We start from the raw sequence: 72089 nt of genomic DNA, 5'->3' as shown, positions 1-72089 counted from the left end.
TCGCGGTCGTCGGGCAAATGAGAATTATGGCGATGATGCTGATCGCCACGGGTGCGAGCAACGTCCAAACGATCTGCGAAGTTAAGTCGTTTTCTGTTACCGTTTCTGTTCCGTTACCCTGTTAAATTGAAAATTAACCGTCTTCGAAATAATATGAAAATTTTCCTCGAGATTAAACTTTATTAACAACCTCTTTTCGAGATAGGTTGAAGGAGAAGTGAATGTGAATTTCTGAATTTCTGAATCGCGAAATTTAAGAAAGAAAAAATTAATCTCCTTCGAAATTTACAAAGTTTACTGAACAAATTAATTTTTATTAGAGACAGAGGTTTTCCTTTCACAATTGACCAAGCGAAAATAAAAATTCTTTTCTTCTTTTTTTCAGAAATATATATATATATATATATACGTGTATCGCTTTTTCCCAAAGATAACAGGTTAATTAACCATGTTAATTGGTTAAAGGTTTTCGCACGGTCGAGAATTTTTAATTAACCGTATGTAATTGGATCCAATGTGAAAGGAAGACAAATGTTTTTTTTTTTTTTTTTTTTTTTGATAAAAAACAAAGGTGGACGAAATAATTGAAACTGATGATAAAAAGAGGGGAGGGGAGGGGAATGTATCGACGATATATGGCTTACGTATGAGATCCAGGACACTATCAGCCATCCGAGGAGAACCGTGCCGGCTGTGTTCAAATATGGCGCGTACTGGGGTCGTAGAATGTACTTTAAACAAGGGAATTTCGCGCTCAAATCTGTCAGAATGATTTCGAGCTGCGCGAAAAATCGACGATAATGGATTTTAATTAAAGATTTTAATTCTTTTTTTTTTTTTTTCGCTCTTCTCTTATCTTATCGTGTTATCCATTTTTTAACCATTTTAGAATTCAGATTATGTATATTATCCTTGTTATTATAGATGATGATTTATGGAACGTGTTAATTTGTGATTTTCATCGATGAATTTTTCATTTGAAATTAAAATAGAAATGATCAAGTTTGGAGAAAAAAATTTACAAATAATATTTGTTCGTTATACAATAAAGATATCTGTTTAAAAATAAATTTTAAATATTTCCTTTCGCGAAATGAGTCGAAATAGAGTAAAGAGATGATTTATTTTTTGGAGGAGGGATAGAGATAGATGAAAAATTTAATAAATAATATTTTTTCACGCGTTAAGCGTGAAACGTGAAACTTTTTTTGTCGGGTGAGAAAGAAAAATGTGAGAATGAGAAGGAGATTCGTTTAATTCGCCTATCTCGCGTTACACTTACATCCATTTTTTTCACGAGTTTGAAAATTTATTCTAACCATTGAATAATAAATTTTTTCTTCACATATTGGTTGTATGATTCGTTACGATCATGCTAAATTCTAATCTATAACCTATAATCTACACAAGCGTATATTTCACGCTTTGGACGACCGATGATCTGATGATCGATTGTTTGCTCCCTCTCGATACGATTTCGATATGAAAAAAAAAAAAAAAAAAAAAAAAAAAAAAAAAGAAAAAAAAAGTTCACAGAAATCTTTCGATTTCGATATTCGCAAGTAATAATAATATCTTCGTATAAAATTTATCTGATCAAAGATTTTTCCTGCTTCGTTATTTTTGTACATCGTGTCGAATAATTTTCTTTTTTTATTCTACTTTATTTTTTCCTTCCGTTCCTCGAATTGAGAATTATCTATTATCCGTATTATTATTATTCGAGAGGAAATATCTTGGAAAAAATGTCTTTTTCATACATAAAATTGCAAAGATATTTTCACAAGTACGTGTTTCCCTTCTGTTCGAAACGTTAGTCATTGCTAGTATATCTCTGGTTCTTCAAAAAGGAGATTTTTCTTCAAAAAGGAAAGTACGAGATGTTCTTTTTTCGAAAGGAAAAAAAAAAAAAAAAAAAAAAAAGAAAGAAAAATAGCGGAAATAGCACTTTCATTCTCGTGGAAAATATTTTTATCGTAATCATCCTACGTCGTTTTCTCCCTTTTTCCTTTCGTTCTCTTTATCTTTCCTTCTCCTTTGCCGATCTTTATATTAGTTTATCCCATAATTATACCTCAAGCGGAGAAAATTCCTCTCGTTAATGGACAAAGCGAAACAAGGCGTTATAAACGAGAATAATTGAACAATATTTCACGTCATATCATCAAATTAAAAAAAAAATAATACGAATAATTGAATAATAATATTGAATAACAAGATTGTTCATCCATCTTTTTTTGAAAATATATCCTTATAAATATTTACATAAGGATTAAAATTAAAGGATTAAACAGCTGACAGAGTCCAATTTGAATGAAATGAAAATTATAAATGTATAAATAAATAAAGCATATTGTTATTGCAAGTACATTATTTAATTGAAATTCAAGAATGATCTCTCTCTCTCTCTCTCTCTCTGAAAAATTTAAATTATACAACTTTCCATTCCATTAATATGAAGCACGAGAAATTATCAAAAGCAATGAGAAAATTTGATGTGGATTAGAAGATAATCGTTAATCGAGCCTGAAAATTGAATTATTTACCATGGCATGGGAATGATGCATTGTAATTCATGCGCCGATCGTATTATCAATTATCAGAAAATCAAAATTTGCTCTAAATTCTGGGGAACATTGAGCAATTAACGATGAACAAAATTCAACGCGAACGCTTTCGAAAAGAAAAAGATAAAATACATTTTTCCAATCTTTTTATTATACATCGTAAAAATATCTTTTTGGGACGAGTCGATGAAACAACAGAAACAATGGAAGATCTTGCAAATCGTTAAATAAATTTTAACACTCGAGATTAACATTCATACAAATTCAAAATTCAAAAACAAAGATAAATTAATAAAGTGTCTTTTATAAACAACGACGAATGAACGACGAATCGTTGGTAAAAGAAATTGAAGAAATAATAATGGAAGATCTTAAGGAAGCATGGGGTGTAATTTTTGATCAACTGTCGCGTGATGAATTGACGTGTTTTTAATTAAAAATCCGGGAGAGGAATTAATTATCGATGAGGTTTCGAAGCGCGTTTTTAAGTTATTTTTTTTTTTTTTATTTTACAAAGAAGGCATCTCGTGGCTCCTCCTCCTCCTCCTCCTCCTCCTCCTGCTGCTCCACTTGAGTGGTGTTCGATTTCCTAAGGGAGGGGTGGAGGGGGAGACGAGACAGAATTTATTAGAATTTATCACGGTGTGTTAACGATTGATCGAGCCCATTGAAAATTTGATTCAGAAACGGGTGAAAATTTGACATTGATTAAAATTTAATCTTGCAAATTGACAAAGCTCGAGGCAATCGAAAATTGACGTTTCACGAACACGCGATTATTACGGATCGAAAGCGATTATTATGCGATCATAATTATATAATTCTGAATTAAAATTTTTATTATTATTCGACGAAAGCGAAAATATAAACTGATAAAGTTTGGTGAGAAAAGAACGAGTGTTGATAATTGTTGAAAATATATATATATATATATTTTTTTTTTTTTTTGATTTGATAATTATTCTTTGAGAATTAAGGAATACCATTAAGGAGTACATTTATCGCGAATTTGACAAATAAATAAATTGACGATTTCAATAATTTAAGCATATTCTAATTCTGATTGCCATTTCGTTCCAATTTTGAAATTGGAGATTGGAATTGTTTAAAATAAAAAAAAAAAAAAAAAAATTATAGATCAATATCACTCTCATCAAACAATCTGAAATATTAAAAGCGATAAAANATTTGAAACATTTGCGGGTATTTTATCGCGTAATTTGAAAAAAAAAAAAAAAAAAAGTGTTTTCAAAACTGGAGTGCACAATTCATTAAAAATTGTTACTCGAATAAATCCTAGCGTATCCCATTCATCGTTTAAGTTGATGAGGTGCAATTTACATCGCCATTTTTCGTTTTTGTTTACAATTTCCCGTAATTGCAATTTAACAAGTGATATAGTGATAAATTTTCATAACAATGTACAATTAATAATGTGTGTCATTTGCACAAGTACGAATCTCATAAGGCACGTAATTTACTCCAATAAATCCTTGCGTGCCACCCATTCACCCATTGATCAACTTCATCCATTCCGAATTGCATCGTGCAATTTCCTATTTTTTTCTTTCTTTTCGTTAAATTTTCCTCGAGCAGCTAGCAAATATCGATTCAAATTTTCGATAATTTATTTCGATAAATACGAAAAATAAAAAAAAAAAAAAAAAAAAAAAAAAAGAAGAAGGAAAATTAGATTCGAGAATTGAATTAAAACAAGATATTAGTGCAGTTTGGATAATGTATTTGAAAAATATAACTGACAATTTTCAAGCAGTGAAGTAATATACTACCATTTGGAGGAATTTTTCATTAATCGATCGTTTCTGCTTTTTGCACTTTGAAATTTTTGTATTCAATCGTCAGATGTTTTGCTCGGTATCATTACATCATCCTTCTCTTCCTCTTCCTGTTCCTGCTCCTCTTCCTCCTCCTTCTCTTCCTCCTCCTTTTCCTCTTTCTCTTCCTCGGCATCGAGCCCTTCCTCCTCAATATTCTCCTTAGTTTCATCGCTCATCTCTTCCATCTCTTCCAATTTCGTTTCAACCCCTTTCTCGTTCATGTTTCTTTCGGATACCGGTTTGCCAACGTCATCATCTTCGTCATCGAGCTCAGCCTTCTTTTCCATCAGCCTCTCCCTGAACATGACATCCTCTTTCCGCGGGAATGTTTCCTCCACCATGCCCAACACGTTTCTCTGATACGGGATGAACGGTTGTTGCATCCTTAACTCCGCCACCGCCAATCGAGGAGGGAATATCGTAATAGAGCGTAGCTTCCAGTACGATTTGATCATCAAATTTTTACTTTGAGTTGTACCATACTGCGGACAGCCAGGTATTTAAAATTAACTGGACACGGGCTTTCTAGCCCTGCCTCTTATTTCTCGTGTGTTTGTCTCTTATTATTTTATCGTTCGACTGCGAATGTTTATCTAAATTGTTCGATCCGTCGCTTCAATTTGTTTAATCAAAATCTAACTAATTTAAATTTTTTATTTAAATTTAATCAAAATTTAAGTCTAAATATTCGCAGTCCAGATATTATGCTATTAGATCTAACAAGTGACTCGATTTTTTTTTTTTCTTTTCTATTTTTTAAAAGAGATATTCTTCTCCAAATATTTGGAAGAATCAAAGAGAGAAACGAAGGAAATAAAATTCTTATTAAAATGGAGAACGAAAATACATCTCTTCCCTTTATGATAAAACAAGAAGGAACGAAAAAATAAAAAATATAATGTTTAGTTGAGCACAATACATTATTCCCGAAAATTAAAAAGAATAAAATAAAAATTAAGAGAGGAAACCAGAGAAAGGAAATAGGAACCGTAAAGTTCGTTATTTCTTATCTCATTTGCATAAAGTCCATCTTCGTGAAGGCGCGGAGGTATTTGGCTACGAGCTTACAAAAAATCCGATCCGTTGGCATAAGAAATTATTAATGGGGATAGGTGGAGATGGGTGATCTAATTTTCTCGAATAATTCGCGCGACAAGGATGACGCTGGATCACGGAATCGTGTAATAACCTAATATTTTAGCTGTTAGTTATCCGCAGACAGGTTCCCCATTTTCTCCAAACTGCACGTCGACGAATATTCAACGCGACAAACTAATTAATCCCCTATCTTATTTTCAATGCTCGTTTCTCCTCGAAAAATGAACCATCGGCTATTTCACTTAGAAGATGGGATCACTGGAAACTGATCATTTTCCATCTATCGCCAGTGTTAAAATTTATACCGGTTAAATTGAATCGATGAAAGATATTTCGAGAGACGAGAAGTCGAGTGAAAATTATTATTTCGTTATATTGGAATTGAAAAAAAAAAAAAAGATTATTAATCTTGTGATTGGCAGTAAGATTAAAGTAAGTAAAAGGTACGTCAGTTCCTTGTTAATTGAATCTAAATAAAGTAAATTAATAAAGTTCAGCAAATGTAATTATTCAAAGGATAATTTTCACGAAGGAAAAATTCATTTTAAATTTTAACTAGAAAATAATTTTAATTGTAACACGCATTAGCACGACTCTTTCGCACAAGCATTAATTGTTTATAGTAATATATACAAGAGAATGAGCAATATACAAACAGAAATGATCACTTCCACAAAAAGAAGAAATCAATGTATAAAATACTCTCCTATGCTACTAGCAAACAAGAACACATGTCACGTATAAAGTTGTTAGTCTAAAATTAAAAATATCTAAATCCTGCGATGAATTTTCATGGAAGAAGAATACATACACATCATTGCATTGTAAACAGGAACACATCGCGATGCAACACCTGGTTTTGATCACGTGATATATCTGCCTAATTTTCACAAGAGGAGAATACGTGACGTCACATCACTTCCATTATCACTGCATTAGGCGTAGAGATACGTATCACGATTCATGATACGGCGCTTTACCTCTGTCTAATTTTCGAAAGGGAATAATAGATGGACGTCACATTATCCTCACTTCCATTGCTGCATTAGGCGAAGACAGGTCACGTGATACCATACGGTGCTTGGTTTTGGCGGAAGCTCGATCACGTGACGTGACTCTGTTTAACGTGCAATTGTAATAGAGATGTACTCTCCTCTTGTGGAAATTCAGGAGAATTGAACCACTTTCAATTTTAATGGTAGTGTACCACGCTCGTCCGGCCATATTTGACTCATTGGTGTCGCCAACTTGTTAATATCTTTGGCCTACATAAAACAAATATTAATACTATCATATACTATATATGAATACCTCAGTTCCTTCGTGATGGACATTGTTGGTTAATTTCCATGAAATTTTACCCATTCAACAAAGATATGGATAGTATAAAAAATAATTAACTATATTTATTCGTTAACTTTATATATATATATATATATATATATATATATAATAATAATAATGTTTCTCTCTTTTTCTCTTCGTTTCACGCAAGAAAATGAATTTATTCCCGAAAAAAACGTTTCAAATAATTTTATTTTAATACTCACAACGATTAATTTACCAGATTGGCGAAGCATAAGAATGGTGAGAGGATGAATCAGGTTGATGGTCAACTCCATCAAACGCAACACGGCAGCGAAAGAGGCCAAAATTCCAGTTATTGCCACTAATATCACGAATTCGATCACACTCGTTAACGCCTAAATCGAAGATTATTTAAAGGAATGGAGAAGAGGAATCTTTGGAGAAGAAAATTTTACATGCTGTCTTTCAATCACGTTTAACATTTCCGGGATTATGCATTTATCCACGACGAAATTGATATTGATACGACCAAAGAGACAGTAGATTCATAGTTGCATGTTGAGAAATCATTACAATTCGTAGAGTCGAGTATTAAATGAAGAATCATGGTTTTCTTCATATACATGATTTTACACGTATATAAGGATCAATTTAATAAGTCTTTTAGATAATATTATGTTTCTAATATTTTATTGAAACATTTCTAAATTATAATGTTTCTAAATTTTTATTATTTTAGAAGTTTAGATTATTAGAGTTTTTTAATTGTTGAAAAAATTTAATATAATTTATTTGAAAAATTTATTTTCAATTTTTTATTGAAATATTTTAGAAATACTTAGGTTTTGTTAGAGCTTACCTGTTATTTAAAATCTGTTTAATTCAATTTACTTGAAAGAAAGATTCTATAAAATTTCTTTTAATCATCTTCAAATAGGAATCGTTAATGGTAACTAATTGATTAATTTGTCGATATATACATTTAGAATTAATACCAAATTATTAATATTCTCACAGAAACTTCTTTTAATTTCAAACTAAGTTATTATTATAATAGTTAAGATTACCTTCTTCTGGATCTCCTATACAAAGATCTAATCCTATAAAATCAGTTTTCCTTAAATCCACTATCAAAACTTGTCGATATCGTGAAAAGTTTCAAAGATATTGCACGCAAGTCGATAAAAACATATACACTTGGTTATATACACACTATGTTTAAAGTTCGCTCGAATCTACATAACCTCTAAAAACTTGTCTCCTTGGTCGTGCATATTCCAACTCGTCCAATAAGATAAACGCAAGTAATTATCTATGCTATAAATAAGATGAAAAAAAAAATAGAAAGAGAAGAATCATCTCACGCAAAAGATCGACATTTCTGTTCTTCACATGTATGTGGCCGAGAACTTGAGAAACTGTTCTTGTCGCTGGTTCTTGTTGATTTCATGGATAGAACATCAATATCCTGTTCATCCGTTTCGGCTCATGATGAAGCTACATCTTCATCGTCGCTTTCTGCTCCCGCCGGAGTGTTAAAGGAGATGCAAAGAGGAGACCAAGGTTGGAATGGATTGTTTCGGAATAGTGAGAAAGAACAGAGTGAAATTCGAGACTAGAGAGATTTCATAGTGCCGCCATCTAGGTTGTGTCGCGCAATTACTCTTAGGAGAATAATAGTATAATAGTATAATAATGTAGAAGATTTAAATCACACAGGATGTTAATATTATACATGATATAGAATACATGGTTTACAGAATCGATTTTGAAAGATAAGACGAACGTAAAAGTTTTGATGTGCAAAAATATTGATCGAGGTTTGTTTATTTAGTTATTTCTAATTGAAGTTTGCATTGGATGAAGGGAGACGAAGATAGAGAGCGAAGCAGTGGTGCGACGAGAATAGAAGAAGTTTCATCTCGCTTCGTTTAATGCAAACTTCAATTGGTTATTAATTAAATATCTGAATTGAAATTTTTGTTTATCAATTTTTACTTTGAAATCTAAAATATTAGATCAAAAAGTGGATCGAACATGAAAACATATCATGAATATGTTAATATATTTTGTAGATATATAGAATTAATTTAATTAATATATGTATATATAATTAAATTTAATTTTGAATGTAATAATCGAGGAGCAAGATATTAAAAAGTTTGAATTTTGTGTTTTAATACGTAACACATAAAAAAGATTTTTCTTAAAAATATTAATAAAAATCACAAATTTTTATTTCAAAAATCATGTTATTATAATTTCATTGGCATTCATAAATTTTAAATATGATTAAAAAATTATTAAATAAATTAATTGTAAATTATTCATTCAATATAATTATTATGCAATATATCCAGTGGATATTTTGAGTGCATCGGTGATCCCGCAATTTCCAGCAATTTCCTTAAGTTAATGATTAAATACAAACTTGTGGCTTCGCTTCGGATATTGATCATTTCCGCACAAGTCGATGGATCGTTAAATAGTTTTTGAATTCTATGAGAAGAAAACTAATTTAAACTAATTAATTAATTAATTAATTAATTACTACATCGAATAATTTTCATTATTATTAAATAAAAAAGTAAAGTATTAAATTTTGATAATTTATATTTATATTATAAATATTTTATAACGCAAGCAAAACGTATTAAAAATAATTATTGAAATTTTATCAGAATTTTATATACAATATTTCTAAAAATATAATCTCAAATTTTCAAAATATCATAGAACTAATTGTAAGTAATCAAATTTCAATAATTTATATTTTATCTTTAAAGCAATGATTTAAATTTTAACCAAGATTTGTTAAGAATAATTATTGAATTTGTTAAAATTTCACAAGCAACATATAACCCATAAAATATATTATATTATAATTTCCGATTAATTTTATTAATCAAATTTTGAATAATTTTTATACTTTCATTATCACACAAGATATATCTTTAAATTCCAGCTTAAAACTCGAGATTAATTAAAAATAATTGTCGAAACAAATTTTATCAAATTTTATCAAACGTATAACCTTCTTTCAAATATATCAAACTAAATATCTAAATATCTAAATATATAACATCTAAATATATAATTCTAAATATATAATTAAAATAATATAAATATATAATCTAAATATATAATTTCAATTTCAAAAGTGTTGTTCACGAAACGTGGCGTTTATCCGATAGCAAGAGAATACACAATGCATACTCGAAAACAGAGGAGTCTATCTAACCTCGCCAACAGGACAAAAGATTGCGCCCATCTATGGCGCGTTAATCGGATACGTTCGCGTCGCTCGCAGAAAATAATAAACACGGCATCACGTAACCTTCGGGCCGGTATGAACCTTTAAAATTCCACGGTTAATTATTGAATGTCGTGAACAAGTGAACCGCCGTCCTCCAGAAATCTGGGCGCGTTTCTCAGCCCATGAAACGAATTATGGGCATGCAAAATTCGAAGAGGTTAGTGCAAATTGACGTTTCATTATTTATCGTAACTCGTCCAATTTCGATAGAAATTTTACAAATCTATATCCATTTATTTCTCATCGGTGACGCTTTTCATTAATTAATTCTAATTCTCGTTGTAAGATATATATCGACAAATCGATTTTACGATATATAAAAAAAGAAAAATTTATATAGTTGTATATTTATATAATATAATATATAATATATTATATATAATAGTTAATATTTATAGTAGATAAACGTTGTTTAATAATGGTGTACACGGAAACGAACTAAACTAGTTCGATATTAATGCTAAATACGACATCGATTGTCCATTATCCAATCAAATTCGTATTAGAAAAATAATGCGGATAATGCAAATTAGAATATCATATAACGGTTTAATATCGTTATATAAAATATAATTATAAAGGATAATCAATTCTCGTTCTCGTGTAATATCGACAACTTGAATAATTCGAATATTCGTACAAAATGAGTCTCTTATTGGGTGCGCCTTAACACGTTTCTTTAGAAGGGATCATGGTCCATTTCGTTGGACGTAACGTGATAAATCGTCGGTGATAGTCGATTTTTCAAGGTGTAAGTGATTTCAAATATTCGTCGAGTTTGGTAAATGGATCCTTTCTCCGGGAGGCTGTCAGCCTGGAGAATTTTAATTATGACTGTTTCGAAAGAATCGTGCAACGATGTAGAGAACTCTGTCGTAATTATTTTGGTCAAAATTCGTAATTGGATTAGGTGCAATTAGATGCAATAGAAAATAACGTTTAATTTAATTAACGAATACAAATTGAAATATTCGATTATTAATCGTTACCTTATCATTAAATTTCTACGTGTGATCGCAATTAATTATTAAACTTGGTTTCCATTGATTAAACGCTCAATTATTGAAACTTGCCTTTATCGTAGAATCAATCGACCAATCGTTTCAATCAATTAATTAAATCATTTTCTGATTTATACTTTTCAACATATCAATATATAATTTGATCAATTTGGAAGGTTTTTGGTCTGGCAATTGCGTAGAGAAGAATTGAAAAATACATATATTTTCATCGAATTTTATTCATTATTTTTTCACATTTATATATTCTTGATTACATTTACTACTATTAACTAAGTCCACGTTTCGATATCCTCTCTCTAGATTCTTCCACATCAGAGCTATATAAAACGAGAACAACAGAAAAATCCTTTGATTAATTATCCTTTCTCCTCCCACTCGAAACAAAAAGAAAAAGAAAAACATCAACAACAACTTCAACTTACACGCTCGAGGCCACGATAATGATGATGCGACGGGGTCATCACGTGTCTGCCCATGGATCGTTCCTTCATGCCCATCACGCGTATGGACGGCTCAACCATAACAGCGGAGCCCAGAGTGGGCACGCCTTGTTGCTTGCAGCTGCACTGCATCACGGACTGTTGGCAGTGATGGCAATGAGGCACCTTGAGGAAGGTGGCCACCGGTTCCTGCTCGGCCACCATCATGACAGGCTTCTGGGGTACCACGACCATGTGCTCCTCGAACACTGGCATCACAGGCACCACCTCCTTCTCCACCTTCGTCACGATCATTTTTTCCGGCTTGGGCTCAGGCTTCACGATCTTCTCCTTCTCGATCACGGTCTCGACAATTGGCTTCATAGCTTTCTCCTCCTTCGGTGGTTGGATGATGTTCACGTTCGTTTGGGCGGGGGGGCAAGGGGGCTGAGGGGGTTGGACCACCTTCAACGAGGCCTGGGGTTGGATCGGTGGCTGGATCACGCTCAACGTCTGGATCGGGGAGGGAACAGGTTGGATGTTGAGGGTTTGGACAGGTTGTGGAACGGCTTGGATGTTCAACGTTTGGATACGTTGGGGTACGGGCTGGATGTTGAACGTTTGTACGGGGGGTTGGGGGGCCGCCTGGATGCTGTAGGTCTGCTGTTGAGGAAGCAGGCTCGCCGAGTCCAGGCAGACTATCGACTTCTTCGACCTGTCTTGATCCTCACCGCCCTCCTCGATCTTCAGATCCTCCTTCTCCAACGACTTTTCTATCTTCGCTGCGGGGACCGCCTGGGACAGGGCCAGGCCCAGCAACAGAAGGACGAAACTGATGTTGAGACTCATTTCTTCCTTTCTTCTTTCCCTTCTTTCTTCCTTGGATTTGTTGTTGGATCGGTGTTCGACGTTGAACTGTGACATTCGAGGCGGCCAGCCGAGCTTTTAAAGGAATTCGTGGAGGTTCGATTTCGAAATAGCGTATACGCAATATGGAGCTGATTATGCGGAATTCCGAGGATGTTGAGACACATTGTTGACAGTGAACCGCGGTTGATTTGGCGCGGTGCGTGAAACGATAGGTGCACTATTGTGTGACACAATACAGATTCCTATATTTGTTGCATTGTTTTCGAGTTGTTGATAATCGATGGAATTAACATTAAATGGACGTAATACACTTTTGATGTAAAGTATTGATAAATAATTCCTAGGCGTGGGTTGGATTCGTAAAAATGTCGAAGGTTTTTTAAAAAAATATTTCCAAGGTTTTATATTATTATATCTGAGATTACTATTAATATAGTTCTGCATTAATCAAGTAATTAATATTTCTAATCGTACGATTCTACATTTTGAAATATGATATTGATTATATTTTAAATGTGATTGATCTGGGGAATTGAATCAGAAGAGTGAATTTTAAGAAGAAGAATATTTTTTAAATATTCTAAAAAAATAATTCTAAATATTTTAAATATTCTTTTTAATATTCTATAATACACTCTGTATTAATCAAGTAATTAATATTTCTAATCGTACGATTCTATATTTTGAAATATGATATTGATTATATTTTAAATGTGATTGATCTAGAGAATTGAGTCAGAAGAATGAATTTTAAAAAGAAGAATATTTTTTAAATATTCTAAAAAAATAATTCTAAATATTTTAAATATTCTTTTTAATATTCTATAATACATTCTGTATTAATCAAGTAAATAATATTTCTAATTGTACGATTTTACATTTTGAAATATGATATTGATTATATTTTAAATCTGATTGATCTAGAGAATTGAGTCAGAAGAATGAATTTTAAAAAGAAGAATATTTTTTAAATATTCTAAAAAAATAATTCTAAATATTTTAAATATTCTTTTTAATATTTTATAATACATTCTGTATTAATCAAGTAAATAATATTTCTAATTGTACATTTTAAAATATGATATTGATTATATTTTAAATCTGATTGATTTGGGGAATTGAGTCAGAAGAGTGAATTTTAAGAAGAAGAATATTTTTTAAAAATATTCTATAATACATTCTACATTAATCAAATAAATAATATTTCTAATCATATGATTCTATATTTTAAAATATAATATTGATTATATTTTAAATCTGATTACTTGAATTGAGAATTGAATTACGTTTTGTATTAATCAAGTAAATAATATTTCTAATCATATTCTATATTTATAATAATTCTATATTTTTCAGCTTTAAAATATGATATTGATTATATTTTAAATCTGATTACTGAAAAATAGAGTCAGAAGAATGAATTTTAAGAAGAAAAATATTTTTAATTATATAATTCTACATTTTTATATATTTCATAAATACAACATTTTCACTTTAAATTTGATTACTGCAGAATTGAACGAGAAGAATGAATTTTAATTAAATATTTGATTTATTTATTTATTTATTACATGCGCTATTATATTATCATTTTATTCCAATTTTTTAATTTAATTACAATTTTATGCAAGAACAAATAAAAAACTTATTAATTGTGTGGCAAAAAATTTAATTTCGTTATTATTGATGCTATTGCATAATTTTTTCCAAAATATTTAACGAAGTTCCTTGCGTAAATATTGAACAATAATATTATTCCGCTGATATGCGTTTCATGATTACCAAATCGTATTGGAATACGTTACCAACAGCACGCATTTGCGTTTGTGGTTCACAAATTACAGGTCGTGATATTTTTATCTATTTTTTATTATTCTTCTAATTTCAAAATTTGTATCAAATTACAATTATTCTCAACAATGTTGTAATTTTTATATCAAATACAATACATATAAAAATACTGTTTTTTCTAAGATTCTTCAAAATGTAGGAGAAATTTATTTTGTATCAATGTATATTATATATACAATTAATTTTACTAATTTACTTTCGCAGTGCACAGTTTCTTTAACGTAACTCGTGCCCCGGCCATTTTCTTTCAACTTTAGAAATTGAAAGAAGTCAGGAAGGTAGCAAAGGTTAGACTGCTTTATAATTCTTCTCACGATTCTTTTCTTTTCTGGCGTGATCGAAATTTTTCTTTTTCGCGTTTAAAGAGCGCTTTTAATCTTGACACAATGCTTTCGTTATTTCTTTTTCTCCCAAGAATCGTCGCAATTCCCTCTTTCCCTTCTTTGATCAGAGAACACCTCTATGGAATAATTTCACTAGAAGTTATTACCTCCAACTTGTAATCGGGGTCATACGAATCATCGAGTAAAAAATTTTACACTCCTCATTTTTTACGCTCTCATTTTTATTTCTACATATACATATATGTATATTTCTCTTTTCGAATATTTTTGCAATCATTATTATTTTCTTCCTTTTGAAATTTATCTTCGAATATATCTTGAGATCAATTTCCATTACGATGTACACCCTATTTTATAACATTATTATTTCAATTTTTTATTTCAATTTATTATTTTAATTTTTTATTTCAATTTATTATTGCAATTGCTATAGATCATTGAACACTATATAAGAGTGTATAAAGTTCTGTAATTATATGTTAATCTAATTTGAAAGATAATATTATATTGTATATATCTAGAGAATTCATAACTTCATATTGACATTGTAATATAATTAAATAAATATCCGTGTGTTACATATAATTGAATAAATTTCATTTTATCATTTTTACTTTAATTCGATCGTATCAACGATCACACATTTTTCGTATGAAATATTTAAATATCGCATCAGTAAACACATTACTTGATATACATATATATATGTATAAATACACGTAAAATCATTTTCACGGATATTTTCGATGAAATTTTATAAAAAAAAAAAAATATTTTCAATGAAAAAGACAAAGAAAAAAATTTTATTATTTTTATAAAACACCTATACGATACATTTTATTCTTTCCGATATTCATTTCTTTTCGATCTTTTTACATCTCTCGGGTTAAAAAAAAGAACGAAACAACGGTTAATTTTTTCTACGAAAATTTATTTCTCAAAACAATTTATAAAACAGTCACAGATTATTAGCATTCCTCGTTTAGAATTCATAGTTTATGGCAAGTACTTATACATTTAACACATCTACCAATCTCTCGACGATAATTCCCTAGATCGCTCTAGAACCGTCAGTTCTAAACCTATCAAAGGACAATCATAATCCTGTTGTGGTCTCCTCAGACACACGAGCAGAATCGGTGATTTTCTCCAGTTCCAATCCAGTCTGCGAGGAAGTTTCACCTTGGGAGCTGTTCCTCGAGAACACAGATTTGTCCCCAGAATTACTGCCTCCTCGCGAAACATCTCTGTTAATCTCTTTTTGCTGCATCATCTCGTGAGACTCGAATTCTTTATTATTTTGATAATCATTGTCTATTTCTCTTCCCCTTTGATCATCATTTTCATCGATCTCGTAATTCCTTGTATCCCGTTCTTCCTGCTCTTCTGACTGCTTCTGCCATCTGCTGTGAAAAATAGTAAATCAATTTCTATAGATAGAGTTCAGAAACTAGAAAACTAGAAACAATGTAAGTCATAGATTCTTCATAGAACAAGCCTTTAAATTTTTAATTGAATTTTTAATTTTTAATCAAGCCAGTACTTGGCTAACTTGAAAATTTAAATAATAAGAAGATTTTTAACATGTAAGTCATTTTTAGAGAATTCTCCATATAAAGAAGGAAAAGTAAAGTTTATAGTTTATAGTTTAATTCTGTATTGAATAAAAACAAAGATCAAATCTAGAGATCAAATTAAACGTATAGATTTAGATTTATTCATTAACTTATAAACAATTTATATCAGAAGACAGAGTGAGACAAATGTATCCTTATTACACTTCTGTATATATTCCTTTTTTAATCTAAGGAATTATTATTACAAATACAAGAATTAAGATATGATCTATAGAATCACAAAATATATCTCCAAAAAAATATTTCTAAAATATTAAATATCATATTCAATGCATTGGATTGGAAAATTCATTTCACCAAGAACTGTCTCACTCTTAATGCATGCAATGTAATATAACCTAATTCCTACCTGCTACTATTAACAACCTCCATACCCCCTCTTCCCACACTCTGCACCATTCTCAACGCATTGAGATTCTTTGGCAGGTTATGCGAATTGTATTTGACTCTTGGCGAGGAGGAGTGGTGGGTCATCCTGGAGTTTCCATACTGATTCCTTCCAGATTGAAAATACCGTTCCAATCCTTGATTTCTCACTTGATCTCTCCCATACGAAACCTCGTTGTTCCATCCTCTGTTATATTGGCCAGGTGTCTCGCTCATAGGATTACTCTGGATGAACGTGTCGTCGAAATACTTGTCATCCCGGTGCATCGTTCTCTTGAAAGATCCCTCGTAAGGTCTTTTGAAGTTGTTCGAAGAACTTTGATAATTGAATTCATCGTTGGACGAGCCGTAGTCCGCATACAGTTTATTGAACGGGTCGGGTTGGGCTCTGATCACGTCGTAGAAATTAGGTCTCCTAGCTTGATACGTTCCCCTTGCTTGGCTCCTAGAGAATCTGGGCTCCGAGGGTTCAGGCAAGGTTCGATACCAGCTCGTGGCGTCCGTGAGGCTGTTCACGCCGCGGATAGAGGCGGTTTGCGGAGGAGCCAGGTCAAAATCGAAATCCGTCCCGATGGTGAAGGGATTCTCGCGTTTGCAGGTGGCTGCTGATCGTGCGAAAGGTGAACTCCCTCTGCCTCTAACGCCTCTTTCGTACGGATTGGCGTAGGGTGATAGGCGGTACGGTTGACCGATCTGCCAAGAATTGGTTTCTGGCTCCAGTCCACGGTATTCTCTTCTAGTTGGCTCGTCCCTTCGATAGAGAGAAATTAATTTTTACTTTTTCGAATTTTGAAAACTATTTTGGAGGAGAGTTATGAAACAGTATAGTACAGTGTGTATATGTGTATATATAGCGGAATATTCATATTATAAGAGAAATTTTGGAAGAGAGTTTCGTTAACCTGGTTTACTAACAAACTTTTCGGCAATTTATACGTGGATCTTTATAAATATCGTGGAAAATTTGGATAGCATGCTCTGCGTGGCAAGAGCTCTTCTCGTCAAGAGAAAATGATCATCAAATGGTTTGTTCGTTGCTAAAAGAATTTTGTAAAAAGTATTAAGATTTGCGTATCGATATGGATACACAAGTAATTCGAGTCTCTTACCACGAAACAAGGGTGTCTGGCCGTTCTCGACGACACGAGGGACAGGAAGCATGCCTGTGATCTCTGATGTGCTGTCCTTCCCACCTCCACGATTGTGGCGATCCTGAGATCGCGATCACGAGCGAGCAGAGTAGAAAGAATCTTCGAAAGGATGGATCGAACATACTTAATGTGATTGTGATTAAAAATCGGATCGATCCCACACGCTTTTATAAGTTACAGAATCGACGAGGATACTTCCTCCTTGTTGCGTAAAAATCTCGTATTTCCTTTACGTGGCCGGAAACGGAGATCGTTCCGATGATTCATTGATTGAGGTTAGGTTAACCTTGATCCGCTTCCCATCGTGACAAGTTATCGGTGCAATAATATAAATATTGAAGAAGCGGAAGAGAAATAAAGATTGCATGAAATAAAACTTAATTAAACAGAGAGAGAGAGAGAGAGAGAGAGACGAAATAAGGTTAAGATAAATTGTTTTGAATTGAAGAATTATTAATTTCTTTTTAATGTGAAAAAAAAATTGAACGTTTCCATTTCGATTTTTTTGAGTTCGTTGGAAATTAAATATTGCACAAAGACAATCGAAATTTAAACATAAATATGTCATCAGGTTAAGAATGATAATAAAACATGATTATTATTGTTGTTGTTAAATAAATTTATCGTGGAATTAATAATTTCTGTGATAAAGATATATATTTAAAAATTGGTATTCAACTTACTTCGTGTTTTCCGTACAATTATTCTAATTCCCGTTTTTTTTTATTAAAATTAATTAAAAATTAATTACGTTTATAGTCCACAAGATTTTTCTCCTTACTAATATTCATTCTCGTTAAGTGCAAAAAAGTGTTTCCTCGAAGGATACGATTCTTTTAAATTTTAACAAGAATTTAATTAATATTGAATACAAATAATCTCGTTTAACTTCTTTAATATTTTTAACGATAATTTTATTTTAGTAATTCTTCAATTTTTTTTTTTTTTTTTTTTTACTTACGAGTATTAAATCTCGCTCTCAGAATTAAGAAACAATACTGACACAAGTTTATACAACTAATAATAAGCTGGACTTATTAAAAAGTTTAATTTTAATTCTAGGTTTAATTAAGTTCGAGCTGAGGGAAAATGAATATAAATTAGGTACAATATTTTCATGTTTTTGCTCTCGACATGATGTTTAATTAACACTATAAGCAGTTTAAGACGCGAAATTATAAAGGGAGGTTATTAGCAATAACCTTAATACATTATAAAGATTAAATAAAAGAGCGCAATTTTTAATGGCCGGGAACTGTTTTATTTTCTTTCAAAATTTCGATTAATATTCTATAAGGAAAGCTTAATTAAAATTCATTATACCATATAAATTTAAAACATTTTATTAAAACTTTCGAAAATTCCTTTTCGATTACACCTTTAACGATTTTATATCCAGTTACTTTCTTTAAGTATCGTTCACCATCGTAGATGGCGCTACGAAAGCTCATCCACCGAATATTTCTTCGCAGACAGGACACAGACGATGACATAATATCGAAAAAATCGTTGCAGACGGTGAAGCAGATCATCAACTTCCTGAAAGAACGTAAGAAATACGAATCGCAATATACATTTCTTCATTCATATTTATAAATTAACACCGTTAAATAAATTTTCTTTCTTTCACTTTCTTTTCCTTGCGCCATCGATTAATTATTTTAATTAAAAAATTCAAAAAACTGTTTTCGCGATTTCAAGATGCCAGAGAGGAAGGTTTATTCCGACGTGCAGGCCGTCGTGATCTCAGAAGAAGGATCTTAAATTCTTTGAAGAAAGGAGAGAAACCTCATTTAGGGAACAATGACGCGGCTTTGGAATGCGCAGCAGCGTTACAACTTTTCTTGTGTCATTTAAAGAAACCCGTCATGCCCCAGCACGTCCAGCAGCTTCTTCTGGGTAACCAAGAATTTTCTTTATTTTTCCTCCTTAAAAAGTTCCTAAAATAATTCTCAAACCATTATTCTCATTTAGAACTTTATAAGAAAATATTTGCATAAATGTGATCTATATGGAATTCTTTTCTTTTTAAATCTCTTAGAACTCCTTAAAAATTCAATGCAAATATTTAATATCGTAACTCAAATCGAGAGGCTGCTCTATCTTTTCTCCTAATTTATTTGTGCAATATAAATAATTAACTTATCAAGTCGAGCAAATAGAATTTTTCTTCTAAATCGTATTCATATAACCTATTAAAAATTTTGACGCAATTTAATATTATATTAATTTCATAGATTGAGAACCACTGTTATAGATACATACGAATGAATATGTATCCTTTTACGATATCATATTATATCATATCACATAGTAGACATAAATTTAATAAACTAAATTTTCTTGTTTCTCTTCACTTCCGTTGTATTAATATCGGCCAGTTCGACCATGCGACTAGAACAATTCGAGAATCATTTGCATTATGAACAATGTAATAAATTTTCGCACACGTAGCGTATCCGTGTGCAATTTGGCGAAAGGATAGCATCGTCGATAAAATTAACGAGTTCGCTTAAGTAATAATTCTCCGCGCGTTACCTAACCTCAAAATTGCAAACAGTGTACACTCATATTGCCCCTCCTCTTGACACGTTTTGAATAACGAAGTTGACAGATTTCGACACGATATCCTAACGCTTAAAAAAAAACGCGGCTCTAATTAAAATCGACGCTTGTTATTGGAAAGATAAATAAAGATCGACAAAAATTTTTTCAGTAATTTATTAAAATTTTCACAATTTGGAAGAAATATATTTTATTTTTTCAATTATAGAGCAAAAGTTTTTCTCTCTGTTAAAAAACTGTCAATTAATTCGTTATATAAAATAATTATACGATGTTTTCTATTAAATTGAGATAAAAGTACACCACACATATGTATTATAAGGAAAGAAAGCAATATGCTAATTAATAAAATGGATAATATCTCAATTATGATTTTATATAGAAAAGAAACATCGAATTATTTTCTATAAGGTATTTTCTATAAAGTAAAAAAAAAATTATACATTGAAGTATTCGTCGAAAATTTTTCACTTAAAAGTTACTATATTCAGAATTAATTTCCTCAAATATAATAATAGAAATTCTATTCCTCTTAATAATTAAATTATAATTAAACCAATATATCTAATATATCTAATCATTCTTTAAATAACGTATACAAAATCCATCATTCTGTTATAAATCTTTAATCTTTTTTAATGAATCAATATATATCTTCGAGATAAAAAGAATCAATACAACTAAATAAATCATTTTTACGTGATAACCAGCTGATAATCCCGGAGTGACCGCCCACATGATTGCCAGAGACGCCCTAGGATTGATACGACAGGATGTTGGTGGTCGTCATGGAGAGCTATTGGCTGGTCTTCTTGATTTACTGAGACACTTGACCCTTTCTGGTCCTCCATCCGAGAGATCAGAGCTTCGTGGTTCACCGCTTCCGATTGCACTGCTTCCAGTCTTCTTCACTTTAACGGTAAACTATCCCAGACCCGAACCGAATATGAAATAAAATTGCCACACTAGAGATCAAACTCTCGTTCGTCTCTGCTTCTAAGGATCATCAAAATAATATAAATTTGGATTCATGGTTGAAATATTGTCGTATTGGTGTCGTAATGGTATATAAGGTCCAAATTGTATTATAATAGACAAAAATATGATACCTACGGGCAAGTTCACATTATACTATCCGTCAACGACAAAAGATAATATCTTTTTACGCCATTTCGTTAGTCTTTTCTTTCAGCTGTACATCGTGCTAACCATGCCAACGCAACTTAATTTTAATGATCAAACAGGATCCTACGTTAACGTAAGAGGGTAAACACGAGATTCAACAATTCCGTAATTATATTCTCAGTGAAAATGATATATAGTGAGGTTATAAAATCAATTAAAGTTTAGAATTTAAAACATATAAGTGAATAACATATAATTGAAATTTTTTTTCTTTTCAAAGATCGATAGTTTAACATATTAATATATTTTAATTTACTCGTCTTTCATCAAGAATTCCATTATTATGCCATGATAGACGTTATTACAACTTTCATCTCAACTTCCATCATATTATGACTAAGCTTTAATGTACCTGCATTAGAGCAAACTATTTGTTAAGTTAGAAAAGTATCATATTCATATAAATACAGTGTTAAATTCGTTGAGAGAGAGAATCCAAATGTACTCTGACTTCGAGAACAAATTCTTTTGACATAACATCATAGCCAAACATTATTTGCAAATAAATTCTTGTGAAGGTATGAATACATTTAAAACGATTTTTAAGAGTCATTTTTTGCAAAAAGATTCTATATTAACAGTGAGAATTACTTATCTTAAGATAGTTTAAAAAGAAATAGTTTCAAGAGCAATTCTTTCAAATATTCGCACCTTAGCTTGCTCGTGCTTGTATACAACGATCATTTTACGAGTTGTGACATAAGAGATATGCGGAACCCGATGTTGCCAGTACGTGCCACAGCAATTCACAAAGAAGCCAATAACTGTAGTGACGTCAAATACATCTGGGATCAAAGGCTTGTTGCCTTATATATACATTGCTTGGTATATAGGAATATATATCGATAACCAATATCACAAACGCTTTGTTGATTGAAAGGAGATCTGGATGTTGGTTTCTATTGACCAACTAAGAAGAAGAATTCCGATAATTCATTTTTGATAATTCGTTTCGTGGTAATTTGATTGCCTTATGTTTTTATATTCATAAAAGTACAATTGTTTTAAGGAAATAAGATATATTGTTATTGAAAGTTGAAATTTCGAGCAGTAAAAATTAGTCTGAATTATGCCATTGAGAAAACTGGTAGAAAGTTGTATGTTAAATTTTTATCATTCAGTTTCGTTTGATTGCGAAGAACTTGCTTGTTATTAGAAGCTTTGATATTCGATTCACGTGCCGCCAGTTTGTTACTTATAATCTAGAGTAAGAGGATGTAGGAATAACAAGCAACCTGATGCTATTGTATTGTATTAAAAAGGAAACTTTGTTCTTGGGACTGAGGATGTAGTGAAAAAAGGCGAGGTACCTTCTGATAAGAGAACTGAATGAACATTAGCATACCAATTACTTTAGAACTTTGAAAATGTGCAAAGTTTTTTGAGCCATTCGACCTCTTTATTCGCGTAGAAAAAGTTATCATATGCATCTATATACTCGAAGCTTCTGGGAAACGAAAAGTTTCGTATGACAAAAACGTTATTCTATCATCTCTATCTTTTTTTAAATTGTACAATTTTCCTCACAGAGGCAAAGGATATTTCTACTTTATTTCTCATATGATCAAATAATCTCTCATGTTTAATAAATATAATAATTTAAACATTCTTATGAATCACAAAATTCAATTCAATTGATCTTTCATAACAAATTCAATTAATAAGTTTGCAGTTTATGCTTATTGTTCTTTGTATGTAAAAATTGAACTCATTCAAGGATCTTTTAAGTTTTCATTTCTATTATTATAAAAACATTTTTTTTTTTTTTTTTTTAAATGTTTCGTCGATTCAGCTTTCGAATCCAGATGTTCGAAACGGGTAAAGAGGAATCACGAAACACATGAATGAAGATTTCGACACGACTGATCGATCTCACTTTGCTATTTCAGCCGGCTGATCTGGTAAAATGGAAGCAAGTGGCCGCCAGATTCAGCGAATTAATTACCGAGGCCCCTGAGCAACTGCAGCTGAATGAAAATCGATTGTACGAAATAGAATCAACGAGGCTATCCATTGGGAACGCGGGCAACGTAAGAAATAGAAACTTTCTCAGGGCGTAGAAAAGATTAACTGGATATTGTTTTTCGAAAAACAATTTTTCTTCATCCGCCACTCGCGATGAAAAATTGAATATTTGAAAAAAAAAGAGAGAAAGAGAAAAGAATTTTTCCGTGGAGAGAGATTGAATCTTTATTTTTCTCTTTTTTAATGAAAAGAAAATTGTAAAATTACAAAGATAAGAGAAATAAAAGAATATGAAACGGAATATCTTTTAATGGAGTCAATGGTAATGTTAATTTTATGAATATTGATATACATATATATATATATATATATGTGTGTGTAGATTTCATTTAACTTATAAATATAGTTTGAATGTGATATACATATATATTTAGGACAATTTAAAATATTTTTCAATATTATTATCCTCTTGAATCGATATTCATAAATGTATATATAATAAAAAGATAATTTTGTTTTTGATATATTGATGATAGTATTTATAACATCATCTTTCAAACAAAAATAATAATCTTCAAATGATATAATTAAATACAATAATGAATTGATTTATAAAAAGATAAGATAAAATTAAATTCTTTATATTTAAAAAATAATAAATGAATCTGAAGATGAAAAAATAATTTTAAATATGAATTTCCCTTGTGACCAAGAGATGAAAAAAGAAAAAAAAAAAGAATGAGAAAAAAGGTCAAACAATCCTCTTTTTTTTTTCCAAGATAATTTTATTAACAAATTTACGTAAACGTCCCTCTTATCGTTTCAGGTTAGGTTGGAGAGATAACTGGGATTCTTGATGTGCCGTTGCACGGTCCACCGGCGAGTAGACTTCATCCAGTAATTTCCAATTCGAATTGAAAGCACCTAGTATTAAGCGGCATTACAAATGTAATTTTTTTTGTACACATGTAACGAGATATTTTAAATTACCTGCATTTCCGCCCATCCCTTCAATCGCGGAATTTAATTCCTTTTTTTTTTCCTAACATTACATTTTTTTTTTCAATATTTTTCTTCTTTTTTTTTCATTCTATTCTTGTCCTCTTTCTTCTTACTTAAGAAACTTTGATCCTTCATTTTGATTTGGAATGAAAATGATTTGGCGTGTAAAGAAAAAAAAATTAAGAATATATATATGTACGATATATATACGATAAATATGCTAGAGATTATCAATTTGTAATCAATTATATTTGAAAAAATATAAAAATAAATCAATTTTCTTATTAAACATTTTTTACTTTCTTATTGAGAACTTTATACAATCTTGTTAAAAAATATATAACATTTTATAAGTAATAATAAATTCCTATTTTACTCAAATATTGTCAAAGTTTTCAGATAATTGACTTACATCTCATTTTAAAATCAATCCAAATATCTACTGAATTGGAATTTAGCAGAAGTCACATCCTAAAACCACGCAATTTCCTCGTGACACTGTTCAGAACATCGCTTTCTGCATATTCTTCCTTCCCCCTCTCTCCCTATTCAGAAGACAATTTAAGTTAATTTAACATGGTCATCGTTACATCTCGAATTTGTCGTGCATCTCTACAATCTCTTTATCAAGGATCTTAGCTCAGATCTACATTTTCGTTCCGTGAAACGTCATTGAGAGAAATACCAGATGTCGTTATATGTCCCTTTCTAGGAATATTCGTATGGTTGCCTATAAATGACCCACTTCTGAGTTTAATTTGCGTGACGCCTTGTCGAATATCGAGAAGCAATGGGAGATGAGGCAATGGATTTCTAGTATGTATGAAACGAGTCTTGATGAAAATCGTCAAGTCATGATTAGTTTAGGTACTATTGTTCGAGATTCTGAATGATTGTATAGTGATTTTCGTGGTATAGTATAACCTTTAGAAATATGTGTTCTATAATCTTTTTTTAAGTTAAGATTTTATAATATTTATTGATAATAAATTTTACAATTATCAAAATTTCAATCTATTTTAAAATTTTATTATTTTTTTATATTGACAATTATAGAAAATTTATTTTTGTTTAAAAATTAAATATTAGATAAAAATGAAATAAAATTGATACGATTTCTCCTGCTTTTCCTCCTCCCCTCACGTATTCCTTGTGTATTCATATTGTGCGTCCAGTAATGGTCCTTGTACAATTTAATTTTCTTTCTGGCGCACTTTTCTTTTTCCAATGATATCAAACAAAACATCAACACAACATAACTTCTTATAAAGAACTTCCTTTGTTCTAGAAAAAACCCAATATTCTTCTTTCCTTCTTTATATTCTTTAGCAATTTCTAATTCAATCTATGGATGTATAAAATAAGAATCTTTAATACAATTTCCTTTTTTTTTGCAAATAATTTAAGAAAAATGAAAAAGCTAATTGAAGTTGAATTAATTATTCGTAATCAATTAATGTTTGATAGATTTTCTATTTAAGTGAAAATGTAAAGATATAGAATATATATATTATTTATTTCTAAATTTTTTTTTTAAATTTACACGTTAAATTTATCAGAGATATATTATAGAAAAAAATAATAAAAATCATTAATTTTTAACATATAAAATTTAAATTAAGAAATAAAAAATATATCTCTCATAGTTATATAAATATATACTATAAAAAAATATATACTCAAAAAATTGAACAAGATAAAAATTTATTACTATTTAAAAACAACCAAAAAACAATATTTTTTTAAAATTTGTAAATTTATAAATTATTATATTACATTAATAAATTAGTAAAATTAATCAAATTATAAAATTAACGAAATATTAATAAAATTACTTGAAAATTCATATTAAAATATTTCATATCTTAAAATATTTGTTTGAAATATATTTATATATGTGTAGATAACTACTTATACAGTTATCGATATAAATGATGTTAGACTTTATCTACTGAGTGTAATTATCGAGTGAGAGGAAATCAAATTAATTACAATTTAACTATTATACTATTAAGCATGTATTCAATTTTGTGCATATTTTAAAATCATATATAAATTTCGTATATAAGATATATTTTATTATTATTATCGACGGATGGAAAATTAATTGTTATTGTGCCGGTATATTATCTACAAATGATAAGTTGCATATTTTATATAATATTTAAAAATAATTATTTTATATATATATATAATATAATTATATTTTCACTAAATATATAGTTTATACACTCATCAACTATCTGCACTCGTACTACGATTCTAAATTGTGGGAAATCGTATCAAATACCTTTACTTTTTGCTTACGATTTGATGGTATTTCATTTCAGAACGATACTTTTATATTTCTATATTATTTGACAAATTGCATGGATAATTTACCCATGGTGGGTAACTGATTGACGATCGATGCGACAGATATCTTTTCAAAACTATCAAAAACTGGCCGCATTGTCGTAGGAATTGAAATTTCGTGAAATCAACAAGTGTCATTCGCACGAAATATGGGTTTTGCTGATAGTTTCGAGATGTCAGTCGGGTTGCCTGTGGCGCAGGCGCGGCCTTCCTCGGGATTGGTCTAAGGACGGGCGGGGGTCCACGAAATGGTCGATATTTTAGCTATAGCGGGCTACAGTGGCGCGAGGCTTTACCGAGGCCAGTCCAGTCTCCTTAAAATCGTCGTGAAACCATCCCTGTTGTGCTGCCGTGTGTTACGTCGCCGTGGTGTCGGGAAACTCTGTACTCGCGTATCAGCGTCGGAGTCATTTTTATCGTCGAGGCCAGGTGCAGGGGCCCAGAGTGCAGCGCGCGTTGTGCATTCCTACTATTCAGCGATCGACCGTGAAAGGATCAACACTTTTAGGAGGTACACATGTCGGGAATGACTCGTCGGACGAGAAAGCTTCATTCAGGCTTGGTCACATCCTCACGGAATACATTCAGAGTCCCGCGATTTCGAGGCTGAAACACATTTCTGTCCGACCAGCCAGTTCGTCGATAGAACGCTTATTGATTTCTTTCTGTCTCCCTCTATCTTTCTCCCACTCTCACGGTTTTCCTCTCGCTCATGCTAGAAACTGTGGCCGTCGAATCAACTTTTCATGCACTCTGCGCTTACACGAGCCTCGACTGCTTGTTCCCGCTTATGCATCACTTCTCATCCTCGTGATTAAAGATGATTAAAGACCGCCTTGACAATCTAATCTGGAAAATCTCGAATTCATGGCGTCTCAAAAAAAAATTTAAGTGTGAATTCCAGGATTGCTATGCAGGATCCAGGATAATGAATTTCGATCGTCTTTCAAGTTTCGTCATTTTTTTATATACAATTTCAATCTGACTGTCGATGACGATCCAAACTGTGTGACCTTCCCACCACTCTCTCTCTCTCTCTCTCTCTCTCTCTTATACCTCTCCCTCTTTCTCTCTCCTCTCTTGAAAGGGCAGACATGTCAGCTGTGATCACGTCGATGTTTAAGAACACGTATGATGCTCGTGCTGCTCCTGAAGAAGAAATTTATTAACGAATCGAGGATATATATATGTGTATATCGAAACAGGCGATCGATTTGGCGACCGAATTTATCGACCAGGCAGGCATCGCCGATATCGAGGAATTCGAGCGTATCGATCTGGACGCGTTTTCGGAATCCAAATTCGAGCGTCACGGAATACATATACGGAGGCTCCATCTTCCGTTCTACGTTCATTCTGCTAAATCGAAACTATGTAACGAGCGGCATGGTTGGTCAGGGGTTGGGAATCGATCTTTCAAAAATATTTGTTCTATTGCGAATAATACAGTCATACGTATAAGGGATGTAATTTAGAGTTCTTCACGATTCTTCATATTTTCTTCTTTACTCGTTGATGATTCTTCTTTAAAGAAAAAGTTTTAGAAAAGGAAAAATTTATTGTAAATGTAAAAAACTTATGATCAGGCAATGGATGCCAAAGGGATTTTGTGTCACTGTTTGAGAATCGTGTTTGAATATTAATTTATATTAGTAGATTGTTTTTTGTTTGTTGATATATCCTGAAGGAAAGATTGAAAAAAAATTAATCATACAATACGCATTAGGAAAGTCTTTTCAAAATTCAATTAATCATCTTTCAATAATTTAATTTATCAAATTGCTATTTCAAAACTTTTCACTATTTAAGCTGATGAATTAAAAAAATGAGTTATTTATATTTTTGATAATCATATACTATTATCAACATAGTATAATTTTTCTTATTATATTATAAATACTTTACTGATAATTTAAAGATTAAAATATATATAGAATATAATTTAACAATCAATAAACTTTATATATACAAAATTATACATTTAGAGCAGAAGAGCACATTTGAAAGTTTCAATTTTTATAATAATTCACAAAAGTCACAAATCTTTAATTATGATCCTGATAACAATTAATCAAGAAAGCTTGTGGTTTGTTACAAGAAAGCTTGCGAGATACAGATTGTTTAATTTTAATATTTTAATGGATTCATGGAAGAATTGAATGTATTCGAGGTTGAGAGACCCTTAGAGCACAAAGACCTGTGTGTCAGTTGTTGAAGAGTATTAACTATAGAAAAGATACGAGTGCTTGAAACATTTCATCATCCAAAGTTTCGTTTCAATAACAATTTATTGTCATCTAGTTGTTTTTTGATGCTTAACTTCAACAATGGCTGAAGTTAATAGTTTTAAAAAGGAATCTTTATTTTTTTAACTTTTATTCATATAAATTTATCAATATGTACATATCTAGTAAAATAAATCAACAATAGCTGTACAGATATATTATTTGTTATAATGCAGATTTCTAACTTTCCATAAACATTCCATAAACGAGATGTTAATTTTCAATTAAATTTTTTCCTGTTAAAAGTTTAATTGGAACATTTGATTTATGATGTTTGAAGATTATTGCTACACTAATGCTACACTTACAATGCAAAGCAAGAAGTTTAGATTGATATCAAGATACATAAACAGATTGCAAATGAAACATAATTATAAAAATCTTATTTCAAATTTATCTTTACCCATCTGAAATTATTCAAAGTCAATCGATCAATTCCTTTATATAAGAATATATGCATATTTTTTTCTGAACGTCATAGTTGACGTCAAAATATGTTTTCGAAAACTTATTTTTAGAGGAACGCTTTAAATTAATTTTCCACAGAACAACGCAATCTCTTAATTAAACGATAATTCATCATCCGAAAATCATTACACATATTTGCCAGGATCATGGAAAACAGTGTTGCCCTATCGATTTTATCTTTACACATCTTTTTAATCCTCCTTCTTCCTCGTCATATTACATATGTTAGAGTGTGCTCGTGCAACGCGTTATCGCATCCTTCTGGATGCATTCGTGCGCACCACGTCACTGTTTAACATAGGCGATACGATTATCGCGAACCTTGTTCCACTTTCTTCTGCCGCTTGAAGAATTGGGCGCGCGTGTCTGATGCGCGTGTATCTTCTTCGTAATATTTTTCGATTGGAATATCAATCGTCAAGCTTTCCAACATTCAATTTTCTCGATTTCTTCGTTTTCTTCATTTTCACGTTATATATTGATTTTTGCACCGTTCCATTATGCGAATTTGTATTACGTCGTTCGTTGATTGAAATATCAGTAGCTTAATCGTTCAACTCTTCGTCTACACTTCTTCTTCATTCATCAATCTCCATTCTTACGTAATCAAATTTTCTCCCGATGATAGATAAAAATGATTCCTCGATGAAAGGAGATAAATCTTCATTTGTCCTTGATCCTCTTTATCTTTTCTACATATAAAATTTAAATTTTCAATATCATAATATAAAATGAATCGAAAAATAATATTACAGAATCTTGTGTGCAATCTTGCTTCAAATACAGTCCCTTTATTTGATTTTAATCAAACTTGGAATCATATTGGCCTCAAATATCGATACACCTTATGGAATTAAAATTTGGAAAAATTTAATCTTTTCCGCAATTTAATTTTTCAAAATGATCGTAGACTGTAGACACATTGTAAAAAAATTTCTCCACAATTATTTTCAAATTCTTTTAAAAGGTTCGCAATGAAACATCATGAATTTTTTCAGTTTAATCTCTTTCTGAAATCTGAACTTTATTACGATGAATCGTATCATTCTCCATTTTGAACATCTCTGGAGAGCGATATCTGGTGGTTGGTGGCCAATATCGATATCGAGAAAAAGAAAAAAAAAAAGAAGAAGGATAATTACCGAACAATTTCGTAGAGAATCGAGTTACTTATGAAGAGTCTGGGAAGCGTCTGGATGCTCTTTTATCGAAGGGATAGGAGCATTTAGTTTGACGAGCATCGTAGAAACGAGCGGGGCAGAAACGATGGAACTTGAAATCCGAGGGAAATCTGTAGTTCTCCGCTACAGGCTCGAGCACGAAGAAAATCGATAAGATCCCTCCCACCAAGCGTAAAAAGCTCCAACTATGTGTCCGTGGACCTCGACGTCCACAGTTTATTTATAGACCTTCCATTTCTGAAATTTACTTTCGGCCATAACTGCACAGATCGCTCTCCAGTTGCACTTGATCGATCTGCCAATGTTTTCAACGTTTTTTCGGGACAATAGTTTGTCGAAAAATAGTTAATCTCCATTTTATTCTTGTTCTTACCGATAAATGATAAGTGCGATCATCGATTCAGTCGTTGCTCACTCAGAGATATCTCACGATTCTAATAGTGATGTGATTGGTGTCATATTTAATATTTTTAAAGTTTGTCCCAATGATTGGCATATTTAATTATAATTCATAATTGGTGAATTTTTATCATTATATGAATATTTTGCAATTTTAAATCAAAATGCACGGTAGCAATATGTGATACATAAATAAGGAAAATTTTTTTTATACTTGGATAATTTCATTTCTTTCATAATAATAACACACAGGATTAAAATGCATCGTGATATCCAAAATATGTAAAAATTTTACTACTTTTTATATAAATAATAATATTAAGAATTATATATTTTTTACAAATTATATAATTCAGATTGCATTGTGATATCCAAAATATATAAAGATTTTGCTTTACCTTTTATATAAATAATAAGTTAAGAATTATGAATATTTTCACAAATGATATAATTCAGGTTGCTAAACTGCATTGTGATATCCAAAATATATACAAATTTTGCTTTACCTTTTATTCATATTATTTTATATATATTATTATTTATTTTTTATATAAATAATGAATTAAAAACCGTTTCACAATTATATAATGCAATTTCAGGTTGTTGAAATATATTGTGATATCCAAAGTATAAAAGTTTTACTATCTTTTTTATATAGATAATAAATTAAGAACTGTTTCTATTTTCACAAATTATAATGCATTATAATTAATGCATCTTGGATATCCAAAATATATAAAAATTTGTGATTTATTCGTATTATTTTAAATATATATATTTATTATTATTTATCTTTCACACGAATAATAAGTTAAGAACCGTTTCTATTCACGTTATCACAAATTATATAATGCAATTTCTAGTCTTGTCACATAGACGTACTGTTTTGTTTCAATGCCAGACGTAATATTCTTATCTCCTTATTTCCTTCACCGTCTCTCTATTTCCTCAAACCATCAACCGTCTCATTAGTACACGTAACCTGCACACGTCTATAGCCACACCTATAGCATCCGGAAACACGGACTCGCTATCCTACATTTGCCTAGGAAAACATAGGATGCATAATCCTCGATTACAATGAATGAATTATTTAACAAATCGTTGAACTTCACGATTAAGAAAAAAAAAAATTCGTTTGAGAATCGAAAAATAAATTTTCCAAAAATGTTACCTACCGATGATAAAGAATGAATAAATCGTCGCAATATTTCGTATATTGCTTTCGTACGAACGAGAGGAATCGATGAATCGTGGATTCTATTGAACCACGTGTTTTTTTTTATACATCCACCTGTAATTCGAGGTTATCGGATTTGATTGTTCCCATTGCGGGATTATCGATCGTGCGGTTTATCACGGCTACGAAATTACATTCGATGGCAATATAATGGGATGACAGCAATATGAAAGAAAACGAATATTATATTATACATTAGAATTAAATTTTTCAAAAATTTTTTTTTTCTTTAGATTATTTGATACAACAATTGGAATGAATATATAAATGAACTGTGTCGAAACTTATTAATTTTATAATATTAATTTATAAGCGAAAAAAAGTTTGACTAACTTGAAAATTTTGTTCTAAATTATTATTATTATTATTATATCAACTAATCACTTTCCTGATTTCTATATATATATATATACATATACATTAAATAAAAACACGAGTAGTAATAAATTTATCGAAAAAAAGTTTGAAAAAAAAATGAGCACCCAATTGGCGCCATTGTTCCTCCAGCCCTGGTGTGGGCGTGTTTATAGAGAAACCGCGATACCGTCGAAAGGAACGAGATACGAGGAACGGGTAAACCCGGAAGGAAACGAAAGAGTCGCGCAAGAGTCACACAATTGGCTTGACACAAGTGGATATTTCTAACCCCCCTCAAAAAAAAATTTTATTTTCTTCGCGCTGTTTATCATATATCTCTTCTGTCGCGATCTTTCGTTGCAAATTGTTCGTTGAATTTTTTGGGAAAAAAAATTTTTGCCCGCTTGGAATGTCGAAGGGACTCGAAAATCGGGCGGAGAATTCGATAAAGGATACCAGGCCACCTGTGAAGGATTCCGTGCTGGAACTGAGGACGAGAATGGCACGAATGATGTCCATCGTTGATATCACCCCACGCGACAGACGTTCGGTATTTTATATTATAGCGGCGATTCGTTTTCTTCTTTTTCTCCTCCTCGCGATAAACGATGAACAACAAGTTCGACAACAATTACAACGTTAGATTAGAAGGAAGTGAATTATGTATGACGGTGGTATAGTACAAAGTAGTGGAGATATATCTATGTTGTTTCAGTTCAGTTTTCCAAACTCATCGTGAATTTTGAATACTTTATGCGATCAATCGATAATTATTATCGTGCAGAATTGTAATAAATTTATAAATATGCCAAATTGATATCATGGTGATGAATAGAGAATAGTTAGGATCGAGTCTCAGAGGAAACAATAATATATTCGAATAATAATTGGATAATTAAACAATTAGAGAAATGTGTTCATAAATGTATATTTTTGTAGTGATGAGTGAATATCAGCTTAGAGATCAATCTATTAATTAATTTTATATAAATATTATCATTGGTAACATATATCACATCTGACTTAAATGTTAAAAAAGATCTATATGCAAATAAATATCATAATTAGTTAAAAGTACTAATAAATTCCAAATCCATAGCAATAATTGAATACAATTAGAGAAATGTGTATTTTTGTAGTGATGAGTGAATACTAGCTTAAAGATCAAATTATTAATTAATTTTACATAAAAATCATATATAACATACATCATATCTGACTTAAATGTTAAAAAAGATTTATATGAAAATAAGTATCATAATTAATTAAAAGTACTAATAAATTCCAAATCCATAGCAATAATAATTAAAGAAATGTATATTAGTGATACTAGCTTAGAGATCAAGCTATTAATTAATTTTATATAAAAATCACATTGGTAACATATATCATATCTGATTTAAATGTTAAAAAAGATCTATATGCAAATAAGTATCATAATTAGTTAAAAATACTAATAAATTCCAAATCCATAGCAATAATTGAATACAATTAGAGAAATGTGTATTTTTGTAGTGATGAGTGAATACTATCTTAAAGATTAAATTATTAATTAATTTTACATAAAAATCATATTGGTAACATATATCATATCTGACTTAAATATTAAAAAAGATCTGTATACAAATAAATATCACATTGGTAACATATATCACATCTGACTTAAATGTTAAAAAAGATCTATATGCAAATAAGTATCATAATTAGTTAAAAGTACTAATAAATTCCAAATCCATAGCAATAATAATTAAAGAAATGTATATTTTGTAGTGATACTAGCTTAGAAATCGATCTATTAATTAATATTATTAATTAATTAATTTACTATTAATTAATTAATTTATATAAAAATCACATTGGTAACATATATCACATCTGACTTAAATGTTAAAAAAGATCTGTATACAAATAAGTATCATAATTAATTAAAAATATTAATAATTCCAAATTCATAGCAATAATAATTGAATACAATTAGAAAAATGTGTTCATAAATGTGTATTCTTGTAGTGATGAATGAATACTAGCTTAGAGATCAACCTATCAATTAATTTTATGTAAAAATCACATTGATATATCACATCTGACTTAAATGTTAAAAAAGTATCACAATTAATTAAAACCATTCCTAATAAATTCCAAATCTATAGCAATATCGATACTCAATCTAATGTAAATCTAATCGTCGAACGTACGTGTGTTTTTTAAATGGAAATTTGTTCGCCAGATGGCGGGCCAGGATCCAAAATTTCAGAAGGAGGCCGCGGACCAAAACTTCGATTACATGTTCAAGCTGCTGATCATTGGGAACTCGTCTGTTGGTAAAACGTCCTTCCTGTTCCGCTACGCGGACGATTCCTTCACCTCGGCCTTCGTATCGACCGTGGGCATCGATTTTAAGGTGAAAACGGTTTTCAGACACGACAAAAGGGTCAAGCTACAGATCTGGGTCAGTATACATTCTCCCGTAATTTGTTACGTAGCTTCTTTCGAAAGAAATCGCAAAATTCCAAAGATAAACCCATTCTCTTCCTTTCTTCTCTTTGCTTTCAATTTAAAATACATAAAATATATAAGGAATAAAAATAAAAAGATTTAAAATAGATAAAATATATAAGGAATAAAAATAAAATATATATAAGGAATAAAATAATAATAATAAAAAGAAAAATACGTAATTGCATTTTGGACATTTTTCAAAACATTTTTCAAAACATGATAAAAAAAATAAATCGTAAAATTTTTGAAGGAGGAGAGAAATATTTTTCACCAATCATTCTATTCAATTTCGCAAATAAAATACAATAGGTTGAAAGTCGTAATATTTACCTTCACCCACGCTCGCCATCATTTGTTATTCAACTCCGTGTGTATTATAGTGTTTACGACTTGTTTATTTCAAATTATTTAAAATCATATTTCCTCCTTGCACAAAAAAATATAATTTACGAGAAGGAAAGAAAGAAAAAAAAGGAATTGATCCACACAAAATTTCACGAAAAAATTCTCCTTAACCGATCATACCGATTCATTTCGAACGATCTCGTCAATCCCGTTAATCGTTATCAATTGTATTTTAGGACACTGCAGGTCAGGAAAGATACAGAACAATAACGACGGCCTATTACAGAGGCGCGATGGGCTTCATCCTAATGTACGATATCACGAACGAGGAGTCGTTCAATTCGGTGCAAGATTGGGTAACGCAGATCAAAACGTACTCGTGCGACAACGCCCAGGTGATCTTGGTCGGCAACAAGTGCGACATGGAGGACGAAAGGGTGATCACCACCGAGAGAGGCAAACAATTGGCGGACCAACTGGGCGTCCAGTTCTTCGAGACGTCGGCCAAAGAGAATATTAACATTAAGGTAAAGAAAAAAGATTGATCTAACGATATTTTTAAAAAAACTGAAAAAAAAGAAATGCGTTAAATCCATCGATATATTTTCTCACAAGTTTTTAAAATCAACTTTCGTCTTCGAATTTTCCAAGAAGAAATTCGAACGAAAATTTAAACGAGAAACAATAATTCGTCGTATTCGATCCAAAGATCTGGAATTTGTGCGAAAGTTTTTAAAATCAACTTTCATCTTCGAATTTTCCATTTCCAAGAAAAAATTCAAACAAAGGTTTAAACAATAATTCATCAAAGATCGAAACCTGGATAGAGGTAGATAGATCAGGTTTATACAAGCTACCTTTTTATGAAAGTCGCGTATACAGAACGCGTACATAGCATAGAAACCATTTTCATTTTTCTTTCCTCGCCTGTTTACCAGCCCATTATCCCAACTTAAACCGAGCGCAGGTTGAAAAAACGTTATCGGTGTCACGTTTCCTACTCACGTTTATTTCTATCCGCAACGTGTGTGTAAACACGGTGGCATCGTTACCTTCCAGATATCCTCGATTATCCGCTCCGATCCCCATTAATCATCAGCAGCAGGACGGGTCGAATCTATTCACACCGACGTATCGACGTTCGTCCGATCGATTTTCCCGCCCACGATTGCGACTACCTTGAGACCTACCTCGTCGTGACGTAGCTCGTGCTTTTTTTTTTTTTTTATCAGATTTTAAACGGTATTAAACGGAATGAAAATAGGATGTTACACATCCTAGTAACGCAAATACACTTCGATTAATGAGAAAAAAAACGTCTAACTCGCGAGGGAATTAATTGCGAGTTTATTGTTGCACAACGTGAGCATAGATATAAACTAAATTTAAATTTTTCGATCAATTAGGCGTCGATTGATTATTTTCGAAGAATCTTCGACGAATTTTACGATCATTTTAAAAACTAAATTTTAAAAACTAAATTTTAAAAACTAAACTACGTAGAAGAATTTGATGCTAAGAATTTGGTTCGAAAGGAAGGAAATGTTGACGAGAGATCTAATCATTTCTCATCCGCAGACGGTGTTCGAGCAGTTGGTGGACATTATATGCGACAAGATGAGCGAATCCCTGGACAATGATCCGACCCTAATCGCGGGCGGAATGGGCCAGGCGAAGGGTCAACGGCTCACCGACCAGCCGACGAATCCAACAGACGACAATTGTAATTGCTAAGAACGTGGACGCCCATCTACGATCGCTAATCCAAGAGAGATATTAAGAAGAACGATAATCGACGAGAAGAGTAAAAAGATAAGGAGAAAAAGAAGAAGAAAAAGGAGAAGAAGAAGAAGAAGAAGAAGAATAAATATTAGAAGAGAAACGCGTGTATGTCTATATGTACATGTGTGCGTATGAACGCTGTATGCGTATGTGACCCGTGTGTATCCATAGTGTATACATGTATGCGTGTGCATAGAAGAGAGGAGAAAGCGCGAAAGAGAGGGAAGAGGAGGAGGAGGGGAAGGAGGAAGGTCGAGCGATAAACACTTCGGTTCGCTTTGCTTCTTCTCGTCTTTGTTTTTTTCCGGCCGTTCTTCGTTCCGCTCTTCTTCTTTCCTCCTTTCTCGATCGATATATTTATATATGTACACAAAATATTATGTATATGCGCAAGGGCGAACTGCGAAACTATCGATCGATTGTTCGAAAAATTTCCTTTCGATAATTTTAAACGAATTCTTCTTATTTTAATTTCGAAAAATATCTTACTCGGAGATTTTATTTTTTTTAACGATTTAAATTTCATTCTCTTCGACTCGTTGTTTGTTTTGAATTTACTATAATACGGAATGTTAGATAATATAATCCGAGTTATATTCGACGTTCACTTGGAAAATTAGAGAAAAACTCGAGTTTTTTTTTATATAATAAATCTCTCTTTTTTTCTTTCTTTCTTTCTTTCTTTTTTTTTTTTTTTTAATAATCGTTTTGACGTTCTCGAAGATCGATTCACTGACTTACTATTTATTAGTCACGCGATTCGCCCTGTATAATACATATATAAATATGTATGACGATTGTAGCCTGATTGCGCGGAGGTGTCATCGAGCTAATCCGAGTCCGATCACGAGCAGACGTTACAGTTTTTGTTTTTGTTTTTTTTTTTTTTCCTTGGGTTCGACGGGGAAACTCGAAAAGAGGGATTTCAGGAAGATGAACATTTGCAAAGAGCGAATTCTGACGAATCCTGAATCTTGAATTGTTCGTGACAAGAAAAAGAATAAAAAAAAAAAAACGCGTTTAAATTTACCGCCTTTTTCGCCCGCTGATTCTTGTCGCTTGTAACTTTTGATTTCCAATTTCTTTCTTGCACACATTCGCTCGGTTAACATTTTCTTAAAAAAAAAAAAAAAAAAAAAGAAGAAAAAGAAAAATTACAATCAAATTACATCGGGAGAAGGAATTCGTATTTTGAAAAATTAATCAAATCTCTCCAAGTTTTTCGTTTTCTGCTCGATTAATCGACGTTAAGCTGGACAATAAGCGAAAGAATCGTTTGAAGTGAATCGAAAAAAAAAAAAAAAGGAAAGAATTTTTCTCAAAGGCTCGATTTCACTTCGAATGAGACATTCGAACGAAAGATAAGGCGGATGAACATTCGAACGAGGCAGAACGTGATTTGTCCCTTCAGAGACAACTCGAGAGCGAACTGATTCAAGGCGTCATCTTTTCTTCGATCTCCTTCCCGTTTTTTCTTTCTTTTTTTTTTTTTTTTTTTTTTTCTTCTTTTTCCACCCTCCTCTCCCTGGTCAGTTCGTTCCGGATCTCTCGAATTAAATTTATCGAAATCCCCCCTCGAAGGAGTTCGATTCAATTTCGAAGAATTGACAAAACGTTGACGACTTTAAGCGCACCTTAAATCGAAGATCTGAAAATTCTCGACCGGGAAGCGAATAAGGATTTGGCACCGTCCACGCTTGAGAAATACACACACATATATATATTAAAGAAAGATACGATTAAAATAAAATCCGCGTGGAGGATCTCTGCGTCACTAAAATCTATCACTGACTCGTTTCCATCGACAATATAAGATCACTTTTTTTTTTTCAAGCGTGTTCGAGGCTTCGGCGCCCCTACTGTCGACGCAACAACGACGAGTTAGGGCGATTCTGGTAACGAGAAAAAAAAAAAAAAAAGAAAAAAAGAAAGAAAGAAAGAAAGAAAAAAAGGATAAAAAAAATTGAAAAAAGAAAAAAAAAAGTCGAAATATATCTGTACGTGTTGTATTCTCAATTGGCGTTTCCTTTCCCTTCTCGTAAGGGGGGGGGAGAGGGGGGGAAGCGTGCTCGTGTTTTTTTTTTTCACCAAGAGGAGGCTGATTCTCCCTCGAACCGAATATTTGTTCTCGACTACGTCGATCCGATGCACAATCTTTTAAATCTTTTCGAATCCTCCTTGATGGCTCGTTCAAAGCTCGAGCACCTGAGACGATGTTAATAGAAATTGTTCGGCGACGGCTGAAGTACGTTGGCGTACGTGGACGCTCGAAACGAGGCTCGTCGTCTCGTGGATCTCGAGAAAAAAAACGTTCAACACCTCGGCGTCTTCCTCTTCTCGGGAGGAATTCATTTTTTTCCCCATCTCGAGACGATAATTTCCCAATTCGAGAAAATCGAGAAATTTTTAAAACGATCGATCAGCTGGGGGAGCTTAAACGTGGCGAGAATTCGTGTGAGATTAAATAATATTCTCAGGTGAGAGAAGATTTGTAATTCTTTAACAATGCGTGTGATTAACGCTAAAACGAATAGCAAAAATTATTGGAAATTTTCTAAGAAGTATTATAGCAAAATTATTCCGTAAATAATTAGAGAGAGAAAGAGAGAGAGAGAGAGAGAGTGAGAATGAGAGAGAGAGAGAGAGAGAGAGAGAGAGGAGAGAAAAAATTAAAAGCGTAAAGAGAAATGGAAATTTGTTAAATTTTGTAAAAAAAATTAGGAAATCGAGGAAGCAAGGATTCTTTCTTGTTGTTCTCCCAATTGTTTTACCAATCGCGTGACAATAAGAGGAAGAATTTGTTTCGGATCGATCGGAAGGTGGGGAGCATGCCGGCCATTTTGCTTGCTCGCGCGTCGATGCCCTCCCCCCATTTCTCGAAACGATCTTAACGATGAATTACGAGGCTCGCACGATAAAACAGAGAGAATCGATGTTCGTTGTTGGCAAACTTTTTTATCGACGTTCAGTGAACGAGTCGCACCCATAGAGGAATTTACTTCCGAGAGAGACAACCATCCCGGCAAAGATATACTTCGTATTCGCGTGTCACTTGTGGACAAACATCTATGTTTGGATGTTTGGAAAAAGCAAATTACGGGGCATTCAATTGATTTTCTTCGTTGTAATATGTAATGAAAGGCTTACAAAGGCCGAGAACGGTGTTTATTTTAAGATTTTTTTAAGCGTTCCACGATATATATATATATATATACACACATACACACACTGTATTTTGACCATGAATAGATATAAAAGGAGAGGAGCAACAATGCGCGCATCGATATTTGGCGTCAATTATCATTGAAAAAAAAAAAAAAAAAAGGGATAAGCGTCCAATCCGATTACTTCAGTCGTTGCTCGGCGTTAAAAACCTACTAGGCAAGCTGCCCTCTGTACATAAAGAAATATATATATATATATAAATACCTATTATATATTATATATATAAATATATATATATATTATTGAATCTGTAATGAAAAGTGTACTGTAAGCGTTAATTATTTCGTGTCAACTCAGATACGATTCACTAAGTCGCGGAAATGCAGTCTGCGCCATTGTGTAATCGAGAATTAAAGAAACTATAAGAGGAAAAAAAAAAAAAGGAGAAAATGGACAAAAAAAAAACGAAAAAAAAGAAAAAAAAGGAAGGGAAAAAAATTATCTATCGATCGAAAAATTGTACGATTGTATCGATCAATGAATCGGAGAAAAATAAAACTGTGCTGTTAATATGGAGGTGTGATGATCGACGGAAATCAAAGAATTTCTCTCTCTCTCTCTCTCTCTCTCTTTCTGTTTTTTTTTCTTTTTCGAAATTTTTTTCAACCATTTTTTTTTTTTTTTTTAAGTTAAGATTCGATTACGCTCTAATTTTTTATTTCGATCTTTTCCCCAACAAATTTTTTACTTCATGTTTTTATCACATTTTCCTGTATTAATATTATCTTTCAGATACTTTCAGAATCGATCACGTATAACAGATCAGACATATTCGTGAGATTAAATTATGATTATCCAATTTAATTATAATGTCCAATTCTTTATATATGAATTATTATAAATATTCTTTGCTTAGGGGTTCTTAATCCTCAAGATCATCAACAACGAATTCCTTTATTTTTTCACAATATTAAAACATATTACATTATCCAAAAAAAAAAANAAAAAAAAAAAAAGATCACATATTTCAATATCTCTAGAAAAATAATATTTTCTAAAAATAAATTTCTTCTTATCTGTACTTTAATAGCCTCCAAAATTTGAACAGTGGAATCAAATATTTAATTTCGAACGATAATTAACATTAATAAGAACGATATTCATCGCTATAAAGGATTAATGGATGATTATGAATGATCCTATGTCAATGCTATGATAAATGTATTTCCTTAGAATTCCATTTATCAGAAACCTGTCGAAGGATAAACGACTCGCGTATTAAATTAATAATAACAAGTATCTATAGTGATTCTGTATAATTATCTACAATTTCTCGTAATAACGAATAACGAGAGTTCAATAGATCAAACGTTAATTAGAATTTCTAGTTCTAATGAATAAAGATAGGGGAAATTATATTCCATCCCCACACTACTTAAAAATTACAATCATAATTAAATTATTCCTTACACGTGAATAACATTTATTGATTCATTAATATTGCATATAATATTGTTATTATATTGAACATTTTTTTTCAATAATTATTTCTTCTTGCATCTAACTACAAGTAATAAATCTTCGAATCGTATAATTTATCGATTAAAATAATAAAAATTTAAAAAAATAATAAATAAATTATAATAAAAATAATATATAATATAAAGATAAAATAGATAAAAATTTATAAAAAGAATTTAATCAGAGAGAATAATAATTGAAAACTGATAAAGCTTCAAAATTCATGATCTTGACTCATATACGAGTCATCATGGATCATCACATGTGTGAGTATATTAATATAGAGTTAATTTCATAATTATAAAAAAATCTAATTAAAGAGAATACAATAATTGAAAACAGAGTTTCAAAATTCGATTCGTGATCTTCACTCATTATCACACATGAATACATAGGAATACATATGAATCAGCAGATATATCTCATCTGAACCAAAGAAACTATCCAGAATGCCAATTGTTTTAAATATACGACATCCCGCGTAGAACTTCTTGATCATATTTTAAGGATACGGAGTTCAAATCTCTGGGCACAAAGTGATCGCTAAAAGGCTTTTAGCACGCAGCTTAACGAACTTCTGATAACAAGACTGGCAACATTCCCTGTTGAGTGCTTCCCGCGAAGCTTTTAGACCTTCATCGACTTTGATCGCAGAATTGTCTGCAATCGTATTGAAATTTTCTTCGTCGTGTAATAATATTTATTAGTGATAAAAATTTCCTAGCCAAAGGAATCAATAAAAATCGATACTTTGATACGAAATATCATTCGTGTAAGTATTTTAACATTTTAACTTTACCAAGATTCGTAACATTATCGAGATATATAAATTAATAAAATTATATATGCGAGTGATTGATTAGAAAAAATATTTATCTTTCTTTCATCGAATTATATTTATTCCTTCAGAGCATAAGTACCTTAATATTTTATTTAACATTTTATCAGATTTGTAAGATTGAAATATACAAATTAAACTAATTACAGATGAGTTGATCAGGAGTGATTAGATAGAAGAAATCATTCCTTCGTGGAATCATCAAATTATAAATTTAAATAAAAACTCGATAACAATATATATACATGTACAGATTAAATTTTCTTCTTCAATTTTCCAAACATTAAAAATTTGTTTCCAAAAATAATTAATCCGGATTTTTCCAAAAGTCATAATAATAAAATTGGAATCATCAAATTATAAATTAAAATAAAAACTCGATGACAATACATACATGCATAGATTAAATCTTCTTCCTTAACTTTGCAAACATTAAAAATTTGTTTCCAAAAATAATTAATCCAGATTTTTCCAAAAGTCATAATAATGAAATTGGAATCATTAAATTATAAATTTAAATAAAAACTCGATGACAATATATATACATGCACAGATTAAATTTTCTTCCTTAATTTTGCAAACATTAAAAATTTGTTTCCAAAAATAATTAATCCGGATTTTTTCAAAAGTCATAATAATAAAATTGGAATCATCAAATTATAAATTTAAATAAAAACTCGATGACAATATATATACATGCACAGATTAAATTTTCTTCCTTAACTTTCCAAACATTAAAAATTTGTTTCCAAAAATAATTAATCCAGATTTTTCCAAAAGTCATAATAATAAAATTGGAATCATCAAATTATAAATTTAAATAAAAACTATATATAACAATATATACATGCACAAATTAAATTTTCTTCCTTAACTTTGTAAACATTAAAAATTTGTTTCCAAAAATAATTAATCCAGATTTTTCCAAAAGTCATAATAATGAAATTCATAATTTTTTCATTCTTATATGATTCATCTGTCTCATTATCAGAATACAATGCATTCAATTTTTACATTATATTCCACGTGATTAATGATAAATCCTTATACATTCTAGCAATAATCAAATTACAAGCTTAACTAATAATAATAAAAAAAAAAAGAAATTCTAACGATATCCAAGAGGATATCGCCTAACCTTCGTTGAAAAATCACATGACACTGAATATGAATGAAAATCGCACTAACAAAATTCGTTAAAAACGTTATTCTATATAGAATATAACGCGGAAATTGGTATCCAAGATGGCAGCAACTCGACGAGGAAACATTCGAGATCGATCGAAAACTCTCGAGGTTGGAACTCGTTAAGTTCCAGAGCGCAATTAATTCCTAATTGTCCCGTAACGAAGAGATCCGGGATTCATATTTTCGTTATGAAGGGAGACGACATTTTCCGTCACGTAACCGGGCGGGGAAGGAATTTTAAGTGGCATCGATCCACCTTCGTTAAGCCTCCCTTTCGAAAAAGGGAAACGATTTTTGGGCGACGTTGTCGCGAGCGAAACATCGACGAGCAGAAATCGCGTCCCATGACGAGATTAAACGCGGAAAACATGGCCAGTGTTCCAGAGGGGAAACTGGGTTAGGCGAACTATTAAAAGACGGCCGACACTTGTGCCCGTTTAATATTTTTATATAAGCACCGTTGCCTGATTATTTCTTCCCTTGCCGCGTGTGGAATCCTCGTTTCCATCGTTGTTTCTGGAACAAGAAGACAATTTTACAAGTTTTTTTTCTTCTTTGTTTGTTAAATTTATATTTCCATTAATAAAATTTTAATCGTCGTCGAAATCGAAATCGAAGAGAAAATTTGGAAAATAGCGAATACGTTCGTGAAATGTTGATGAGATTCATAGAGTCGTGAGAGAATTTTTCTTTTCTCGAATTTTTTTTTTTTTTTTTTTTTTAATTAATTTGTACGAGTTGAGATATTTGGAAAAATACCGCCAAGATCTTCTTCTTTTTTTCCGCTTCTAATTTCTAGATAGTAGTTAAGAGAAAAGTAGGACGCTGGAAATTACAAAGGAAATATATAATTATAAATTTATTTATCAAAGATTCGAGAAAAGATTCTTTGTTTAAACAAATGAAAATTTATATATTCTTCTATGATATATATATATAGAAACAATTTTTGTTAGAATTTCAAAATTGTTAAAATAACTCTGGTTCAGTGTATATTATTTTTTTCAAGATAGAATGGATTTTATCAGAAGTATGTACATCTTTCAGAAGAATAAGTTGATTACTTTAGAGAAGAGAAGAGAAATTGTTTAAACATGAAAATTTAATGATTATAAATTATTCTTCTTTATATTCATTTTATATATGAAGTATAGATTTTTGTTAGAATTTTAAAATTGTTAAAAGGATTCAATTACATCTCTGGTTCAGTGTGTATTATTTTTTCCAAGATAGAATGGATTTTATCAGAAGTATGTACATCTCTCAGAAGAATAATTGATCTCTTAGAGAAGAGAATAGAAATTGTTTAAACATGAAAATTTATGACTATAAATTATTCTTCTTGATATTCACTTTATATATGAAGTATAGATTTTTGTTAGGATTTTAAAATTGTTAAAATAACGTTAAAAGGATTCAATTACATCTTTGGTTCAGTGTGTATTATTTTTTCCAAAATAGGATGGACTATTGACATCTTTCAGAAGGGTAAATTGATCGTCTTAGAGAAGAGGAGGAGTCGATGTAGTCAGAAAAGATGAACCGACATCCGGCACGAGGAGAAAAGAATCGTGATTCGCAAAGAAGAAAGTAGAAAAAGAATTCTGTCGATTCTGTGCCAATACATATTATCCCTTTCCTTCATGACAGTTATCAAACTCGAATTCGAAGCATATCTCCAATTCTGAACTTTTCTTGGCCAGAAATCCTAAAATACAATCCATAACGAAATAATATCACATTGTGCGATATTTGTTACAATGCCAATATATATTAGTCCTTTCATAACAGTTATCAAATTCGATAAAGCTTATCTCCAATTCTAAACTTTTCTTGGCCAGAAATCCTGAAATACAATCCATAATAAATAAATAATATTTATCAAAATATAATATTTAATAATATTTAATAATAAAATAATATAATCATAATATAATTATATTATATTATGATAAAATAATATTTAATCATTATTAAATATCGTATAAAATTACCAATATCTCAAAAAAAAAAAGTAATAATAAAATAAAATAAAATGAATTTCCCAATATCCAAAACTTAATATTACATTTAATCTAAATATGTTAAATACATAATATATATACGTCTTCACAAAAGAAAAAAATTTTAAGAAATTACGAACTATAATTATTATAGTTAAGCTTGGTTATTAAACGAAAATTTCGGTCAAGTAGTAGGAAGGAATAATAAATGACCTTGTACTTGTGTGTAAGTGTGCCTTCATACTTTTTTCAAGTTTCTTCCGCTGCACAACATCGAGCGTGTAGAAAATCCCATCGAGGTTTCGAAAACTTGAAACTTGGAACACACGATAAATTCGTCGATCAAATATTTAGAAAAAAATGTTCTATCCTATCCATAAAAAATTCCATTCCATTCCATTTTCCATAGAGAAAAAATTATTATTCGTATCTCGTTAATGCTCCTTAATGCACGAAACGATTAAACGAAACGTTTGATCGTATTCTCGATTCTTTGACTTTGATACTTGCAAACTTACCTGACAAGTAAGTTCAAACCTCTCCCTATCTATTTTCATTCGATTCGATTCAGGTTACGTTGCAATCTTACGTTCATACATTATTCGAACGAGCACGGGTTGTCACATGTGTCTCGACGTTTTATCGATCCTTTGACACGCTCCTCGCCTCAAAATAATTGCACGCAAAAGAAGGTTAAGAGACACGACAGTTCTTCCTCTCTCTCTTTCTTTCTCTATCTCTCTCCTTCCCTCCTTCCTTCCTTTGTACGCGAGCTCGTCATCATTGAGAAGATAGGAATTTCATGACCGGTCGACGTGCTGATGAATATTAACGCTATATCGACCGTTTATAACAATGTGTGAACAATGACTCGCCTCGTCATCGGAATATGCGGATAACGTTGATCGTTGACTCGATATTTAATCGTCGACACGCAGCTTATAAAGTTTTCGTGAAAATTTTATTCAGACGCAAGTTTGAGAGTGAAATTAATATTTTTTTTTTTTTTGCAAGTGGATGATGTTGGAAGTAAAATTATTTTCTTCCGAGAGAGGTAAAGATTTTATGGAGATCGAATTGTTATTTTTATTGCGAAACGGTATGGTATTCGTTTGCGAGAAAATATTCTCTAAAGCATTACGTATCTGTATGCGTGGAACGAATTGTATAACATCATAAAAGGGAAGCGAAATTTCTTCCTTAATTGCTATTGTGAACTATTTTAAGACGTATTACACGAGACTTCGTTATCGAGAAGTTGAACGTTTCATGTACGGTAAGGTATTCGTTCTATTTTGAATTAAAATTCTTACTTTGAAATAAACTTTCTAATTTCGAGTTCGTTAAAAAATTTTCATCGTTTATATTGTTAAAAAATAAAATTATCACGCGTGACAATGATAAATATAGTGTATATAATGTATACCGACGCCATGATTGACGCCATGATTGAACGCCAAACACTTTCGCGTTATCGTGTATTCTGAACGACGTCGTAGTAGGAAGAAACAAAAGCGAAGAACAACGTTTGCTGGAGGGGAGAGAAAAGGGCTTGCGCGCCGCTGGCGTGCAGTTTTTCTTCTGCACTCGAATACAGACTGGGATATGCTCTCTTAGTAGACTCCACTCGACCCCTTGAGGAGTGGCACAAGATTTCGTTGGACGCGAGTGTACCCTTTCATCGTCGATTTCTTTCTTGCCATTCATCGTCAGGTGCAAAGAATTCGCCTTACATTGACAAGAGGGGAAGGGAAGAAAGATTTCTTTTTAAGTGAATTTTATCTTTCGAGAAGATATGCAAATGATCATTAATATTTTTCTGATGAAATGTATATTTTAAAAAGAAATCTTATTTATTTGTTGATAATAGTATCTACGAACGTTATCTTTATTAACAATTATATATATATCGTTTAATCCACGTGAAATCCATTTATTCTTTTTTTCTTTATATGAAAATATAATGAAAAAATGAAAAAATAGTGGAATAATTTTTGTTCGAAATATTATTATTATTTCACTTAATTCACTGTTTGTCGTAGATTATTTTCAGTAATATCACTTATCTAACGTTATCGTTGGAAGCAATTTTCAATTTTCTTTTTTCGGTTCAGTTTTTAATGGAAGATCAACAATCTTGACTCTCGTAAACGTTCGTCCCAACACTTTTACAATCATCTCAGAATATTATATTTGCGATTTCAAGAACGTATTTTGCGATTTTTCTTTCATCGCACACATACGAGTACGCTATGAAATTTCTTCGATCCATCGATCCAAAAAATTATATATATATAATAATATATATTATATATTTATATTTTATAAATTATATGTATATAATTTAATAACTATCTGAAAAATATTCCAAGTTCAAATTCTCAAATCTTCGCTATTCGTAATTCTTCGATTCACGAATTATTCATAATATAAATTTATTTTTAAAACAGTTACATTGGGTTAAAGATTCAAAAGATGGAAGGATCCAATTCGACGAATGTGCATGCGCTTCACGGTGCAACGATCATTGTCCATTCGTTGGCTAATCGTCGATCTTTCCTTTGTTTTCACTGTTCGGTGGATATTCGTAAAATATACCGCGGTCACGGAGGTCCGTTGCTCGCATTCGAGAATACACACAGTCGTGGAAATATTCGACCCCTTCCAAGCCAACGCTCCCCACTCCTTTGCCGCGTGTTTCCCTACGTTAACGCGTGCCATCGACACGAGAGCAGTGAGTCAGTGGTGCGCGGGCCTTCGTGGCGTAAGGACGTGCGTCGTGCTCGTCGCGTTATTCGCGTAAACGCGTGTGCTCCTTCGTTTACCTCGTGTGAGTGCGTGTACAATCACAGAAAAAATACTCCGATTTTTACTGCCTTTTGCCAATCGAACCGTTTATCGTGATACATCTTGTTGCACCGATTTTCTCGTTTTTTTTCCCCCCTCTGTGCCTAGCCTCGATCGTGACGATGCGTCTTTATCGATGACAAGGTAATGACAATTTTTAAATGTAATTCATCTCTCGTTTCTATTCAAAATTATAAAAAAAAGTTTAGAGGTAAATTTAAAATTTTAGTTAGATAACAATCTAGAGTATTTTTATCTAGGATAATATAGGATAAAATTAAAAGTCATAATTTGATAATTGTGAAAATTATAAATGTTAGAAAAAGGATCAATCAATAATCAAATATTGGTTTTTAATTGAAGATTTATATAGAATTTTGAATTTGATTTAAGGGATATATTTATAAATGCTCGAAAGTGCGACAATTCTAACAATGATTATTGATATTATAAATCTATAAGAAGATTAAAAAGTCTATAAGAATAGGATAGATAAAAATGTAAGTTTATATTTGTGTAGACAATTTAAACTTACAAAATTTTTAATATTTTATTATATACTGAATATTGAAATAAATTGAATATACCGTGTCACATAATATTTGTTTTATCACTAGAATATGATAAAAAAATATTATTACAAAATTATTACAAAATTATGAATTATTACAAAATTCTATCTATTTAATAAATTGATATATCGATTTGATTTTGATTATTTATCCCAGCTAAACTATTCTACGATTCATTTACTTTCGTGGAATTTGATATTTGTTTACGTTTTTCTTAACATAGTCCAGATTTCGGCTTGTTATTCCGGCCAATGTGTTCTGTTATAATTTTTGGCCAGTTAGCTTGACATTGACAAATACAATGTGGGAATTGGAGATTCTCCAATGTATACCTGGTCGCTATTAATTATTTTAATGGACAACAAAATGTAAATTTAAGGAAATTGGATTCGGTAACAGGATTGATTTGAAACAGCATTACATATCTTTCGTATTTAATTTTCATATTAAAGATATTTCAGTGTTAAATTTCGGTAATGATACCACACATGGATATCGCGTTTAGAGATTTCTAATTTTTTTATTATATTATTTATTATATTATTTATATCATTTATTATCCTATCATCTACTGTAATTCGAGAATTTCATTTTCAATTGAACTTGTATCTTAATAAAAATGCTGCTTTTCTCGTGCATTTTCCAAACAAATATTTTTTTCTGTTCCATGATCGCATTTTTCCAAAAGATTTTTCAGAATAACAATGATTTCTAGAATATGACAACGCTTTCTTTCTTTTTCTTCTATAAAGAAAAAAAAGAAAAAGAAAAAGGAAGAAAAATTACGTTATAATCTCAATTAATCTCTCTTTTACTCTCTTACGTCACAAGAAATTTCTTCTTGAAATAAAATAAAATAAACATGTTTTAATTGAAAAACCGTTAATTGATTTTCCCGTTCCTGATATCACGAAACATTTTCACCTTTTCCTTCTCGAGCTTTAGCACAATTAATTAATCGCAACAAATTATATTCCCACAAGACGAAAACAAATTAAATCGGATTAAAAATTGTTCGCGAAGAAATTTCTTTTGAAATTCAAAATGTACCGTTCTAAGAAAAGCTACACAACACACTTTACGTACACACTTGCCACAAAGTAATCCCCGAGGATAATCTAATATCGGTACACTTGATCGTGTACCAAACAAGGATTTTTTAAAAACGACCTAGGATCAAAGGCAAAAGTTTTAATTTTTTAAGTTTTAAATTAACTAAATAAGTTAAAAACAAAACAAAAAAAAAAAAAATCTACTTTCCATTATTCCAGATAGAAACCTGATCCCAAATTTTTATCCTTTCCTCCTCCTTCTTCGAACGATCTCATTCGATCAGTGGTGGCCAAAATTTAAATAAACGTTGAAGTTTGTTCTGTATCTTATAATTTATGTTCAAAATAAAATAACAATCGCGAATAATTGGCAAACGTTATACGATCAATTGCAACATAGCTACGAATAATTATTCATTTTATTCGAAATTTTTAACTGTAGTCATTTTTTCAAAGCAATTCGAATTCAATTTAATGCAAGATACAAATCTGATCCCACTTTTTATCCTTTCCTCCCCCTTCTTCGAACGATCTCATTCGATCAGTGGTGGCCAAAATTTAAATAAACGTTGTTCTATATTAACAGGAATAATTATTCAAACTCACTTTATTCGAAGTTTTTAATTTATTTATAGTCATTTTTTTTAAAGCAATTCGATCAATTTAATGCAAAATACAAATCTGATCCCACTTTTCCTCCTTCAAATTTATTTCTTCCTTCATCCATTTTTTTCGTACGATCTCATTCGATCAAAATTTGATGATCAAAATTTAAATAAAAGTTAGTTAATTTATGTTTAAAATATAATAACAATCGAATAATTGGCAATCGATCAACAATCAACATAGCTACGAATAATTATTCAAATTCACATGTTTATTCGAAATTTTTAACTATAATCACTTTTTCAATGCATTCGATCAATTTAATCCACGATCTCACTTTTTATCCTTTTCTTTTTCTTCTTCGAACGATCTCAGATCGGTGCTGGCCAAAATTTAAATAAACGTTGAAGTTAGTTCTGTATCTTATAATTTATGTTCAAAATAAAATAACAATCGCGAATAATTGGCAAACGTTATACGACCAACTACAACATAGCTACGAATAATTATTATAAATTATTCAAACTAACTTTATTCGAAATTTTTAATTTATTTAAAAATATAGTCATTTTTTTAAAGCAATTCGATACACTTGATCCCAAATTTTTATCCTTTCCTCCTCTTTCTTCGAACGATCACTGCTGGCCAAAATTTAAATAAATTGATAGTCTATATTAATACGAATAATTATTCAAACTCACTTTATTCGAAATTTTTAATTTATTTAAAAATATAGTCATTTTTTTAAAGCAATTCGATCAATTTAATGCACGATAAAAACTTTTTATCCTTTCCTCTTTCTTCTTCGAACGATCTCAGATCGGTGCTGGCCAAATTTTAAATAAACGTTGATGTTCTATATTAATAATTGAATAATTTGAATAAAATATTGAATAATTATTCAAACTCACTTTATTCGAAATTTTTTATTTATTTATAGTCATTTTTTTAAAGCAATTCAGTCAATTTAATGCACGATATAAATCTGATTCCACCTTTTTATCCTTTCCTCCTCCTTCTTCGAACGATATCATTCGATGAGTGCTGAACAAAATTTAAATAAACGTTGAAGTTACTTCTATATTCTATAATCTATGTTCAAAATATAATAACAATATTGGCAAACGTTATACGACCAATTACAGCATAGCTACGAATAATTATTCAAACTCACTTTATTCGAAATTTTTAATTATTTAATCATTTATCACTTTTTCAACGGGTCAATGCGTACATTTTTTCAATAGGTCAATGCATATAGTCACTTTTTCAATGCATTCGATCAATTTAACACACGATACAAACTTGATCCCAAATTTTTATCCTTTCCTCCTCTTTCTTCGAACTATCAGTGTTAGCCAAAATTTAAATAAACGTTGATATTCTATATTAATACGAATAATTATTCAAACTCACTTTATTCGAAGTTTTTAATTTATTTATAGTCATTTTTTTAAAGCAATTCGATCAATTTAATACACGATACAAACTTGATCCCAAATTTTTATCCTTTCCTCCTCTTTCTTCGAACTCAGTGTTGGCCAAAATTTAAATAAACATTATTCAAACTCACTTTATTCGAAGGTTTTAATTTATTTATAGTCATTTTTTTAAAGCAATTCGATCAATTTAATACACGATACAAACTTGATCCCAAATTTTTATCCTTTCCTCCTCTTTCTTCGAACTATATATCAGTGCTGGCCAAAATTTAAATAAACATCGAAGTTACTTTTATAATCTATGTTCAAAATATAATAACAATCGCGAATAATTGGCAACGTTATACGATCAGCATAACTACTGAATAATCATTCAAACTCACTTTATTCGAAACTTTTAACTATTTAATCACTTTTTCAACGGGTCAATGAATTTTCGATCGAACGCACGATTTTTCCTTTCCTTTTTTCTACATTCTTCTCTCGATTCAAAATGAAGAGAGAGAGAGAGAGAGAGAGAGATCCCGCCTATCCATCCATTTTAATTCCGCCTGGTCGAAACTGTGGCATCCAATTATCCACATTGTCGATAAGAAGAAACCAGCACAGCTGTTTCGCTGAATCGATGAATTCCGCTCGCCGGCGGATTAGATCGACGAGGCTGATCTACATGATAATCGGCCGGTTGCAGGCTTCCCTCCGATACCCCACACCCGTATAAATTAATATTTCGAATTGGAGCGGTCGGGAAGACCGACAAGTGTTTTCAGACGCGGTTACATGGACCGTAGCCCTTTCCAACCTGCCCAACTCCCCCTCCCCCGCTTTGAATATCGGGATAACGAGGGAGTTGAGCGTCCCTCGATGTTCCCTACCACTTGGTATCTCGCTTGAAATCGAGCGTCGAGGGATGAAATTATGGAGGGAATCCACTTTCGAAAAATTGAAATTATTAAAGGGGCGTTTAATCTCGTGTTATCCGTTTCAATCCTCGATCTTGACGATAAACTAAACTTTTCTGAAAATAATCGTTGAAAGAAAGAAAGTTGGAATACAAAAGTTGGAAGTTTAGAATCCTGTCAAATGCGCGTCAGAGAGTCTCTCTCCCTTTTCTGCAAGTGGGGATGCAATATTCAGTACACCTTTCTCTTTTTTTTCTCGATGAGAAGAAGAAGGTGGGACAGAATGGTTGGAATAGGTTACAGGTTCTGGAAATTTAATTCCGATCGAAGTTTTCTTTCACTTCGGCGTGTTTACCTCGATTTATCTTTCCTATCTTTCTCTGCGCAAAACCCCTCCTCCTCGAGGAGGAGCTTCTTGTCTGCCGCCGCTAATAGACCAGATACTATTTATAAGTACACTCTTTCGGAGACACACCATCGGAGTATTTTTAAGATTGCCACTTAAGTTGTCGTTTAAAACGATGCGGTCCTCCGACGCGCCTCTTCGATCTTTCATTTTCGTCTCGGGATGAGCCACGTATACGTGGCATTATATAAAAAACGTGGCATATTTATAAAAAAGAAATAACGGAAATTCAACTCCTTTGGCTTGGAGACTCATTATTAAACACTTTCTTTAACGTATTGAGCATGGGTCGAGAGATATCTCGTTTTAATGTTTTCTCCACTCGAGGAATTAAAAACAGTGATCGAAGCTATAATCGAAGAAAAGAGAAGAAATTTCCGACGAAAAAATGCAAAGAAATCAGATAGAATTGCAAGTTATGCCGAATACCATTGCACGAAGGAAAATCTGCTTCACCGGATATCTCTCAAGCATTATTCAAGTTTGCAAATAATAATTAATCGATTTAATTTTATTCGTATAACAAATAATAGTAAAAGAGCTTAATAAATCGATGTTACAAAAAATACAGTAATATTTAAGAAAATTTTATAAAAATGTACATATACGCATAATCAATCGATTTAATTTTATTCGTATAACAAGTAATAGTTAAAATAATAATAATAAAAGATTTAATAAATATGAATAATATTTAAGAATAATATTGAATAATATTTAAGAAAACTTTATAAAAATATATATACGCATAATCAATCGATTTAATTTTATTCGTATAACAAATAATAATTAAAATAATAATAGTAAAAGATTTAATAAATATGAATAATATTTAAGAATAATATTGAATAATATTTAAGAAAACTTTATAAAAATATATATACGCATAATCAATCGATTTAATTTTATTCGTATAACAAGTAATAGTTAAAATAATAATAATAAAAGATTTAATAAATATGAATAATATTTAAGAATAATATTGAATAATATTTAAGAAAAGTTTATAAAAATATACATATACGCATAATCAATCGATTTAATTTTATTCGTATAACAAATAATAGTTGAAAATAATAATAGTAAAAGATTTAATAAATATGAATAATATTTAAGAATAATATTGAATAATATTTAAGAAAACTTTATAAAAATGTATGTATATACGCACGATATACATTTTGTCAGAGCGTTGAAAAATGGAAGCGTGTGTTAAAATCGTCGACTTTTTCGAGAAAAAAAAAAAAAAAAGAGGTTTCGAAATTCTTATTATTACTTCGAAGCCAAATCGAAAGCTTCGATAGAACGAACGCGAAAGAGGCTATCGTCGGCGCTGGCCAGCCGAGATGGTTGTATATCGAAAGGGGCTGCTACTACAATCTCGCAAGCAGAGGGGGGAGGGAAAGTTGGGGCAATCTCATTGCGCGGTAAACAACGACATTTCCGAGGGAATGGGCGGTTATCGAAATTTCGGATCCCCTCTCGATTGTAGGAACGATCGAACACGTCGTTGAACGCCTCTCTCTCTCTTTCTCTCTCTCTCTTCCTCCCTTCCCGTTTTATCTTCCCTTTCGCTCCCTCCTTGCTTTTACGTATCAACTGTGATCGATCTCAACTTGCCCGGTTTATTTAACGAAGTTCGAATATTTCTGTTGCCGAGGGAAAAATAATTGATATATGTTCGATAGAACGTATGAAATTTGTGTCTTGTTGTAATAAATCTGAGTAAATAATTTTTGTAGCTGGGATTATTTCCTTTATAGATCTTGTTTATGCAGTTTATTAAATCTTTGGATATTACAAAATATTCATTATATAATTGTATAATATATATTATAAATATTTATTAATGTATTATATAATATATATATAGGAAACAGGAAGAAAAAAAAATTGAAAAATGAGAGGAATAATTGTCAATTTATTAAAGATTTATAAAATTTATTTTAAATATATACGTATATCATTCGAGAACAGGTTAATTGGATCTTTTTCTTTTCTTTCAAGCATAAAAGGATTGTAAAAATCGTTCAAAAAATTCATATTCAAAAATATATATTCGAAATATAATACATTCAAAAATCATATCAAGATCAGATCATTTTTTTCCTCCTGGTGGAGAAATTAATAATAAAGCGGTCGTAACTCAATTTATTACAAGCAAAAATCCTTGCTAATCGCGTCATCGTATCCTGGATAAAAGGATACAGGACGCCAGAATTACTTCTTCTACTGAAGTTTCGAAACACTTATAAACCGGACTCTCGTCGTGTTTTCGTGTCGCGACGGAGATGTAGAATGGCCAAACGTTGTTGTTATTGTTGTTGTTTGAATAAAATTGCATACAAAAGCGCGAGATAAAGTGTCTTAAATTATTCATTTCACCAACTTTTTGTGAAAACAACGATTGTGTCCGCGACCATCGTCCACGTACAAAGTGGATTTCTTGGAAAAGCAGGGAAATAAAATTATTATATCTTTTTCTGCGCGGTAAGAGTCGTTTGCTCCAATTTATAATCATAACGCTATTGTTAAGCCACGTGATTTGAACCGAGAAAAAAAAAATTTCTTCGATTCGCAGTGATTCCACGGATAATATATTATCCTCAAGAAAAAATTATTTTTTTTTTTTTTAAGTAAACTTTGTAATATTGGAAAGCATATTTTTTTTTTAAATTTATTAAATATTATAATTTATTAAATATATATAATTATAATTTTAAATTTATATTATAATTTATATTTTTTTATAAAATAGATATTATATAAGACGTGATTTGCTTTTTGTATCTTGCATGTAGAGAATAATATTTTTCAAAGTAAAAATTCGAAGAACTTTTTCTTTTTTACCCAAGATTTTGTAATATTTGAGGTGTTTATTTTTTTTATAAAATAGATATTATATAAGATATGATTTGCTTTTTATATCTTGCATATAGAGAATAATATTTTTTAAACTGAGAATTCGAAGAACTTTTTCTTTTTTACCCAAGATTTTGTAATATTTGAGGTATTTATTTTTTTTATAAAATAGATATTATATAAGATATGATTTGCTTTTTGTATCTTGCATATAGAGAATAATATTTTTCAAAGTGAAAATTCGAAGAACTTTTTCTTTTTTACCCAAGATTTTGTAATGTTCGAGGGCGTAATTTTTCGTAAAATTTCCTAAAATAATATTATATAAGACGTGATTTGTATTTCTTTTTTTTTTTGTATTTCTTTTGGCATATAGAGAATAATATTTTTCAAACTGCGAATTCGAAAAACTGTTCCTTTTTTTTCTTCTATTTTCTTTATCTAAGATTTCTCCTGATAAATCTCGACAGCCTAAATAAATTAAGAACTAACTCCTGATTCGAAATTATTGTTCAAGTGAGATCACTTGATACAATCATAATTATTCCTTTAATTGTGACTAATCACGCAACATTGAAAGGATTTCATTCGATCTTCGTTATATTTCGCGTGTCGTTGCTTATAGAGCTTCGAAATGAACATTTATAATCCAGCAGAATCCAGCATCCCAATTTCTATAAACTTTTGTTCTGCTAATGTTTCTCGATTCATATATCATTTTTTTAAAGCTAAATTTAGAGATGTTATCGATCAGATTCGAAGGAATAATGCGTGCAACACAGAGATAATTCATCGTTAATTTGAACCCATAACAGCGGAATACGTTTCCAATTAAAAAGCTATAAAATGTTAATAACGTAAGAAGAAGAAGAAGAAGAAGAAGAAGAAAAAGAAAAAGTTCTTCGAATTCGCAGTTTGAAAAATATTATTCTCTATATGCCAAAAGAAATACAAAAAAAAAAATACATTTTTTTATTTTATTATTATTATTCCCGTTGAAATTAGGTGAGAACCGGTATCGATCGTAACCCATATATCGTCCAACGACATTAAATTGCACGAAAAATATACAAATTCTCTCAGATGTGAGAAAAAAATACATTAATTATATCATAGAATTCGAAGAGGACGAATTACATTACGTTATAAAGTTTTTCACTCTCGTGAAGATCTATTTTTATTGTTATATTTTAATTAGCAATAATGAAATATAATTGAATCGAAAAAGAAAAAAGAGAAAAGAATATCATTAATATTAGATTCAGCTGAAACAACATCCGCGCATAATAATATATAATTTCGTAATTTTAATTTCTTACGAAACGAAATATCTCGAAACGAGATCGAAATGATGAATGGAAATACGAGATATATTCGCGATAAATTTCTGTTTTATTGTGTTTTAAGATTTAAGATTTTACGCTCGACGTGAAGTTTACGCTGTCCGAAAAATATATTCGCCATTCGTTAAAATAAACAAGGAATTTTGCAACGCGGAATTATAAATTTCGATTCGATTTTTATTCGACGATATCTCGGCGGAAGATGTATGTAACGCCTATAAATCTGGAAACAACGTGCAAACAATGGAAAAGTGCACGCGTGCGAAAGCGAGTCTAAATACATCGATCGAAATTAAAACGGCGAGGTGAATAAGCCGAAACGATTATTACGCGTCGGATGAACGCAACTTGCCGACCTTTTCCTGATCCACTCGCCCTGAATCTGTTCCAAATTCGAGTCATTTTGGCATTCGCACCAAATAACGCTCGCATCTCGCGCCCGTGGAACCGATTGATAAAATTATTATAAATTATAAATATATATAAATTATTGGCGGGTGTTTAATTGCGATCTCCGCGAATAATGTGAAATTTTTTAAGGTTAAAATATCGATACAAGACGCGAAATAAGACGCACGATTATTAAATTAAATTAAAACTTTTGGAAATTGTTATACTTAATAATTTATTTAAAAAAATCTAAATTTCATTTTTTTTGTATTTGCATTCGTTTAAGAATAAGCAAATACTGAAAAAAAAAATGTATATACATTTTCATTAAATTAATAAAAATTAATAAATATTTTATTATAATTAAATTAATAAATATTTTATCAAATATTGAGGATATTAAGGATTTTATCGTTAATTTTAGCAAAAATTTACTAAAAATTGGGAATTGCGCTTCGATTCGATTTGCTGAAGGGCGAACGAAAAAGCTTTCAAAGATACAAGAACAATTTTCTCCGTTTGATCAATTCTAAAATTCGTCTTCTGAAAAGAAAGAAAGGACTAGAAAAGGGGGACTTCTTTACGACGTTTCAACCTTTGTTCCACTTTCTTCCGAAATCGAATCTTTGGAAAAGCGCAGGCAAAGAAAACCACAAGGGGATCCCTCTATGAAGAATTAGCGAAATTTCCCTGGGCGAGAGAAATGGCCGATTTGCAACAATTCCACTTGCAAATTGGCCGAATTAGCATTGTAAAGCAACAAACGAGGCTTAAAGTTAGGCCTTCCAGTTCCCTCGACCGGAAAAGTTACCGGCACATACTTTAACAAACTCTCTCTCTCTCTCTTTATATATATATATATATATACATATATAGTGCGAAATTTTCTCTCCGTTTTCCAACTAAATCGCCTACTTTGAGGCGATGCTTGACGAACTTAATAAAGCATGAAATTTGTCGACTTGAAATTGCAAACATTGAGCCATGCCTTTGCTCTATAAACTTTTTTCAATCCCAAGTTATTACCACACGTGACTCTCTTTTCTTTTCTTCACTTTTTTCGTGTCTCTCTTATTTCATGGACTGTTCCTTTGATCTAGATTTTGCAGAATGTTTCACCGAGGGAAATATACTTTGATAAAATGTATGTTAGTAATATAGTATGTTAGTAATATATATATAGTAAGTGTTAGTAAGACTATATATATAGAGTAGTACATTTTCACTCTGTTTCTAATAAATTCTAGCAGCAATATATATAACATTTTACATTTTCAATATACACTTTAGTACACTTTAGACAATATAGTCTTTTAACAATTAATTGTAATGTTAATAGAATTCGTTGAATCTTTTAATTCTTTTTCTTATTAATTATCGTTTATATAGTAAGTTAGTAAGACTATATATATAGAGTAGTACATTTTCACTCTGTTTCTAATAAATTCTAGCAGCAATATATATATATAACATTTTACATTTTCAATATACACGTCTTTTAACAATTAATTATAATGTTAATAGAATTCGTTGAATCTTTCAATTCTTTTTCTTATTAATTATTGTCTATATAGTTAGTAAGACTATATATATAGAGTAGTACATTTTCACTCTGTTTCTAATAAATTCTAGCAGCAATATATATATATAACATTTTACATTTTCAATATACACGTCTTTTAACAATTAATTGTAATGTTAATAGAATTCGTTGAATCTTTCAATTCTTTTTCTTATTAATTATCGTCTAAAAAATTGATATGAATGAGTTTGATGTAATTTTGAGACCACTCTCAAGGTATCGAATAGCTGAAGCTTTTCTTAGCCAACGATTATTTAGAAGAACCAACAGTCGGTGATTTCCTCGACAAGTTTTTGGCACCGGGTTCGACTTCGAATCAGAGATGGGATCAAGGGTGTATCACGAGCGCCATCGAAATTTTTAAAGGCAATAAATTTGTTCTCCTTCGAATTTTTTTTTTTTTAATTCTTTCAAAACAAACAATATATATTTTCACAGTTCTGCTCTACAAACGATCTACAATCGTAAATTCGCCAATCGATCTGCCTGTTTATCGATTTCGACGATCATTATTTATAATAGTTTCGCACCCTCTTTATGGGACGATACATATCTCTTGGAGAAGCGTAAAAATAGCAAAAAAAAAAAAAAAAAAAAAAAAAAAAGAAAATAATACTCCTTCTTCAGAGAAAAGAATTATATTCGCATGTTTCTCCGCCTTTTCGGTTCATATCTTCGAAACGGAATTGTCACTGTTCCGTGTCTATTTGATCGATCGATTAAATTTTCCACTCCCTTTGGCCCGACGTTATACAAACTATGAAACTTTGACGTGATCATTTATTGACCGATGAACCTTTTGCTATATCTTTTGCTGTGTTTTTTCTTTATAGAGATTTCAATGATAATTTATTGGAAATTAATAATTCAACTGCTCTTATAACGCTCAATCGTCCATAAATTCTATTCCATATACATTTAAATGTTATAAGTTTCAGGCCAAATTATAACTTTAATATCGTATATTTAAATAAAATTCTTGTTTTTGTTCCTAGTTTTGTTTCAACGGCGCTAAAGTTTTTTGAATATTTTATTCGAAGGTTTTTAAAAATCTTTTGTATTAAAATAAAAATATTATATTCTTTCAATTCTTTTTCAATTCTTTTTCAATTCTTTCAAAATTAAAATTTTATTTCACTTTGATTTATCAAGATCTTAAATAAGAATATTCGTGAAATTAGAAATATTTTATTAATTATTTTTCTTTTTATTTTTTTAATTTCAAAAAAATAAAATTTCTTTTTTCATAATGTAAGATGGCAAAAAATAAACTTGAATTATTGCCAACATAAAAATTTGAGGCATCAAAATGTTTCTGTGTAATCATAAAACTATTTGATAGGATATAATTTAAAAAGAACAGTTTTTTTATGGAGCAAACGTAAGATCTTAAACAATGAGCATGCATGGCCTATGAAGATGAAGGAATCTCATCCTTCGTGTCGCTTTTGGCACAGAAAGGTTGGCATTACACGCAGCAACGGCGCGACGAAGGTCGCCATTACAGGGCCGACTGCACGTGTAAAATTAACTTTGATCCCCACTAACCTCGGTTTACCCTTCTGTCTACTTCCATCTTATTTCTGTCTTAAACATTTCAGTTATTCTTTTATTTAATAAATATCACTTTCTTATTTTCAATTTTTTTTATTAAGATTTTTATTAAAATTTATTAAAATTTTTTATATCTTTTATATATTACAATTTAATAACGATATATAAGTTAATTGAATATTTAAAATAAGAGTATTGATTCCAATTTGAAACTTCATTTTAATAAATAAGAATTCAATAATTTTATCGTATTGTCATATGAGCAGAAATATTTTAATTTACAATATTAATTATTGTAGAATTCTATTATTGAATTAAATACAATTTTCTCTAAGTTTTTTTTTTTACTTTCATTTATTTCATATATATTAATTATCTATATCGATAACTATATGAGAAAATTAACATTTCAAATTCTGAATTGATCCAGGTTGCCTATATTTTACTTCATTATGTTCTTATCATTCATTTTATCTAAAAATTCTTATGGCTGCAAGAAACTATGGAAAATTTATTAATCACATTCCTTCCATTAATCAGGTGGTTACAAAACAGATCATTAGTCAAATTTTAATTAATTGTTATTGATTAAATTTCAATGATTAATTTCTATAATGTAAATAGTCACTGATGCATATCAAATTCCATTTAGCATGTTCTATTAATCTATTCTGACCAAAATATTCTAATGATATTCTGTTAATCAAATTATACTTGTACATTTCTACTTGTCAGTTTCCGCTGGAATTTGGAAACCTAATTTCAATCATGTTTTATAATTTTAATTTTACTTCAATTATAACAGAATTACATATTGCAAATCAGTTTTACATAATTATATCTTATTCGATAATTATACCTTGTCAATCATATTTATTTGTTCTATTATTAATTCACCTCTTCCTTTATGCAATAATATTTCAAAATTATTCTTCATACTTCCCTACATTTATTTATTTATTTTTATTCATTAATTTTTCACAATCATTTATTCTATTGTCAATAATTCATTTTTTTCTTTATAAAATGATATTTCAATGTTACTCTATCATATTTTTATTTATTTACTCATTAATTTATTGTGCATCATTTGTTCTATTGTCATCATAATTCATCTTTTTCTTTATGAAATAATATTTTATTGTTATTCTATCATATTTATTTCTATTCATTTATTCATTAATTTTTCTTATTCTACATTGTAAAATTCTTTATCATATTAAAATATATATTATCATATTATATTATTAAAATAATTGAATATTTCATATTTAATACATCAAGTTCTGAATTGTCACAAAAAATCAAAGAAAATTATTGAGGTTATATTTGTCATATTATTTCACTAACATTTCATGACTCATATAAAAAGAAAAAAAAATTAACGTTAACAATTAACATCCCAAAAAAATTTATATTTTAATTATGAAAGATTTTAGTCTCCACAGAAAAAATGTAGAAAATTTATATACATAAAATAACATGCTCGTGTCAAATGCATACATTGTTATATTATCAAAGAAAATATGAAAATAAACTTACCACATTTTCAATCGAATTCTCCGCTGAAAACTATAAAAATCACTGTAGAAATATCTTTACACAATGAACAGGAAAATTCAAATAATTATAAATCTTTTCGTTTTAAAATATCGATCTAGAACAAATTACGATAAACGGATCAATGCGTCAGTTTTTCTCGCGGTATATTCTTTTTCTTGTCTTGTGAAAGAAACAAAGAATAAATAGTTTTGGCAGATAATTTAATTATTTAAATAAAGTCTAAAGCATTACACGTATCATCTCAAATCAGATTTGTATCGATTCTTTAATGGCACACTTTCGTAATTCAAGATATAATTTTATTCGTATTATAACATAGATATAACATAGATGTACATACTTAATCAACAAAAAGTTTTTATTGAAATAAAAAATTTTATTATTATGTTGAAATTTTTAATACGAATTATGAATATATTATAAAACATAGTATAAAATCATATTTATAAAAAGCATTGTATTATAAAAACAATTAATAATTAAATTAGATTAAGTTTAAATAAAAAATCAAACAATGACTAGATATTAAAAAAAAAAATAATAATTAAAATGATGCTATATTTAAATCCATTCTATTTCACAGAGAAGCCAACGAAAAATCAAACTTTTCTCCGCGAATATAATTTGTAATGCAATCCTACGATATAACTCGTGTAATAAAAGTTTCATCGATATTTACTGTCTTCGGTAACCATTACTGGTTTTTAACGCAGATTATACACGTTATCGATAATTGAAATCAGAATTATTAGATATCATATCGTGATAAAAATTCTTTGTTTAAATCTTTCTGATAGGAAAAAAAATATAAATTTTATACATCTATTTTTTTCCTGTCAATTTTACAATAACAGTGTGACGATTTAATCAAGAATTGTTGATCGATCTTTTTTTTTTTCGTTTCATTTGAATTAAACAGACAGGAACTTGTTTCGAAATTTAAAGTGAATTTTTTAATTTGTGCAATTTGGTTCAAAGTTAAATTTTTAATAAGTTCAATGAGTTATTTAAAATTTTATTATTTATTGTTCATGTGAAATCTTGTGGCATGTAATAAATAACGTTAGAAAGTTCTATATGTTTGTTCGAAAAATTTAATCAAAGTAAAAGTAAAGGTAAGTTTGAATATTCATCATGATGTCAATCGCGAGAAATTGACTATTCATTGTGCATTTATACATCATTCAAGTTTTCATGGTTAACATTTCTATTATTTCAACTGATAGTTACGTTGAGGTTATGTTTCTACAACATGATTATGATTTTGTGAGTAATTTATAGATTTTATAATCCAATATTGTGTATTGCATAATATCATAAAAAGATAAAAAAAAATGCAATTAATTTTTATTCGATTCGATTAACATAAGTTTCAAATATTATTTTGTATTCCTGTTAATACTTTATTACAAATTACCAATTTTTTTTATCAATAAAATTCGAAACTTTTATAAACAGTAAAGAAAATGTAAAGAAAAATTCGATTATCTATCTATTTATATCCGATTATAGAATTTTTCTGAAATTTTAAAAATATATTATAATTTACTATGTGTTAATTTAAAACGTAGAAAATATATTAGAAATTTCTTTATTTAATATTGAACTTTTCTACTTATTTTAATGCATTTCTAAACTTTTGATGAGAATATGTATATTTTAAATTATTTATAGTCGAGATATTGCTATCAAAAGAAAACAATCGAGAATTTCTCGATGCCAAGATTCTTCAACGAAGAGGAAAAAAGCACGAAATAATTGAAAGAGTACTCCAATTATTTGGTTCCTGAATGGACGGCGACTGGAAGCTTTTTAATTCGATATTATAACTTGATTTTCCAACATTTTGGACTATATCGACTGCATTCAGTACAGCTTTTTGGCCGCGTATTACATTATTTAGTTAATAAATTGCATTCAATCGTTCAAGTGATCTTTGAAATAAGGCCAAATATTAATAAAAAACCGGATAGATCCAATAAAATGGTTATTATTATTTTACAAATTTTCTTCTTATTGCTTGAATAATATCTAATGAAAAAAATATGTTATATCGTTAAAAAGAAATTTTTTTATCATAAAAGAAAAGAATTTCTCCAAAAATATGTAAAAAAAATCCAAATATTAACAGTGGAATTTAAATAAATCTTGTTAAATTCTAGGAAATAGAGGGAAATTGTGAAGGAAGCAATTCTGGAATGATAGAACCAGTAATTAAGAGGAAACAAGGTGAATTCTTGAGAAGGAGAGTCTTTATCATAGTAGGAGGAAAGATTGGTCGTGGGAAGAACGACGACAAAAGAAGGCAAACTCAAGGTATCGCTAGTTTATCGAGTCTGAGAGCATTTCTTTGTACAGACTAGGTGGAAAAATCGCGAAACTCTCGATAGCTGACCTGGTTACGTCTATTCGTATCAAAGCAGAAGCAAAATCGTGATGCTCTTCACTAAAGAATTTATTATCCTCGAAGAGGGAGACGTCTAAGATAGATTTAAAAGAGATCAAAGGTTAATAACCTTGACTGGGATTAAGTAAATTCAACAAAAATGAACGTTTAAAATATTAAAAAATATTCTCAAGAATGCTACTTTTTATTTATATTTAAAATTTATTTGTCAAATGCTCAATACTGTCAAAATATTTTAATCTTTATCTTGAGATCTTTTGCTTCAAATTAAAAAATTTTATTTATAAAAAATATTATGATACGATAATGACATATTTCTAGAAAAGATCTAACATTGTCAATACTTTCATAATATTTATATTTGATTCATTCATTCATATTTTTCAAAATTACTTTATGATAATTTCTGAATCATTTTCGCTGTAGAAAGTTTGAAAGTTCGAAAAGCTGATCAATTCTAACGAATCGAACAAGTCTAATCTATCAGTGAGAACCTTTTACAAGTTTCATCATCTGAAAACTATAATTTATTCCGAGAAAGAGAAATGTGTTGGCGATGGGATGTGTTAATTACGTGAAGTAGCATATCGCAATTTGCATAATTCTTGGCTGAGAACGTCTTATAAAAAAAAAGGTATAATCAACGCTTTCACGCTTGCTCTAGGATTGGTTCAATTACTTAATTCTCCGTCGGGGAAATCCACTGCAATTTAATACGTTCAACTTTTTCACCACCGCGCGAGATAAGCTTTTTATTTCTGGTTTAAGGAATTTCCTTAATCCAAACGGATGTTATTAATCTTTTGAAATTGAAGAATTACTAGTAAAACAAGTAATGAGCATTTTTCATTAGAAATGAAGTAGAGAATTCTCTGTGTTTGTTATATTATAGATCAGACTACAATAATAAATATCTCAATATATAATAAAAAAATAAATCTACAACCTTTTATCTTTTATGTAATTTAGGTACATTTTAACTTGGTCTCTAATCTTAAAAGAAAATCTTGAGTTGAAAAGTCAAATGAATGGAGTTCTGAGAAAAATTAAAGATATATTTATTGCAGAGAGAAGAGAATAAAAATATAAATTTATATTGGAATAGAACAAATGATTAAATGAAATTCAAATGTATTCAACTTTTCTCTCTTTTTTTTTTTTTTTGTTGAAATTAGATTTAAATCTAGCTAGAGACAATTTACATGACGACACCTTCCTCGAATCAGAAATAAGAAGACAAATAAGAAGAAGACATTTCTGCTTTTATTCAGACACATTGAATAAGTCGTTTACATTGTAAACAGAATGCCTCCTCGTTTCACTGAACAAACAGTGAGCCTTAACCAAGTTAAAACAAATCTCGTTAATAATTCATGAACCATAGCACGACGATTATTTAAATAAATACGAAATTGGATTCCAGGCTGAAAATCGTCAACGAAAATATCCATTTATTCTTGAAGGGATTTATCTTACAATTGAAAATATAAAGGCCGGAAATGTGTTGTTAGAATGGCACAGATAATATCAAATGTTAATTTCTTCTAAGCTTTGTATTATCTTCTCTCTAAATACCGAAAATCTCTAGATAGAATGCTGCGATGAATAACACTGGAGCAAGTATAGTACCAATGTTGGACCTTGCGATTAGCTGTGTATCAGGATTTAGAATGTTATATAGGGACATGGTATGACTAAGAAGTGAGGTAGTCAAGCCAGTAATAGCCTACTCTAAATAGTTGACATTGTTCATTGGTAAGAGGAAAATATAGTATCTGATAATCAAACCTTTATATATTACTACCAATCATATTACATTATTTTCATTCACATCCTTAATCCTCTATTATTCTAATTTTCATTTTCACCCCTTCGCATTACAATATTTCAATAATATCAATACTCAACAACATCATCCACAATTCCAAAAGATTATATTATCCTCAATACATTATGTTATTCATGACCATACCAAGAGTCATAAATCATCGGCGAAAAACCCTATACATAACACCCACTCGATCCTTCATATATCCCCCTTACACCTAACTTATACCAACCAACTAGCCAAGAGTTTCACAACCAACTGTTCAAAAAAATTTTCAGAAAAAAATCCATTTATTGCACAAAATTCACCAACCAAGCTTTAACAAAAACACCTTCAGAAACAACAACTTCACAAAACTATCAAAACTTCCCCAAAATTTTTTCCAAAACTTCAACCATCCATCCCAAGACCAAGCATCTTCCATCCAACTCCAAACTCCCAATCCCCCACACCTGGCTCACTACAATTCTCCAAACCCACCAAAAAAAACCATCTCTGTTGCAGGCCAAGAATCCCAAGCCGTTCCATGAGAGTGCGTCGACCCCTCTCGCGGCACCACCCCTCCCCATAATCCCTCCATCCACCCACATTGTGGAGAAGGAAGGAAGGAAGGAAGGAAGGAAGGAAGGAAGTCCTCCACCCGAGAATCGCCACGGAGGATAGAAGGAAGAAGGCGTACGTGGCGGAGACGTGGAGGGTGGCTCGCGTGCCAAGAAGATGCGACTGTTCGCGTGGCCTGGCAGCGTGACTCGCGGTGGACTCATAAACGATGAATTGGCGGGCAGCGATGTTGGCTCGGCCGAGAGACGCGGCAGCAGCAGGAGAAGCAGCGGAGGAGGCAGCAGCAGCCACGGCAGCCAGCAAATCGGTAGATTGGACGCGCGATCGGGCGAACACCACGGGGAAACCATCCGCTTGGCATGTACGTCATCTATCCGGCAGACGAGTTGCTGCGTATCTATGAGAGCCAGGATCCCCGTGATCCCTGCCGTCCAGTGTTGACCGGGGATCGCCGACGTACGAGTTGTCAAGTGGCCGTGATCGCTGTCGACGCCGAGTGCGGCAACCAGCAGCGCGCCAGAGGCCACGAGGGCAACGCGTGGACGAGGAAGGAGAGGAGACGGGAGCGCGGGCGTACGACGCGCAGGAGGAGGGCGAGCAAGGGTATCCGCGGCGAGCAACACGTCACGACACGGACTATGCAAAACAGCCGCGCTGCCGCCGCCGAGGATCCCGGCAATCCTCTCAAGGATCTCACCCAGCCGGGGCTCAATGAGCCGCTCAAGCAGCACAATGCGGCCACCCTTAAGCTGGTGCAGACCGGTGAGTGAAGCGACGACTTCTCCTCTATTTCTCTTTCTTATTTCATCGATTTTTCGTGAAAAGGGATTTGTGTTTTTTGTTGTTGTTGTTATTAATATTATTTAGAGGGGATTTTTTCTTATTCAATTTTCATAGTCATTTTGCATTTTTGTTTTGATATGGGAAATCATAAAAGAAGCGTGAGCTTGATGTACGTAACGCATCGTGAATTATTTATGCGAGGGAAGATAGAATATGGAAAGAATGTATTTCGGTATTTATACATAGATGGGTATGGGTGGGGGTGTAATACGTTGGAAGTTGATTTAAGGAGAACATATTTGTATTTTAGGAAGTTTTAATGGCGGAAAGTTAACTATATTGGTCAACTTCTGGTCCCACGCATTTAATAAAGTATTATACGTGAATGAATGATTAAAGTTTCGGGGACTAATTAGCCTTAAATTGCGACTAGCGAGCGAGTTTAACGGTAAATTACAAGTAAAATGCGACACAACGGATTATACGTTGAGCCGCTGAGGATGGGCAAAAGTACGCTTTCTTTGCCTCCCAATTATTCCATTGTTTGTGGGAACGAGTTCGTGATGCGAAATAATACTTTTCAAAGCGATATCTCTCCATTCTGTCGTAAAGTTTTAAAAAAATTCTCTTCTTTTTCCTCAAATACTATTTTAAAATTTAACCAAATATATATATATATTTCATTATATATATATTTCATTAAATTATTATTTGATCGTGATAATAATACAATTTGCTTTACACGTCTTTTCACGTTTGAAGGCCCTAGAGTAACGAAATTACATGTTAAACCTCGACGTTGTTCTTTAGACCACGTGACGTGTTTCATGCTCAAAGCGTATAAGTCACTTTAGGCTTGTTCCAAACGACTCTCTTAAGAAGCATAATACCGCTTGTCACGAGTAATAATTACTTTGACAAATTCCCTAGATTAATCTTACCAAATCCTTTTTTTTTTTTTCCACTTCATTTTCATTCGTTCTTCCATTTGTTTTCCATAATTGGCGATCAATTAATTAGCGATTCCATTTATTTTTGGGAATAGTCTCGTTTGTCGGGCGAAGAGCAGAGTTCAGTGTTGCCAACTTTTGTGCGATGATCGATGATAAACGTTTTAAGTAAGGTTGGGCGTAAAGAATCGTGTCGGTAAGGAAGAGCGGAAATGAAGAACGGAAACGAAGAATTCTTCTGGCATCGGTTTCCCCGAATTCCGGCCAAACCATCTTTTCACGTCCAACTTTTTTCCAACGATCTTTGTATTTTGTAATCTGCGACCATCGTTGTAAACCATAAATCCGTGGGAAACGGGAGTCCATCCAGAGTGCAAAGAAATTCACGGAAGAATCTTGTTGGCGTAGATATTGCTCCCATAATGGCGGATCCAGAGTTCAGTATCCATAGAATTGGTCCCTTTCCAGCGCAGTTCGAGTGAAATATTAGAAAACGTCGAGAATACTCGTAAAAGGGAATAAAAAGGATGATATATTCGATCGATCTGTAGCAGTTTACATAACCATCCTTCCATAATTTTACAAAAGATTATAAAATGTTATAAATTTATATATGTTATAAATTTGTAGAAGATTTTAATATATCTCTAAGACACGTTGAAAAATTCTGAGAAAATCTGTGAAAGTTGTTTCCATTTTCATTTATTCAATTCACAAGCAATCTAGGAGATATAGAATCAACCCTATTATCTGTCGCATCTGTTTGTTATCTGCCTTCGTTTCGTCTTCATCTTCAACTTCAATTATTCATAATTTAATAAAACATCGTCCTTTCGTCGATATTTTTGCACACGAACGCTTGACAAAGCCGAATAAATGAAAAAAAAAAAAAAAACATGGAGAACCGGAAAACAATTGTTAGCGAGGACTATTATTTTTTTTCCAAAAAAAAAAAATAAATAAATAAATATTTTCTTTACCCTCAATTCTTCCATAAGCCCGTAGTACACGCGCGCCGCGGTACAAAGGAAAAATTGCGAAATTTCGACAGAGGGGGATTCTCCTTTTGCCCGAGCTCCTCGGCTCCTCTCAACCGAGCGAAGGAAAAAAAGGGTCGCGGAGTGGGGAGAGCGACAAGAGAGGAAGGAGAAAGGATGAATTCGTTTGAACGTCGGTGACGAAGACAGGCGTGGCGTGTGCCGCATAAAAATAACCGAGCAACGATGACATAATTGTAAGTTATTGCCACCATAAAACGGCGTACACGTGCTTCGCGAAACGACACGCCGAACGGCCTGCCCCCCGACGTTTTTTAGCCGTTTATAATTGACCTGTCACTGGTTACAGCATTCTTGAGCGATGTTGTCTTCGCTTCTTCGTTACTTTTCTTTTTTTTTTCTATACCACCAACGTGGATGGATGAGTTGAAGGATTTGGATATTGGCAATCACGTATTCGTTTAGCACGTATTCGACGGAGACTGAAATTTATTCGAAGAAATTAATGAACATTGATTATCATTTGATGGTAATTAAATAATGAAAAAGTAGTTTTTGATATTATTTTTTTTTTTCGAAGATTGGATTGATTAATAATAGGATAAATTTAATAGGCGAGGGAAAAGTTAGAAAGAATATTGCGGGATAATTAATTGTAACACATAAGATAAAAGTCATCATTTATGAACGATGGAATTAAATCGATATTAACGTTATTATATTAATGTTAGAGTTGAATTTAATCTAACGTAATTATGAATTAATTGAACATGATAAAATGAATTTTTGATGGTGGTGAAAGTGCTACTCGATTAAACTTGCAAACATCATCTAATCTTTAACATCCATATACATCGATCTATTGAAATAACATTCGATCGAAATCAAACCCGATCTGCTTGAATTTCAAATTATTATATTATTGTTGAATATCGTGAAAATTAATCGCCTCTCTAATTAACTATCTACATTTTTTTTTCAATTGCCTCTAAAAAAATATCGACCAAGATTATAAACTTGATTCAACTTTCAATCAAACTTAACTTAAAAAAAAAAAAAAAAAAGAAAGATGAAACCGAGCTAGCTTAATTCAAGTCGAAACAATTAAAAGTGAAATTGTTTAATAACCATAAAAGTCGGATTTATCTTTTAAAAAGAGAAAAAATTTCGATTTCGACAAACAAAACTCGGATTTTTGGGTTCGCAAAAATTTTTTTTTTTTCTCAAGTTCGCAGAAATAACGCGAGAGGGAAATTTGGTCGAGTGTCGCGCTTTTCTTCGAGTGAGTCT

The 72089-nt window shown here is 31.0% G+C and overlaps 6 protein-coding genes across 9 annotated transcripts in view; 3 read left to right on the top strand and 3 right to left on the bottom strand.

Moving 5' to 3' along the window:
- Positions 1 to 4419: 4419 nt before the first annotated feature.
- LOC122716988 (glutamic acid-rich protein-like) lies at positions 4420 to 8313 on the bottom strand. Its single transcript, XM_043940602.1, has 3 exons — positions 8176 to 8313; positions 7054 to 7206; positions 4420 to 4887 (listed from the first exon to the last, which is right to left on the bottom strand). Exons 1-3 carry the CDS (start codon positions 8188 to 8190, stop codon positions 4420 to 4422), a joined length of 636 nt encoding a protein of 211 aa, XP_043796537.1. The 5' UTR covers positions 8191 to 8313.
- A 3147-nt stretch (positions 8314 to 11460) lies between these two features.
- Positions 11461 to 12594, bottom strand: LOC122716987 (pinin-like). The gene is made up of 2 exons (XM_043940601.1): positions 11572 to 12594; positions 11461 to 11466 (listed from the first exon to the last, which is right to left on the bottom strand). The coding sequence occupies exons 1-2, from the start codon at positions 12490 to 12492 to the stop codon at positions 11461 to 11463; spliced, it is 927 nt and encodes a 308-aa protein (XP_043796536.1). The 5' UTR covers positions 12493 to 12594.
- Positions 12595 to 15729: 3135 nt separating this feature from the next.
- Positions 15730 to 17930, bottom strand: LOC122717252. The gene is made up of 3 exons (XM_043941128.1): positions 17767 to 17930; positions 16620 to 17408; positions 15730 to 16036 (listed from the first exon to the last, which is right to left on the bottom strand). The coding sequence occupies exons 1-3, from the start codon at positions 17928 to 17930 to the stop codon at positions 15730 to 15732; spliced, it is 1260 nt and encodes a 419-aa protein (XP_043797063.1).
- A 1309-nt stretch (positions 17931 to 19239) lies between these two features.
- Positions 19240 to 24641, top strand: LOC122717248. Its single transcript, XM_043941107.1, has 5 exons — positions 19240 to 19357; positions 19510 to 19707; positions 21084 to 21292; positions 23448 to 23588; positions 24350 to 24641. The coding sequence occupies exons 1-5, from the start codon at positions 19240 to 19242 to the stop codon at positions 24365 to 24367; spliced, it is 684 nt and encodes a 227-aa protein (XP_043797042.1). The 3' UTR covers positions 24368 to 24641.
- Positions 24642 to 27171: 2530 nt separating this feature from the next.
- LOC122717184 (ras-related protein Rab-3) lies at positions 27172 to 41171 on the top strand. 2 transcript variants are annotated; one of them, XM_043941008.1, is made up of 4 exons: positions 27172 to 27391; positions 35038 to 35259; positions 35891 to 36181; positions 37233 to 41171. In XM_043941008.1, exons 2-4 carry the CDS (start codon positions 35038 to 35040, stop codon positions 37386 to 37388), a joined length of 669 nt encoding a protein of 222 aa, XP_043796943.1. In that variant the 5' UTR covers positions 27172 to 27391; the 3' UTR covers positions 37389 to 41171. The 2 variants fall into 2 exon arrangements, with proteins under 2 accessions (XP_043796943.1, XP_043796942.1); XM_043941007.1 differs by lacking the exon at positions 27172 to 27391 and adding an exon at positions 33101 to 33360.
- A 26950-nt stretch (positions 41172 to 68121) lies between these two features.
- Positions 68122 to 72089, top strand: part of LOC122717262 — a 61278-nt gene continuing 57310 nt past the window's right edge. For all 3 annotated transcript variants that reach the window (XM_043941151.1, XM_043941152.1, XM_043941150.1), the window contains exon 1: positions 68122 to 68830. In XM_043941151.1, the coding sequence (XP_043797086.1) occupies positions 68428 to 68830 (403 nt within the window). In that variant the 5' untranslated portion in view covers positions 68122 to 68427. The remainder of the gene's footprint in view (positions 68831 to 72089) is intronic.

Source organism: Apis laboriosa, unplaced genomic scaffold (genome assembly GCF_014066325.1).
Source record: "Apis laboriosa isolate Shangri-la unplaced genomic scaffold, ASM1406632v1 scaffold4_cov146, whole genome shotgun sequence".
NCBI lineage: Eukaryota > Metazoa > Arthropoda > Insecta > Hymenoptera > Apidae > Apis > Apis laboriosa.
The sequence above is the reverse complement of the archived record's forward strand: the minus strand, read 5'-3'. Positions and strand labels throughout refer to the sequence as shown.

Bases quoted from the DNA above. Each gene is read 5' to 3' on its own strand.
- LOC122716988 (XM_043940602.1), bottom strand. The intron at 4,888-7,053 runs GTGAGTATTAAA...GGCTGTCCGCAG, and splicing joins AATCTGGTAAATTAATCGTT to TATGGTACAACTCAAAGTAA.
- LOC122716987 (XM_043940601.1), bottom strand. From the start codon at position 12,492: ATGTCACAGTTCAACGTCGAACACCGATCCAACAACAAATCCAAGGAA.
- LOC122717252 (XM_043941128.1), bottom strand. From the start codon at position 17,930: ATGTTCGATCCATCCTTTCGAAGATTCTTTCTACTCTGCTCGCTCGTG. The intron at 17,409-17,766 runs GTAAGAGACTCG...TCTCTATCGAAG, and splicing joins CCAGACACCCTTGTTTCGTG to GGACGAGCCAACTAGAAGAG. The intron at 16,037-16,619 runs GTAGGAATTAGG...TTTTCACAGCAG, and splicing joins GAGGTTGTTAATAGTAGCAG to ATGGCAGAAGCAGTCAGAAG.
- LOC122717248 (XM_043941107.1), top strand. From the start codon at position 19,240: ATGGCGCTACGAAAGCTCATCCACCGAATATTTCTTCGCAGACAGGAC. The intron at 19,708-21,083 runs GTAACCAAGAAT...CGTGATAACCAG, and splicing joins CGTCCAGCAGCTTCTTCTGG to CTGATAATCCCGGAGTGACC. The intron at 21,293-23,447 runs GTAAACTATCCC...TTGCTATTTCAG, and splicing joins CAGTCTTCTTCACTTTAACG to CCGGCTGATCTGGTAAAATG.
- LOC122717184 (XM_043941007.1), top strand. From the start codon at position 33,220: ATGTCGAAGGGACTCGAAAATCGGGCGGAGAATTCGATAAAGGATACC. The intron at 33,361-35,037 runs GTATTTTATATT...TTTGTTCGCCAG, and splicing joins CCCCACGCGACAGACGTTCG to ATGGCGGGCCAGGATCCAAA. The intron at 36,182-37,232 runs GTAAAGAAAAAA...TCTCATCCGCAG, and splicing joins AAGAGAATATTAACATTAAG to ACGGTGTTCGAGCAGTTGGT.